Source organism: Hemibagrus wyckioides, linkage group LG25 (assembly GCF_019097595.1).
Source record: "Hemibagrus wyckioides isolate EC202008001 linkage group LG25, SWU_Hwy_1.0, whole genome shotgun sequence".
NCBI lineage: Eukaryota > Metazoa > Chordata > Actinopteri > Siluriformes > Bagridae > Hemibagrus > Hemibagrus wyckioides.
The window spans coordinates 12,041,211-12,113,299 of NC_080734.1; the positions used below are offsets into that span (position 1 = coordinate 12,041,211).

Consider the following 72,089-nt stretch of genomic DNA (forward strand, 5'->3'; position numbering starts at 1 on the left):
AGCATTTCTCTGCATCAGATATTCATGAAAACAGCAAAAAAAAACTGCCATGAAAACAGGTAAGGCAAAACAGTGAAACACTGCTTACATCTTTTCACAATTGGCATATGTAACTTAAAATGTAAGTATAAATAACTTATTTATTTGCATACACAAATTTAAGGAAGATTTTGTGAAACTTGTTTCACTATCACAACTGAGAACCACTACTGTACATAAATAGTCAATATCTTGAATATTTAATATTCTGCATTATTTTTATGTCTCTGTTGAAATGTGTGGTGTTAACTTTGTACAAAAGGTCAGATTTTCCTCATGCATAATCTCTTATATTAAAGCATATGTTCAGACAACACTGAAGGATTTGATCTAAAATGGATCATAAGGTTTTGCATAAACTTGTGGAGTGTGTGCCAGCTCCAGTGCACATTGCCTTTAAAGCAAAAGGGGGACAAAGTGAATCCTACAAAGCTCTGAAATTTACTCAAGGTGTTGTCAGCAATATAATTTGTAATGCGAACTGTTGTATTAAATGAGAAAAGAATGGAAAATAGAAGCATTTCCACTAGTGTTCAGACCTTTGGTGTCAATTTCATTACATATTTCTTCCTGAATTAAAAAGAAAGCTATTTACCTGGAGGTTATTTAGAGCTTACTGATACAGTAGGTATGAGTAGTAATATAATAGGCTACTAGACATTCAAATCAGTTCTCTGGAAATTAAACCAGGGATCTCTTATTTGATCATAAAATACATGTTCATTTCTCATTGAAATCCTAAACATCAGGCAATGGGTTTATTTTGAGACAGTGACAAACACACACACACGTCAGCCAAATCTTTTCTGAGGCTATGGGCAGTAAGTACATTTACAGCATTTATGCCATAAGGCAGACACCCTTATTCAGAGTGACTTTTATGAGATTTATCTTATTTTGCTCAAGGGCCCAGACATGGCAGCTTGGCAGTGCTGGGATTTGAGTTCACAATCTTCTGTGCAGTAGTGCGACATTTTGATCACTGAGCTAGGGGAAGTAGGTATACCAAAATATGGCTCAAACAAAGTTATTCAGATTTGCATAAACAAGATTCCGGATTTTACTTGAATCACAATAAAGAAATGTAAGCTCAATAAGCTAAATATTAATAAATAAATAAAAAACAAAGAAAGTGATTATTATTATACAAGTAAAACAGGATTGTGTGTAAGTAAATATTGTGATGATTTGTGTGAAATGTGTTAGTTTTTTCTTGTATTATTAAATTGCAGGTCTCATAACTCCACCTGAAAAAGGACACCTGAAAAAAGTGAAAGCAGACATTATTCTCACCTTCTACTGTAAAGTTTATGCCAGTAAAGAAACATAAGGTAGAGACATTAATCAGGATGTCTGTGCATCAGATCAATCGATGGTCTGCACTATTTTTAGCTACAGCCGTATGTCATGGCTCGGCCAGCATGGTACCTGAGTAAAAACGGTAATCAAATTTAGCATGGGTACTTAAGCATGGCATGGCTCACTTCATGCTGGAAATAGCAACAACACAGGGGATTATGGGGAATTTGCTGAGCCATGCCACATTGGCTGGTGAAAAAGCACTATTAGTAAACAAGCTCCTGTGTATCGAGCAAGATGCCACTTTGAAAACTGCCAGAGAGACAGAAAAATCAAGCTCTTTGAACTTTGCAGTCAGAGTTATTTTGAGACATTGGAGTAAAGAAAAACACACTGGAGGACAACACAAAGCTCTTTCTTCCTTGTCCTGGTGAGAAACTAAATAACACATTGATATATTTGCTGAGAGGCAGCACAGAGGCTTAGTGGTTAGCACGTTCGCCTCATACCTCCAGCGTCCTGGGCTCGAGTATCACTCCCGCTCACTATGTGTGGAGTTTGCATGTTCTCCCTGTGCTTGGTGGGTGTGCTCTGGTTTCCGTCCAAAGACATGCTTCTAGGCTGATTAGGCTGATCGGAGTGTGTGTGTGCCCTGCGATGGGTTGGCACTCTGTCCAGGGTGTATCCTGCCTTGATGCCTGATGACTCCTGAGCACAGGCTCCCTGTGACCCAAGTATAGATTGGATAAGTGGTACAGCAAACAAAATTCTGTCAGTGTGTCTACACTTATGTCTGCTTATATACTATATGTATATTTCAGTGCCTTTTAGGACAAAGAATAGATCATGCTTAGCAGCTTCTTGAGAGATGAGAAATGTTCAAGAAAGAAAAACGTAAGAGGAAAGTAAAAAAAAAGTTCTAATCAAGGATCTTCCCTCACTGAGCATCCTGTACCAGCTAAACTACTACTGATAATCTTATGTAACATTCATTGTTATTTTGATTAGCAAGACTGATTTAGATGGATTGCCTGAACATATCTACTGATATGTTCAGTTCTCACACAGTCCAGAAATCCATATACAGCGGATATATATATATATTTTTTTAAAATTACCCCCCCACACACCTCCCATTCAAATTGTAGGCTCCTGTGGTGTCAAACCAAGATAAATGATGTCAGTCTTTTTCTACCATTAAAGTCATAAAGCAATCAACAAAATTCAGTAGTAATTTAATGCATTTCATTTTTGTGTGGTGTAACTGTTCCTGTTCCTTTACACCTGCATATAATTGCAGTGCCTGGATATTTAAGGTCTTCACTAAGGCTCATATATTTTCCATTTAACTTTTACCATTATTACTAATTGTTGCATGAATTCCCAACAGATGCAAATGTATTTTATAAAGATATTAGGTACAATATGCACAAGAACAGGTTTTATATCTGTATATGACTGTGTCCTGTTAATTTTGTTAAAGAGGTCATCGTTTATGCTAAACAATAGATATTTTACTTGTATTTAAGTTAAAAGACGTGTGTAAACCTGAAATGAATATATGAAATAGGTGTATATTGAATGACAAAAACAAAAGAGTCTAAAGACTTTCCCCCCCACTGTAAGATTCCCATCACCCTAATCTTTGCCAGTGATTGTTAGGTATACATAACAGGGTAATTCCTATGAGGAAAAATGAGGGGAAATAAAACATATTTTTCAATACATAATTTAGTCCAAAATGAACATATGGCATATGTCGTATGTGATCTGAAGTGTGTTATTGTCTTTTGTTCAATTCATTTCACTGGTAAAGGTGATATATGACAAGCTGTTGCAGCTTTTCCTTAAATGTTTGTGTGTTATTACTGTACTTGCTTCTGTTATAAATTACCAAAATGCACAGATGATTAACCTTCTATAACACTTGTTGGCTCTTACAAATTGGTATGGATTTGCAATTGTGACACAGAAACCTGTTAGTGGTTTATGATAGGAAGATTGTGATCCTCAGCTGCTCTTTGTTTGCATTTGATTTTTACCACACTTGTTAATGTCCTTGGATAAAAGCATGTAATGGGTAAATGTATGCAAATGTTTGAGTGTTCTACTTGTCTGACCTGAAATCCATTTTCAGTGCCACAAAACCATTATGTGAGGCTCTAATATTGTAATGAGATCACAGTGTGAATCACACTTCCTTGATTGGAATTAAGTAAGTATGAAATTGTGTTTTGTTCGTTTAAAATAATGTTTACATAATTACCAGTTGGTGGCAGTAAATCAGGCCCAGCAAAGAAAGTGATTAATTATGCAGCTTTTAGTTTATCAGCTTGTCTAATCTTTGTAATTTTTCCAGTATTATCTAACTAGTAGATGATTTATTTAGGTAAGCTTGTAGTGACCAATTATCTTGATTGACCTTAATAGCACTAATTCTACAATGATAATTAGAGGGTGAATGCAATGTAATAAAAAATTCAAGCACAGGGTGGCACGGTGGTACAGCAGGCAGGCTTGCCACCTCAGCTTCATGGTTCAATCATGAGCCCCAGTTACCGATTCTGTGATGTTTTATATGTTGCTCTTGAGTCCACATAGGTTTCCTAGGGGTCTTCCACTTTCTTCTCATTGTCCAAATACTTGCCAATAGGTGAACTGGCAACTCACAATTGCTCCTGTAAGAGCTCTATAAGATATAGTGATTATTCCATTATATCCACTTTATTCTTATCCACTTCTGTTGGAACAGAGCCACAATTTTCTCAAGATAGGTCACTTCAAAGCCAAGCATTCTCCACTCAGGAATCAATTTTATTCTTCTCACACTTCCCTCTGTAAGGTGAGGCACTTCAGACTTTGTAAATGCTGCAGTAAAATGGAAATGTCCTTGGTTGCAATTTCGATGCATTTAAGAGAGTCGACTCTTTGAAGTACTTCTTGGCACTGAGGGTGATGCTTAGTATCCAGTTGTCTATATTGGAATCTCTCTCTCTCTTTCTCTCTCTCTCTCTCTCTCTCTCAAACTCTCTCTCTCTCATTCTCACAGGCTAAGACAGGAAATCAATGCATTTTGGAAAGCATCTTGGCTGTTGTATTGATGGCACTGTATGGGAACTTCAGTCAAACAGATCTGCACTCTGTGTTGAAACACAGAAGCATTAGGCTACAATCTAATCTCATGCAAAATTCAGGGTTCAAAGCAAGTGAGTGCGATTCATAAAAATTAAATTATGAATAAAGCTACAGCTAATGGCTTTAGTTGGGGAATTTTTAATAATAGGATTTCATTGCAGTATAGTAATTGCTAAAGCCTAGAGTACAAAGAAAGCCACTCTCCCACTCTTTCAGCCATTGTAGTCATGAATATAATGTTGAACAACCCTATCCAAATGTTTAGCAAATTTTAAATAAACCTAATCTTACATGAAAATCCTGTGGCTTACAAATATGGATGCAAGAATGAAAAGTCTATTTTAAAATATTAATATTTCTTAAAGTTTTCCAATGAATATTAACGTGTATGAATAAAGTATATGAATAAATGAAAAGAAAAGAAAAGAAAAAAGAAAAGGAGGGGTGATAGGCAGAAAATCTTGTAAAAGTCAGCAAAGAAAGTGCAAATTGCATTGTGCTTTCATCATGTACTGTTCTGCAGAATGACATCAAAAAAAGACATCATCAGAGGAGCAGAAGTCAAGCATGCACAGTTGTGGGCTTCATGCAAAGCTGCACTACAAAAGTTACAGCAGTCCTTTGCTCTACTTACTACTTACTCTTTAGCACTTCTTGATTTCTTTTGTTTCTATCCAGGTGTTTTTATTTGCACATTCAAAATTCAGTTACAGTGATGCAAAACACAGGTTCTACTTGTACAGACAAATGGTTTCCTTTAGTAAATGTGACTTGGAGAAGATAAGCAGTAAAGAAAGTGCACTACTGTCCTCTGGTGTCCAATAAGTATGATTTCAGCTTGCATGGACAACAAGGATTGGTTATAAAGTAAAAAAAAAAAAACATACTCTTTTGTCTCTAATAACTGTGTAATTATGCATAAGCTACATATTCATGCACTTATAATTTATAGAGGCCAAAAGTTTACATACACAGATCAAAGACATTCACACTAAATTTTTCAAAAAACCAATTAGGGTTCCTACTTTATTTCCTGAAGATGTTTTATTTTAATGCTCATTTTTAGTATTTTGTGGCTTTTTAATTGCTTGAAACTGAAAAAAAGATGCTTTGTGTAGGCTTCCACAAGCTTTTTGCAATGCCTTGCCAGAATTGTAGCCTATTCCTCTTTACAGAACAGGTGTAACTCAGTCAGGTTTGCGGGCTTCCTTGTTCACACACGCTTTTTCAGTTCCACAAATTATCTTTCAGATCATGGCTTTAAAAATAGAGAAAAACTCTATTTCCTACTCTTTAATTTCATACAGTTTTAAAGGTATGCTCAGGATCTCTGCCATGCTAGAAGACCCACTTGGCAAAAAGTTTTAACATTCTGGTTGATGTGTTGAGATTTTGCTTTACTATTTTATCTGCCTAATGATGTAATCTATTTTCTGAGGTGCACCAGACCATTTTCCAGTAAAAAAAAACTGCAGGAAAAAAAAGTGTGAAATACTTCAGATTAAAAGCCTTACCCTTTTTTCCTCTGTACATAGCACGATACATTACGGCCAAGCTGTTCGTTTTTTTGTTTCATATAACCAGAAAACACCAGTGAATGCATATATTTGGTAGCTACCACAAATGAAATGTATGATCTCATAAAATGTATGGAGTCTGAATATCTTTAGCCTAGGTCAGGGGTGTCCAAACTTATCTGGAAAAGGTCATGGTGGGTGCAGGTTTTTATTCCAACCTAGCAGAAGCCACACTTGAGTTCAAGGTCAACTGATTAAACAGCTGGAATCAGGTGTGGCTCCTGCTTGATTGGTATAAACACCTGCACCCACACCAGCCCTTTGCGGATAAGATTTGACACCCCTGGCCTAGGTGTATGTATGTAACTTTTGGGCATTACTGTAAATACACATATGTATGAAATTTAGTTTTGACCTTGTAAGAACACAATTGTATCTTGATGTCTTGAATCAAGCTTGTCTCTCTCAGGTGTACCATTTTTATATTGTTTCTGATTGTGAATGTACATAGGAACTGTACAGTTAGTATGTATCTGAAAGTGTACTTTGAAGTTGCACTTTTTAAATATGTAGACAGTTTCTGTGTAGTTCTGAGTGTACACGACATGGCCAAAAGCATGTGGACACCTGACCATTATACCCATATGTGCATGTTAAATTGTAAATTAACCTCTATTCTTCTGGGAAGGCTTTCCACTAGACCATGTAGTGTGGCTGTAGGGATTTGTGCTCATTCAGCTACAAATTATTAGTGAGGTCAGGCCACAATGTTGGGTGAGGAGGTCTGGGTCAGTGGTCAGTGCTCCACTTTATCCCAAAGGTAGTCAGTGTTGTTGACGTCAGGGCTCTTTGCTGGACACTCAGGTTTTTCCAGACTAAACTTTACAAGCCATGTGTTCATTGAGCTTGCTTAGTAAGCTCACAGGTGCATTGCCATGCTGGAACAGGTTTGGGCCCCTCGTACAAAAGGGAAATTGTACTGCTATAGCATACAAAGACATTCAGTACAATTGTGTGCTTACAACTTTGTGTCAACAGTTTGAGAAAAAGTTACATATACTATATTGTGTGGTGGCCAGGTGTCCACATACTTTTGGCCATATATTGTATTTTCATGGGGTTTACATTTTAATCACTTGAGCACTAATATGTACAGCACTTAAATCACATATAGTGTAGATATAATTAGATTAAAAGTTGGTGAAAATCTATCTCATCTTGTTGTGGTATCATGGTACAACCATTATATATATGTATATATAGGGGTTGGACAATAAAACTGAAACAGTGTTGGAGGTTTCATGGCTAAATTTGAACAGCCTGGTGGCCAATCTTCATTGATTGCACATTCCACCAGTAAGAGCAGAGTGTGAAGGTTTAATTAGCAGAGAAATAGCACAGTTTTGCTTAAAATATTGCAATGCACACAACATTATGGGTGACATATCAGAGTTCAAAAGAGGACAAATTGTTGGTGCACGTCTCGCTGGCGCATCTGTGACTAAGACAGCAAGTCTTTGTGATGTATCAAGAGCCACGGTATCCAGGGTAATGTCAGCATACCACCAAGCAGGACGAACCACATCCAACAGGAGTAACTGTGGACGCAAGAGGAAGCTGTCTGAAAGGGATGTCCGGGTGCTAACATATATAATATATGTGTGTGTGTGTATATATATATATACATCTATATATATATATATATATATATATATATATATATATATATATATATATATATATATATATATATATATATATATATAGATGTATATATATATATATATAGATGTATATATATATATACACACACACACATATATATACATTCAATGTGTGATGATAAAGTGGCACAAAGCAACATTACTGTTACTACCTGAAAGTTGATTGAGCTTGTCCCAAAGTATTTTAACCCCAACAGACACAGGCCAATAACTACAAAGTTTGTTTATAGTTTTACAACTTTTAATGCTGTAGAACATCAGAACATTTTGTTCCTATGAAGAGTCATTCCTTTAAATGTTAAATAAATAAATGTTAGGGTAATATTAAACATCTTCTTTCTAAGCTAACTACTGTAGCTATCTGGTAAAAGTTTATGTCAGCATTATATGTTAATTTTCAGTCAAGCATAAGCTGTACAATCATTATGTTATCTGAGAACAGGAAGAAAAAGAAACCAAAAAAAAAAACAAGCACTTTCCAAGTATGTTTCAGTAGGATTTAAGACAGCTTTGTGAGGGGTTTCAGAGAAGCTGGAGTGAGCAGTTTGCCCAGCCTTTGTGGAAATTCCTGCTGCGGCAGCATCACTGGATTCTTTGCATAGCTATGGGAAAGTGTGATCCTGGAATACTGCTGAGTAGGTAGTTAAACTTCTCCTATCCTAGAGCTTTGGGCCAGCCACTGGTGATCATTTTCCTGTGACCTTCATTACAGTGCTTATTGCTCATTCCTTATTATCTCTCAGTGAAAACTGGGGATTTGTTTTTTGAATTAAAAGCTAGTTTTGTTCAAAAGTGAATTAAATTAATGTTGTGTGTTCTCTGTGCATTTTAGTTGTGCCACAATAAAATGCATTCACTATCCAACCACAGCCATATAGCCATGACTCTAATCAAAGAAGGAGAAAAGGCCATGAAAGTGTCTTTATACATAGCCATTTGCATAAAGGACAGCACTTTAAGGTTTAAGATCATTGTCTCCAGAATCCTTGACCTAAATTAAAATATAATCAAAGTAACTAAAAGACTTTAGGTATTCAAATTAGAGTAGTCTTTAGAAAGAATACTGATATTCAAATTCTTTATTTTATTCACAGAATTCTTCAACTGAGTAGAAGGATCAACATTTATCAGTGAAATTCCAGACATGCAATTAAATAAGAATACTTACAGCCAAGTACTCCTTGTTGAGTTTTCACAGATGAGATAAAGTGATGTCTGTGTGCTGTACGGTTTCTAGATTAGTGCTCAGGAGATTAAAATCATGAAAACCCTTGGAAATACTAACTTTAAGGACAAAACTTAACACCTGAACATCACACGACAATGTAGTTCTTCCCTAAACTGTTGCCACAAAATTGGAAGCACAAATTCCCATACAAAGTCTTGTATGTTGTCAATTTTAGATGTCCTTTAACCAGAATTAAGAGGCCCAAACCAGTTCCAGCATGACTGTGCTCAAAGCAAACTCCATCAAGACATGGTTTGCTAAGGTTGGGGTGAAAGATCTCGACTGGCTTACACAGATCTCTGACCTCAAACCTACTGAACCCCACTGAGACCCTATCAGTCCCTGATCATCATTAATGCTCTTTTGGCTAAATAAACACAAATCCCCTGAAGCCTTCCCAGAAAAGAGTGGAGGTTATTCTAACCAAAGAAAGGACCCAACTCTGGAATGGGATGTTCCTCAAAGCACATAAGAGAGTTCTTTTGGCCATACAGTGAACATGAGATCTTCTTTGTTATAATAAAAAGACAAACAAAAGAGTATACACCTAATTTACAGTATACTAGTTGTTTTAGTAAACAAGTAAAAGGGATCATAGCAAAACACACACTCGTTTAAACAGGAGCAAATTTAGTTGGATCTATAGAGGAAAGACATCTATAAAAATGTTATTTGTAGAGAAAAAAAGCAACTTAAATAAAATAGCATATTAAATAATAAATAAATAACAATAATAATAAGTTATCGCGAGATTACAAAACAATAAGTGTGCGCTTATTTGTAAAAGCTATTCTCACACATCACTAACTCTGCAAGTTTCTCGTTACGCCATGCAAGCCTATTTGGAGTTTGAGGCGAGACATCACTGCAGAAGTCTCCTATTTTATCAAAAATAACCAGATGAAACATTATGAATAAGCGAAATGGTTGGATGTTATATGCTACCAGGTTAAACTTGGCGGCATAACGTCGCCATAACAACAGGCAAACGCGCTCACGCACCGGACACTTCCGTGTATGAATAACGTTGCTTCTGAGCATGCGCACTAATCCGGCACTGCAGCGGCATCATCATTATCGCCCTCATCATCATTGTGATAGTGACAGCTTCGTCTAAATGCCCGGAAAGGACTAGTGATGTGATGTTCTTTCACGAGCATCCCGTAATTAGGTATTATGTATATATTGGATATTATTTACGTGTGCATGTATTTATGACGAATGAACGTGACTTGTAACATTGACAATCGTAACGTGTTCTCAATTCTCTAATAATACTTGGTGTAGCCTGGATAGATGGATGACACGTGCAAGGAACGCAAACTCCTCTCTTTCCTTTTTTACCAAGCTGTGAGGGACCATAAACCTGTGTGGATGTTGGAGGACATGCGCAACATGGAGACATTTCATTGGGAAGAAGGCAGCCGGCAACGGACATACACTCCATCTGAGGCACTTCTGTATGCCATCGTGCATGACCACAGAGCTTACGCACAATACTTGCTGAATCAATTTTCAGATGGTGCTCTTGCCATGCCAGGTGAGAATTTCTGCTGCTGTCCATCATCTGCTCCACACTTGGCTATGGCTGTCCGCTACGACAGGAAGGACATCATGGCTCTCATCCTTCAGGTGGCACATAGAATGCCCACTCTGCGCTCCTACATGAACCGAGGAGGATGCAATCACATGGAGGATGGCAAAACTCCGCTCCATCTGGCATGTGAACTGTCACACTCAGAGGCTGTCATAATGTTATTGGGAAGTGGGGCTTCACCACAAGCTGAGGACCATAATGGTATGACACCACTGGATCTAATCCTCAAGCAGCTACGGTCCTCTAAAGTGAACACAGGTGCCAAGAAGTTGTGCCTGGAAAGGCTGCTCATGTTCATGCCTGAAGTGCGGTTCAAAATGAAGAGCTCACTGGAAAAAGATCCGCAGTGCTGGTCCAAAGTTCTGGGAGAGGAGAAGTTTAACTACTTGGTTGGGCGAATTCCCGGAACGCTGTTTCTCATAGCTATGCAAAGAATCCTGTCTCAACTACCTCCTCATGAATTTCCTAAAAGTCTGGACAAACTGCCCATTCCAGCTTCTCTAAAACCCCTCACACAGCCCCTAATGCAGACCTAACAGTGGCCTAAGTCCTACTGAATCATACTTAGAAAGTGCTTTTTTGTTTGTTTGGTTGGTTGGTTGGTTGGTTGGTTTTTTATTTTCTTTTTATCAAATTTATATCTGTGTGACTGGCATGAATTTGACATGTAGATACTGTATGTGTGTGTGCATGTGCGTGTGAATGTGTGTGTAGGTGTGTGTGCATGTGTGTGTGCGTGTATGTGGCATGAAATGAATGATCAAACCTATCACTGTAACTTTAAGGTACTTTAACTGTAAGCAAAAATGTCTTCCCGTTCTTAAATTAAATAATGGAAACATCTCTTTTATTAAAAAAGGACAATATTTTTACGTGACTAATAATAAAAGAACAAGCAATGTATGTATTTCCTAGTGGTTCTAATGATTATGCAAATTATTTAATGTACTAACTAAATTTAATGTAATGTAATGTAACTTTTATTTTAATCAGAGTTTTATGTTTGAGAACATGCTTGTATGTGTTTTATCGGAAAATCTGACCATCCGGTTGGTTTTTCCTCTTCGTCTTTTTATTGAGTTGGGTCTAAACGGAAAAACATTTAAACAGTCTAAGGTCAAAAGGCTAATCTTGATTTGAAGTTGTTTTTTTGTGTGAAACATTTGATAGAATGCCCAACTGAAAGGGCATAAAATACTCCCATAAATCTGTTCACTGGACAGCATTATACTTTAAGTTAAGATTTTAAGGTGTTTTTTGCACTACATTATCATGATACAATCAGGACAACACTGACTTCTGAAAGAGTGATTATTATTATTATTTTTTTTTAAATTATTATTATTATATGAAAATCTAGGTACCAACAATATTTAATATGCAAGTCTGTTTTTTCTGTGTTCTTCTGTCCAACTGTGATTTAATTGTAACCATTATAATGTCAAGTCATTCACCAAAAGAATAAGGGTTATATGAATAAGAAAAAATCAATTCTGAATTGTGTGTGTGTGTCTATGTCTAAATGACTACTAATTTGTGAGAAGTTTCTCCTTTCACCTTTCATTTTATTCATTATTTTATTTTCAGTAACCACTTGATCCCACCAAAGTTACAGTGGATCCAGTGACTGTGCTGGGAAAACCCTGCATGAGATGTACATCCTGAATGGAACACCATTGCAAGTCTACCTCTGAACACAATTTGACCTCTGCAAATTATCCAAAATGCAGCTGGGTGACTTGTTTTCAGCCTGCTCCCAAAGTTCTCCCTCATTGCTAGGGTTCTTCCACTGGCTTCGGTAGCTCCATACATCAGATTCAAAACATTCATGCTTGCCTACAAAGCCAAAAATGTACCCTCTTACCTCAAAGCTCTTATCACTCCTCGCACTGCACCAGGCTCCCTCTGATCTCGTCATCATCTAGTCTCTGATCATCTAGTACTGTTTGACTGGTCCCACCATCTCTTAGGGTACATGGTAGGTACTCATCAAGACTCTTCTCTATTCTGGCACCAATGTAGTGGAATGAATGTCCCCTAGACCTCCAAACAGCAGTGACATAGCCACTGACTGACTTGTCTTCAAACAGTGGGTGAAGACTGTATATTTGTGTGTGTGTATATTATATATATATATTATATATTCTATTACTTCCTCCCAACAGAGTTTTTGGCTGATGGTATCCTTAGTCTGTGTCCTAGTGTACCAGTATTGATGTATTCATTGATTAAAACCTCAAACCATTTTTGTATGTTACTCTGAAATCTATGTTGTCTAATGAGAAACTGTGAAAAGGCCATGACATGATTTATTCAAATTCTACCCTATTGATTTATGTTTTTAACAGTTTATATGGCCTGTTTGTAACAAAGGCCCTGCAAATTGCTAGCCATGAGTAAAATTTTATTACTGGGTGCTCAGATTAAAACACTTTAGTCAGAATTAAAGTGAACAAAAAAGTTCTTAAATTATGTTAAGTACATCTGTCCTATTTGAAATGAAAAAAATTGAAATAACCTTTATTTGTCACATACACATTACAGCACGGTGAAATTCTTACTTCGCATATCCCAGCCTTGGAGGTTGGGGTCAGAGCACAGGGTCAGCCATGATACAGCACCCCTGGAGCACAGAGGGTAAGGCCCAACAGTGGCAACTTGGCAGTGCTGGGGATTGAACCCCTGTTCTTCCGGATAACGACCCAGAGCCTTAACCCCTTGATGCCTATCTAGGAAACAATAATAGCAACAGCAATCATAAACATAACCAAAATCATCATTATCAGTTCATACTTCAAACTAAGGGTCCTAACACTCATTAGAGACTACAATGTAAAATTATAATAAAATTAATTTTTATAATAATTTTTAAATAATAATTATAAACATATTTATTAAATGTCATTACTTATTTCTAACTCAAACATCTTTTATTTATTAAGAATTTTTTTTTTCTGTTTTTTTTAGGTAATCATGAATTGAAATACTGTTAAATGCAAGATAAAAGATACAAATTACTACTAAATGAACATGAAAAATCTTCACAACAGCACTTTTTCTGCTGTCCGTGTGTGCAAAAGGGCCATCCTAAACTGAGCACTGTGGCCTACTCTCTTTAAAGACATTTCTCTCGACAATTAAGAAGAAGAAGAAGAAGAAGAAGAAGAATTAAGAATGAGGAGATGATTATGAATAAGCAGTAAATACATTTCTGATTCTACCAGTTACACTTCACTTCCCCCCTGGAAGAAATAGCAAAATTGAATAGTAATCAATTAATGTAATGGGAGAATAATCATCTAATGAGAATTGGCTGAAAGGATTCCATCAGATTCCATTAGGAATCTCAAACAAATTCAGGACTTTCTTTCATTTGTGAGACTTGCCATTAGAATAAAATTAGATGAGATAAAATGAAATCAGGATCAGGATCTAATTAATACTGATGAATTAATTAAATTAAGACTGTCTCATAATAACTCTTGTTTTAGTGTGAGTGTATGTACATGTGTATGAGGTAAATAATCTAATTTTGCCTAGCCTTAGCACTAGTCTGTAACATATTCGTTACTATTGCTATTCTGTGCTCCTGCTTTACCCTTCGATCTACAGTCTTTTTTTACATTCAGCTCATATCCTCTGTTAGCTCCTTTAATCTTTGTTCTAATTATTTTAACTTGATTTGCTCAAGTGAGTCTTCTGCCTTTGGTCCACATTACACTTGTTGTTGCTGTAGCTGACCTAGTAAGATTATATGTGTGGTAGCTGCTTTTTTTCCCTGAAGAATAAGAATAAGATGTAGCCAGCAGATGGAGACATTTGCTTTGTGATTCCCCCAAATCACTCTGATATTCCATACCTTATCAGCAGTGTTCAGTGTTTTTCTACACATCACCATCAAGACTTATTTTTAGCCTGCTGTTGGATGGGTGATGGTGTGATACGCATGGGGTATATTCAGTATTGTAGCTACAGCCACAGGTATGTAATACTTATAAAGTACAACAAATGTGAATGGTATATGTTTAAAAGCAGAAGAAGAAGAAGAAGAAGAAGAAGAAGAAGAAGCCTTTATTTGTCACACATACAATACAGCACAGAGAAATTCTTTCCATCACATATCCCGGCTTAGGAAGTTGGGGTCATAGCACTGGGTCAACCATGATACTGCACACCAGGACCAGGGACAGTTAAGGGTCTTGCTCAGGGGCCCAACAGTGGCATCTTGACAATGCTGCAGCTTGAACTCTGACATTCCAATCAACAATACAAAATACATATAAAATAAAACAAACGAGAATGTTATATATTGTGCATGTATTTTATTATCTGTCATGTGTTTTGTTATTATTTGTGTTTTCTCAGCCTCTGTCTTAAAATTACCTCTGACTAGCTTTTATTATCAGCTAAAGCTGGACTTTTAGTGTTGGGGAGTGATGGTGTATCCAAAAGATTGCCAGGGTGACTTATAACAGGAACATCATAGTAATTTTTCTGTGGAAAAAAAGGTATAGATCCATATAGAGATGTTTTTCCTTGACATGACTGTTTTATACACATCATACAGAAATATTTCATGGATATATTGTTAATGATCATGGTATGTACTCTAAATAAAAAATGAAAAGTAACCAAAAAAAAAGAAACCATAGAAAAAACAAAATTCTCGTTATTATGCCAAACTTGCACTCGATCTGATGGTTATGCAAGTGACTGTTCTTGTCAGTCAGGTAAATTAGTGCACAAAGAAAATCCCTTCATATCTGAACTAATTGTAGGTGAAGTGAATGTACGGCATGTAGAAAGAGTCAAGATGTAACATACAGATAGGCATTTGTCACTTACATTTGCCTTGAAAGTCAGATTACTGCCATGAATAATGTTCTTATTAATTTATTTTTTCAATTATGCATCATTTTAACCAGATCTGGTTGTTTTTTATTTTCATTTCTAGTTTTGATTAAATACCATTTGTGGCATCTGCCATCATATACTTAGTCTGTCAGTGATGTGACTGTTCCGGTCAGTGAAATGAATTGCTGCACGACGATGAGAGACGAAGATAAGATCTTGTCTCATATTTACGTTTGTCATGAAAATGTTGCCTCAGTGGAGTTTCATTTTCTATAACTTTATTTTTCACAATTAATCTATTACACTTCACAAAGTTTGGCATTGTGACAAGAACACTTTTTGAGTTTTACATAAAAAGATTCCAAATCAGATATGTTAAAATTGATTCAGATCCACACTGCCATTGCTTAATCTGTATTTTCAATGCTATTGTTTCGTGTGTGTGTGTGTGTGTGTGTATTTGGGTGATTGTGTGGGTATGTTTGTCTGTGAGTATGTTCGAAAGAGTGAAAGAATAATCTGTTTTCAATTAGAAAAACAAAACAAATATAAATATTATTATTTAAGAAAAAGAAACATTTATGTGTTTGTCAATTAATGGTAACGAACAAAATTAAGAAAAAACTTAAACTTTTTGTTAGTATGCCTAACTTGTCCTCAATCTTCCATGAAGTGTTCTGTCAGTCAAGTAAATTAGTGCACATAATAAAGCCCTTCATTTATGAACTGAATATATATGAAATTAATGTAGAATAAGTGCAGGGTACATGTAATATTTAAATAAGAGATCACATTTGTTATAATAGACACATTATAGTTTCATCCCTGTCAAGGTTCATTTTCTACAAATTCAACTGTGGCTTACATTCAAACTTAAACTACTACATTTCACAAAGTTTCCCATGACAAGATTTTGTCACTTAGCATTTGTGATAAAAAAACTGACTCATATCCAAATTGCCAACTGTTCAACACTATCACAAGGCACCATGCACACACAGCCATTCAGATCTAGTGGGAGATAAAGAAGCCAGTCCACCTACTGACATGTTTTCTGGAAAGTTTAATGCTTATTTTCTGTTTCACACTTTTGAACATTTGAGGCCATTTTGACACACTAACATAGTAAGCCATGTTAAAAAGCAGTTTTTAGTTACAGTGTACCCGTTGATAATTTTTAAATATAGATCTAAGTGTTAAATGTGGACCCAAACAAATGTCCTGAATCTTAAAATAGAAATAATTCTGTAAATGATAGATATGACTATGCTGTCTACACTTAATTCTTAGCTTTATTTACAGCAGAAACTGCTTTAACTTATCTCTGATTTGATTTGGTTGCTGCATAATGTTACTAAAAAACAATAATTAAAAGTTTTTTTTTTGTTTACACGAGTCACTATTTAAAGGATTCAGTATAGTCTCAAATACTTATACAGAAATATACAGAAAAGAGTATTTAACATTTTATATTTGGTGCCTCAGAGAAATATATAATATAATGAACCATAATGTTAACTGACATCACATAAAATTCTCATGATGCAGAATATTTTCTAGGCTTCTATTTAATGATGAGACAACAGTATGTTAATACCCATTTTACAGTAAGTAACTGCACAGTAAGGGTTAACTGTGTGCCACTGGCTGTTGTACCTGTTCTGCCAGTTTTCTGGCAATAGGGGCTGTTTATTTCCTCATATATAAATATATGTGGTTGTTCTGTGTTGCATTATTGTGAGAAACACAAGTAACATTTGTGCCTCTTCATAATGCCCTCTGTTTCTCATCTGTGTCTTTATGTGCTGGGGGTAGTGATGGTAGGGTCTGTAGCATACTGTGATTTTATAGAGTCACATTTCGGAGCATATATGCCTGGTGACATTGTCCTTGGAATTGTGGGATCAGTTCATTCTAAAGTACAAGACCTTGAAAATCGGACAATCCCAGGATTGTATACTTGCGCAGAGTGAGTATAGAGGAGAATATAATGTTCTTACTATTTTTTAAATATCTGCCTTTCTGCTTTTAATTATGCCTCATTTAAAACAAAGCTTCTTGTTTTTTCTGTTCATTTTTAGCTTTGATCAAATACCATTTATGACAACTTTAGTTGCGGTTCACACAATTGAAGAGATCAATAACTCAAGCTTCCTTCCTGGTATTAAACTTGGATATCTGTTGTGTGATGCTTGTGTATATGGTACCAAAGCTTTAGACTGTGTGGAGCGCATGCTTGCTGTTAATGGGCCACCTACACTCCTCTCTGACTACTCAAACTTCACATCACCCATAAAAGCACTCTTGGGTGAAACATACTCAGAATTGTCTATTCCTATTGCCAAACTCCTCAGTCTCTACATGATTCCCCAGGTAGAAATACTGAAACATTGTTCTTAATAGCTTTTCTGCAGTGTTCTACCTTCTATCTTTTAACGTGACCTGACTAAAAGTTAGGGAAATATATTGATAATTATTCACCAATTCTGCAATACTTTGGATTTTATTTTCTAAAAATACTTTTAAGATCTAAGATAACATTTAATTTTTATCATTTAAAACAACTGTGGAAAAAAGACGGGTATCTAGTATGAAAGAAAAAATTCTACTGAAATGCAGTTTTACATCAATCTTTTTTATTATTTATTAATTAATTGCAAAATGTGCTTAGTACTTTATTTATGCACCTTGATAATAATTATCACTTGGTAAAACATAATAACTAAAAAAAAATATTAGATTAAGATGAAGTTGACCTCATCAGTGACTTTCATTTACTATACTGCATATTTGCTTGTTTATCAATTTAGTGTGACAAGATATTTTAACTCAATGAATATGTACAATTCAGTGTATCATATTAAGTAATTTCTCTTTTATTTATTATTTTTTTTACCTTAACAGATAAGTTGCACCTCTACTGCACCAGCACTGAGTGACAAATTACGCTATGCGTCGTTCTTTCGCGTTGTTCCAAGTGATTTGTACCAGACTAAGGCACTGGCAAAGCTCATGAGCCATTATTCCTGGAACTGGATTGGGGTGGTTACCCTTGATGATGAATATGGCAGAGCAGTCCTCGAGAACTTTGTGCAGGATGCACAGAAAGAACAAGTGTGTCTCCATTACCAGAAAATCTTACCAAATTACCTAGGTTCATCAGATATAGAAGAGAAAATAATAAACGTAGCTGATCAAATTGAATCTTCAAATGCAACAGTTGTTCTGCTTATTCTAAGACCAGAACATGTGCAGATGATCTTTCAGGAGATGATTAAGAGAAATGTTAGTCGGGTCTGGATTGCTAGCGATGCCTGGTCCACAGCACGCTTCTTAATGAAGATGAAAGACATTAACAAAGTGGGAGACATATTTGGTTTTACTTTCATCACTGGGGACATTCCTGGTTTTAAAGACTACGTGCGGAACATTAGACCAAGTCCAGGGGCGAGGAATGATTTCATCACTGAGTATAAACAAATGCGGTCAAACTGCGCTCAGGGTCAGGAATCACAGAACCCATTTTTTTTGTATTGCAACAATACAGATGATAGTTTCCTTCTTCAGACTGTGGATCTGACAGAGGCTTTCAGTCAGAGAGTGGCAGTCTATGCCATTGCTAATGCGATCAAGAAGCTTTTAAAATGTGATGACACTTCCTGTTCTGAAGACACCAACTTCCTGCCTTGGAAGGTAATAGTCAAAAATATAATCTTTAAATATTCTAAACATTGTTGCTTATGTTTTAGGAATAATTTCTTTTTTATGTGTACAGCTTATAAGCATTCTTCGTAACATGAACTTCACTGTGGACGACCAGACATACTTCTTTAATAAAAACGGTGATTTTGAAAATGGTTATGATCTTATCATGTGGAAGAAGGATGGTGATGAAAGAATACTTGATGTTGTGGGGAAATACCTTATAAGCAATAACAACGTTGATGTCTATGAGCAAAAAGTCTCATGGTTTAACAATACGGTGAGAGAAAAATAATTGCTATTTCTTTTGCAAACATTATAAATAAGTATACAGCATTAGAATGTTTATAATTAGCACAAATACACGTTAAGGATTGGATTTTAACAAAGGTACACCTCTCTCATCATATCGAGGTTCCTGAATCAAGGTGTTCAAAGAAGTGCCCAAACGGCACACACAAGAACATATTAAATATAACATGCTGCTATACCTGTATCAGCTGTGCTGCTGGAGAATATTCAGACCAGGAGGGTGAGTACAATTAAAAGTGTATTAATCCTAAATTAAAGGACATTCAAATCTGATAACACTTTAAGGTTGGCAGTTTATAACTTCAATAAATGCTATGAAACAATTTTCTTTGTATTTCTACGGAGGTGGCCTAAGCTTAGCTTGCCCAAAAGAGACATCTCTTGTACATCCTTGACATCCCTTTCCTTGTAAACAACAGTAACTGAACAGAGCTAAGCTATATATCATGCACTGAATTATATCTAATACCTCAGTCCAACTAATCAAATTTATGTCAAAATCACAAAATAAGGCAAGGACTACAGTCAACTCTCATCAAAAGTTTGGTTTTATCAGGTTTTGATTATCAAAGATCTGTCATTTTGGAGATGATCTGACTCTGACCATTAAGTCACTCAGATCCTTACACTTGACCATTTTTCCTGTGTCCAACACATCAACTTTGAGAACCAACTGTTAACTTATTGCCTGATATATCCAATTTAACAAGATAATTTATGTTATGCACAAAACCTGTTAGTAGTTTTAATGTGATGGTTGATTGGTGTTATATGATAGATGATAAAGCGGTTCTTCCAAAATAAGCTCATCTCAGTCTGAATTATGCTGCATTTATAATTTTGATGTTATCCTTTTTCTCCACACAGATCAAGCAACCTGTACAAAATGTCTGAATGGAACATCTCGTCCAGGATCATCAAAATGTGTTGAATGGACAGTGGGGATTTTGGAGTGGTCAGCATCACATTCTATTGTGGTTCTAATTGCAACAGCAATAGGAATTATACTATTAGTAGCCTCAATTATATTTTTCATTAAATACAGAGAACACAGTATAGTAAGGGAGATCTTCATATTGTTGTGCATTATGCATGTAGGCCTAGTTGTAAGTTTTGGAAGTGTAATAGCTTTTTTAGGCAATCCAAGCCCCCATCAGTGCATGTTACAACAGGCAATGTATGGTCTTGGCTTCACTCTTACTGTGGCATGCATTCTGGTTAAGGCGTTTGGCTCGTTCATAGCCTTCCTGTCCTATGACCCAAATAGACAGCGTTACTTAAGCAGGTTTAATAGGGCTTTTGTTAACATAGCCATGATCACTGCTGTTCAAGGTCTCATTTGCCTCTTCTGGTTTATATTTGATCCTGCTTTCGTTAACAAAATACCATCTTCAGATAATCCAGTTGTTATGCACCATCTTTGTACTTATGGGTCTAAGATTGCTGGCTTTGCTATGATGCATATATACATTGCTGTCCTAGCTGTGTTATGTTTCATGTTCGCCTTCAAAGGGAGAGCAAATGAGAATGAGCCTATAGTCTTCAGCATGCTCTTTCATTTGTTTGTCTGGCTTTGTTTTATTCCATTCTTTTTCTCCATGGTGAAAAATTGGCCCATTTTACAGCTCTCTGCCATTATGGTCTCCAACTACACAATCATAATCTGTCACTTCTGCCCAAAATGGTACAGGATCACTTTTAGAAATTAGGAAGAAGAAAACCCATTTTCACCCTAGTAGTATTGTGGTAAATGATATTTTCATGCAGGTATCTAGTAAATTATAAAAAATAGCTATAGGGCAAGAAAAACAATGTTTCCCAAAGATTATATCATTGGAAGGATTTGGGCTCAATTAGAAATGTTTGTTGTGAATTGAAAAGGACAGTGTATGTGAACAGACATAAGAACATGTAAAGGTTTTCATGAAATACGGTGCATAGAGGCAAATGTTAAGATCGCTCATCAGCATTATTAGACACTATTGGAAGAGACATTTAAAAATGACCCTTTACAGCATATCGTTATACTTAATCTCACAATTTGAGTTATTACACATTTTTGTATTACACATTTCATGAAGGGTGCTAATAGTTTTATGATATTATTTATTATAAATACAGTATTAAAATAGCAGTATTTTTCAATACAATTATTGTAAATAGGTTTTTTAAATTAAATTATTATTATTTTAAATTATTTTGTTATTGACAATCTTTTTTCACTGATGCAAAATGTTAATTATATGGAAATGTAAATATCACATTAATAAACAATTGTAAAAAAAAAAACCCATCATTCTAGATTTCACAAAAATAGATTATACTGCTGAAGTTTAAAATATTTTTTTTATTCAAATGTGAAAATTGGAAGGTGTAATTTACATTTATGTCTTTTCAGGTCATCTGGGTAATGAAAACAGATTATACAAACATCCGGCATGAGTCCAGTGGGAAATATAAATATAGGTAAATTTGAAAAGTCCAATCCATGTCACCAAATTGGAAAAAGAAATTGCCTATTAGATCATGAAGACATAGATCTGACTGAAATTCATAGTAGTGAAATTTATAGTAGTGAACAAGCATCTGGTAGGAAATGAAAGAATCTGCTGTACAAGTACATTTTAGTTCTTGTGTGATCTCAAAATTAAGGGTCTGGCATTCACTTTCACACTTAAAGACCAGAAAATGTTGTGCATTCTGAGATGCATTTCTGTTCACCACCATTAAGAGTAATTATATGAGTTACTACATTCTTCCTAGCAGCTCAAACCAATCTGGCCATTTTCCTCTGACATGTCTTCATCATTACACATCATCAGCCATCAACAAGTGTTGTATGTGAAAATCCCAGATCGGTGGTTTATATACACAACCACATAACTGCACTAATGTGCAAGTTCACAGATGTTCCTGTATTTAATATATGCATTAGGTATTACGAGTATTACATACTAGTGGTAATTAGGACAAAGAAATTAAACCAACAGCAACCTTGTTTTTAATGAGATTAGGCTCTTACGTGGGAACTTTTTTTTCTTTGCATGGCCATCTGTACAACCTAAGAGCAAGGATCTCCAATCTTTCTTTATCCTCTCAACCACTTGACTACTCAAAGGCATAGCATAGAGGATAATGCACTGGTTCTATTCCTAGGGGAATAGAAACTGTAGAAAATCTTAATAACAAATACCCAGATGAAAATTACTCTGTAAAGCATAGAGCAGTTTTTGAACATTCAATCATTTAAAGGAGCATCATCTTTTTTCGAGGGATAAAATCAATTAACAGCAAGACGGCAGCATCTGTGCTTATTGTGGAGAAAGTATACAAGTCATGAAGGACTTGAGGTTTTTGATCTTTGTCTCTTGGTACTACATGATCAACAGGCGGATAACATTCTGATTATTGTAATGGGCTGCTCACCTTCCAAAGGTAAACTCTTTACAGGAATCTACAACCAGCAAGACAAAGCTCTGCAGTTTGGATCATGTGAAAACAACAGTGATCACATTTCTGGAGGGACACAAATTAAGAGCCAAACAGAGACTGAATTAGCCTCCGGTGGACGAAGTTTATTACAAGAAGAAAATACTCCTGTACAGCTTCAAGGTAAAAGACCCACTGTTTGTGATATAATTAGTGAAAGTGTTGAAATACAGGAGACAAATGTACAATCACCAAGGGAATTACTGACAAAAGAAATCAAGGACAAAAAGGATGAAAGAATAATAAAAAATACTGGATGCAGACAGAGAGAGAGAATGAGAAACACGGTCTACATACAGTCAAATTTAAATCTTTCACAAGCAATAGTAAAAGCTCACGAGGCAGCTTATGCTTATATTACAGAAAATATCCCTAAATATGAGTCACTCTTAGGGCTCTTGGAAAAAGCAACCCAGACCCAACTTTCTTTACAGCCTATGGTCACCTTATTAACATTACAGTATGAGGAGATAAACCAGGTTCTAGATGAAATTGCAACTGAGGGAGAACAGATGCTAGAAACACAAGGAAACCAAGTGACCTTGCCAGGAGCACAAAGTGATGTTCCACTAAAACCAGACATCCCAGAGGCTGAGAGGAGCTCCAGTGAAAGTTCTTCAGATCTACAGCATCATATGCTTCATCACTTGATTAAAAAAATGAGGCTTTTAGAGGATTCTGTAAAAGGGCTGGGGGACACATCCTTAGAAGAAACAAGTGAATACTTTGGCTCATTCTCCCAACTGTTGGCAGAAAAGCTGGGGGCAAAGAGAGCAGTGGAATTGCGTTTGAACCAGGTATTGGCTTGTGTGGAATCATATGCCTTGAGAAAGCTGGATTCAGAAGAAAGTGCTCTACACAGTGAGGACAGTGGCATTGGTGTAGAAAACAAGTGCCACAGTGGTTCTGTGAGACTTTGCAGGCACCAGGAGAGCTCTGGATCGGGTACTAGCACTCAGTCATCATATGGCTTTAGTGAATGCAGTTCACTACATCAGGCCTGTATTAATGTGGATGAAGATGATGATGTTGACAAAGATATTGATGCTGGAAATAGCAATGATGATGAAGAGCCAAAACATAAACAAAGTGATTTGACAGACCAAAAGATGTCTAACTGGTTTCAGGAAGACACCAGTCAGTATGCACTCCAAGTCAAGCTGCAGAATAACAAGAAGTCAACCAATAGTACTTTTGAATGGAGTGATCAAAAAGACCAAGACATCAGACGACCCAAAACTGCAGATGATTTATCTGTATCTTGTCAAAGAAAGCACACACCTATTTATTTATGGGGTGCACAGCGGTCACAATCAGCAGATGGTTTATGGAGAAGAGTGAATGATGACATGGAACAAGTGAAGAACAGATTTTCAAATGATAACAAAAAACCTGAATGGATTACGAAAAGACAAAATCCATCACAATTCTATTGTCTCCAAGATGGAAACAATGGGCCATTTAAGCCTGGGCTAACACCTAGCTTGACTCTTGCTTTTGCACCTGTACCCCCTGGCAAAAATGCTGTCAAACGACTTATTAATACATTCAGTCAGGGGGGTTGTGACAGTTCCAACCAAAAGCCACTTACAGGGGCCTCAAGATTTAGAGGAAGGAAAAAGAGCTTTTTGCCTGTTATAACCAATTACAGAGAAGGTGTTTCCTCCAATGGTAACAAGAATACCAACAGTTATCCACTTGACCATCAGTTCTCAGTGAGACCTTATGATGTAGACGTCAACAGCTTTCCACCTCCTCCTCCTGAATTACTTATGGATAATAGTAATACTAGTGATGAATATGGGAGAAAAAATCTAAATCCAAGGTGTTATGCTTCTCAGAGTCCAGGAGCAGCAATGAAGACAGCATCTTTTCTCCCCAGTCTGGACAGTATTTCAAGGGACAGCCTAAATATCTCAGAAAAATGTCCTAATGGACAGGATTGTGAGGATGAAAGCCATCTAGGGCGAGACTGTGACCAGCCAGCTGAGGTTGAAGAAATAAACAAAGATGAAACAATTGGCCTAGGGGATGGGGGTAATAAAATGTCTTTGACTGAGAGGGTGGGAGAACTAGTAGGAATGGAAAACAGGGACTCAGATGAAGGAGAAGCCTCAAACTTTTATGCTAACAGCCACCCTCAAACAACTCCACCAGTTTCCAGAGCTCCACTCCTACCCTCAAGTTGTTCCATGTGCCACATTGTTCAGAATCCTACTGCTTTACCTCCATCCCCTTCTTCTCCTGTAAATGGTCAGGGGGAGACATCCAGAGGCTCATTTACTTCCCAAATCAAGAGATGGAACAGGAGAGACAGCAATGATGAAAATGGCTTTATGACTGCCTCTACTTCAAAGTCATTTTGTGATGCTCGCTCTGTGTTTTGTCAAGAGTACCAATCAGGCTCCAAGTCTGTCAAGCCTTCCTGTAGGTCCACATTACCAAGACCATGGGGAGAGCCAAAGGTCTCCAGAGAGAGACTACAGACTAAGCTACTGGCTTACCCCAGACCTTCAGAAGGAACATCCCTTTCAGACCCACTCTTACTGACCACCAACTGTCATCTAGTGTCACAGAGCCCCACTACCAGGACAGTGAATCTACCACTTTAAACAACGGGAGGTAAATACCTCACTTTCTAATACCATACCAATAACATTTAATGTTTCTGTAATAGACAGTGTGAGTTGTATTATTTGTGTGATAGAATGTACACAATATTAAAAGACCTACAAAATGTAAATGAAACATTGTGATTACACAAAGTCTAGCTTTGAGTTGTTTCTTGGTCTGACTATAACATTAGCTTTCATATCATAGCTTTCATGTCAATAGGATTTTTATTGTCTTTCACTTAGCTGCTTCTAGACATTAGGATGAAATGTCATTTCTTACAAGATAATAGCAGAAGATGCACAGGACTACACAGTGCAGATACATGACAGTGTAAAAGAAGTGCAACCATTGAACTAAGATTTAATTTTTAGGTACAGTTCATTTGTTAGTACAATTAATAAATTAAATTAATTAATAAATAATTGAAATGAAATCTACTTACATGAACAAATTATTAGATTAGTGTTGAAAAACTTGTTCTTCACAAAAGAGAAAATATGTAAACAGCCTAAGTGCATTTTTGTGTAGTATTATTACTTGCTGTTATGTGTCATGTAATTCCATGAATTAAATCTTTTGAAAAATGCTTCTGTTCCTGCACAGATGTTTTATAGGCTACTGAAAACTGGTATGAGGAAGTAACGTACAAACAAAACATCCATAACTCGTAAATTAACAGAAGGTTGTCACATGCCTGAAATTTAACTGAATGCCACATATGTCTTTGTTAGTTTAATATTTTTTTCTTTTGAAATACTGATACAAAAATGAAATATTTTCTTTATCAAGTTATCTTTATTAGCAACCTCAAACATTTGCATCATTATTGACACAGAAAAGCTTAATTTTTTAATGTTTGTCAATCATTAAATCACCTGCGGGTGGAGACGCCATTCCCTGGGCCTCAGCAACTGCCTTGACTGCATCCCGATTTATGTGCCCTGGGATGAAAATCACTCTCAGCGAAAAAAAACCTGGTCTCTGCCCAGAGCAGGATCTGTTCTGGGCAGAGGGCACAAACACAGGCTGCCCTGATGATTGATATAGGAAACTATTGTAGTGCTGTCTGTGCACACCAACACATGGTAGCCTTGAGGTGTGGGAGAAAGTGTTTCAATGCTAGAAACAGGGCCCTCCAAGAGATCCTTGGCAGGGCAGCCACTCAAGACCACTCCCCAGCCCAAAAGCAAGGTTTCCGTTGAAAGTGTCTTGAGACAAAGACGCACCCCTAGAGTGGGACTTAAGGTCAGGAATCGGGGTCTTTTCCACATAAGAAGGGTATGAAGCCCGTGGTGCATAACCTTTATGGCACTGACGGGTTGTCTTCGGGGATGAAAGCCCACACCCGTGAGCCAAAGCTGGAACCACTCACTCATGTGAAACAGACCCAAAGGGATAACGTTGGCTGTTGCTGCCATGAGGGCAAACATTCTCTGTAACTTGGTGACAGAGAGGCTTTGGCCTAGCTGAATAGTTTTCACTACTGACAGTATGGAAGCCACCCAAGCAGGAGACAGGCATGCCTGCATAGTGTTGGAATCCCAAACTACCCCCAAGAAGGTGGTTCTCTGAAAAGGAGGCTTGGAGACCTCATATGGGCAAGCCCAGCATCTCACCATGGCCTTCGACTGAGCTGAGCCAGTCATCCAGGTAATTTAGTACAGGACTAGACCAAAAGGAACACAATACTGGTATGCTTCACACCGAAAGCAAACCTCAGTAATTCCTACATGAAAATAGGCATCTTTGAGGTCTACTGTCACAAACCAGTCCTCAGACCTGATTTGTGATGCAATAAGTTTGAGTGTAAGAATCTTGAACTTGAAAATTTTCAGTGCATAGTTTAGAGCCTGCAAGTCCAAAATTGGGCACAGCTCCCCATCCTTCTTGGGAATGACAAAATACTGGCTGTAAAAGCCTGAGTCTCGATCTGGTAGGAGAACATGTTCTATGGCCTCTTCTTGCTCAGAAATGAGAGAAGTTCCTCTTGGAGGAATGTGGTTTGGTGTTTGCCAACAACATGCCCTGAAACAGAGGAGAACGGGTGGCAAACTGGAACATGTACTCGTTTTCTGCGGTAGGACCCACTGAGAGACACCTGGCAGAAGTTTCAACACTGCCAGGTTGTGTAAAAGAGGTGTCAACCTCTGCATGCCGGAAAAGGGAGTGACGGCAGACCTTACTGATCCTCGAAATGCCGGAGGCGATGGAGCAGGAGGTAGGAGAAAAAACCCCAAGGAAGACGCTCCTAGGAACCCTAGGGAACAAGCTGGAAGATGGCCCAGGCTGCATACTGCGGCAAGGGATAAATTCCCTGAAGGCCGCCAACTGTCACATCACCTCTAGATGCCGGTCGATGCCCGTGCTCACTGTGTAGCCAAATAGGCCCTGAGGTGAAATCGGGGCAATCAGGAAAAAGGACTTATCTATGTCTTTAATCCCTGTTAAGTTAAGTCACAAATTATTCGGCCATACAAAGGCCTATGGCCCAGTAATGTGTAATGACTAAAGATGTCCTTATATGGACTTATTGGTGCATATTCTCTTCATCACAAGTCCTAACCGAGCCTTTAAATTGGCATGAGTGCACACAGAGCTTCAGTCATGCCGCAGCATTGAGTTCCCTCGAAAGGGAACTCTCAAGCGGTTTACAACAAAAGTCAAATTAGAAGTCAGTATAGATCATGAAATCAGGAAAACAGTTATCACAAAACCTAAAGCTGGAGGAGAGTATAAAGAAGACAGAACTAACAGTTAAAACAATAAATAAATAAACAAATAAATAAACAAACAAATAAATAAATAAATCACTTTATAGATAGATAGATAGATAGATAGATAGATAGATAGATAGATAGATAGATAGATAGATAGATAGATAGATAGATAGTATATTAAATAGAAAGAGTGGGGGAAATAGAATGACAGAGACAGAGGCTGAGAAGTGTAAAATAAAATAAATCCGAAAACAAAATAACAATTCCAAATATGTTTCGTCCAATCAGTGGTAAGAAGTCCATTCGCAAACCTACCTTTTCCGGTTTGAATTGTCGTTGTGTTTTTGGATTTGTTAATTTAGTTTTGGATTTATTAATTTGTTTTCTGATTTGTTGTTTTGTTTTCGGTTTTGTTATTTTGTTTGGCACTTTTCGGCCACTGTATTCTTCAAACAAAGAGATACACCTCATTTTCGAAAAAAGGGAAAAAATTGGAAATCTTTGTTTTTTGTTGTGCAGCATCAAGATTCAACACTCCTGAAAGCTTAAATATAAAAGGGCACACAGTATAAGAAATGAATATAAAAAGATCATTCATAATTACATAATAGTATTTGCAGATATTTTAATCCTAAATTTCTTATGCAAAAAAGAGGCAAGTTTCAGTTACTAAAATTCTCTGCATAATTTAAATTTTCTGTAGATACAAATCTTTGATAAGATTAAATGACCCTTTGGAAACTGGTGGTAAACAGTTTTGAACTTGTTAACTGAGCTTACAGTACAGAGTCACAGCAGTGGAGCAGCAAACAACCCCCTTAACATAATCTAATTAATAGCATTAAGAGACATGTGGTTCTGTGTAATCCCACTAGATTAAGATCACTCTTGAAACATCATCAAATTCAACACTGATATTGTTTTCTGCTGATAAATGTGTACACCAAATGTCACAACATTCCAACCTTACTACTGTCTCTACTATCTTCAAGGAAAGCATATTTAGCTGAAATAGAAAATACCACAGACATCCCTCTGAGATTCACAGTGTCTGGTTCACAGGAGGCCAAGCCCAAGATTACAGATAAAAGGGATTAAAGGTTTTTTTTACCTCTTAAATTCTAATTCCAGCTAATTCTGAGATGGGACAATGAAGAATATTTCTAAATTAATCTGGAGACAGCTTATAGGTGAAACATTGTCCAAAATGAAATGTACATTTTGCTAACAATTAAACCATACATATAAATTATTATTGTCCATATTTCAAACTTTTTTCCACCATGTGAAATTTACTTGTATACTATTAATGTATTTATCTACCTTTTTATACTTAGTTTTAATTGAATAGTTAAACTACATCATGAAATATACACTGAAATGTGTTTCATTAACTTGTTTTGGAGGTACCAAAATTCTTACAATTTCATGTCTTGTTACTTTTTTATGATATTGTATTTGTAAATTGTAAGGAAAATTGGATCATACAGAAATTCTAACTCTATATAATTGTGTATCATTTATCAGTAATACTGATATATAGATAAATAGAACATGTCACATGTATGCAGCTTAAAATTCCTGGATGCCCAATGTAAATCATCTTCCTACTTCCATGGTATTAGAAATGTGTAGGGGCTAACCTTTGCCCTTTGCAGTTAAGGTCTGAAATATAGGCTGGGCAGAGTAAATACCCAGCAAATAGCCCTGTCTTTCAGTACCAGTAGTAAAACTCTTCCAGTATGTTTTCTGATGCAGTAAAGTGTTGAACACTTTACTGCACAACGACAGATGACTTTGCCCTTTTTGTTATACAGTAGTCAGCTGCCTATAAAGAAATTCCAATATTGGATAAACTAAAATAAAACATCTGGAAAGCTCCATATGTTTAAAACCTTTTGACTTAAAGTCTGACCAATCCCCAATACTCCAAAAGACACTCTTGACCAATCCTAAACTCTTCTGTTATTATTTTGTTTTCCCAAAACCACAGCAAGCCTTAACCAGGATGTTGCTTTAACTGAAAGAATGGACGTGATAAAAAAGCACTGTGCCGTGTTCACTACACATCTATTCCTTTGTCCTGCGAATTTCATATCCTATCGACTACATGAAAAACCACACTCCTCCGTAAACATGGTTAGAGTGCCAACTAGTGGCCAACACAATTAAACATATACAAACATAAAGTATATACACCAATCAGCCATAACTTTCCGACCACCGGCCTGATATTGTGTGGGTTCCCCTTTTGCTGCTAAAACAGCTCTGACCCATGGAGGCATGGACTCCACTAGATCCCTGAGGGTGTGCTGTGGTATCTGGCTCCAAGATGTTAGCAGCAGATCCCAAGTCAACACCTCAAAGTCGTGGTTGTGCTCATCAAACAATTCCTGAACCATTTTTGCTTTGTGGTATGTTGCATTATCCTGCTGAAAGAGGCCACAGCCATCAGGGAATACCGTTTCCATGAAAGGGTGTACATGGTCTGCAACAATGCTTAGGTAGGTGGTACGTGTCAACGTAACATCCACATGGATGGCAGGACCCAAGGTTTCCCAGCAGAACATTGCCCAAAGCATGACACTGCCTCCACCGGCTAAGTGATGCACACACAACCAGCCAACCAAGTGATGTAAAAGAATACATGATTCATCAGACCAGGCCACCTTCTTCCACTACTCTATGGTCCAGTTCTGATGCTTCCATGCCCATTGTTGCCATCGTTCGGTGGTGCACAGGGGTCAGCATGGGTTCTGTGGCTATGCAGCCGCATACGCAACAAACCAGCATTAACTTCTTTAGCAATTTGAGCAAGAGTAGATCGTCTTTTGTCTTGGACAACTTTTGATAAATACTGACCACTGCAAACTGAGAACACTCCCCTGCAAGAGCTGCAGGTTTGGAGATGCTTAGATCCCGTCAAGTAGCCATCACAATTTGGCTGATCGGTGTACATAGCATACACAGATATAAACATAAATACATAGGCAGCAAGGTAAAATTTTATGGGCACAGGGTATTTTCTCTAGGATTTCTGAATTTCTGAATTTTAGACCCTTGAGACTCAGCCCATCCCTGTGTCGATGGATCTCCAACTTCCTGCGAGACAGACCTCAGGCAGTACGGGTGGGCAACCATGTCTCACCCTCAGCACTGGAGCCCCCCAGGGTTGTGTTCTTAGCCCCCTGCTGTACTCACTGTACACTTTTGACTGTGTGGCCACTTCCAGCTCCACCAACATCGTGAAGTTTGCGGACAATACTGTGGTAGTGGGCCTGATCTCCAATAACGATGAGACAGCCTACCTAGAGGAGATTAAAAACCTGGAGACATGGTGCCAGGTCAACAATCTCCTCCTGAACGTCAGCAAGACTAAGGAGCTGATAGTGGACTTTAGCACAAAGCAGGAGAGGAATTACCAGCCCCTCACTATCGATGGGACGCTGGTGGAGAGAGTGGACAGTTTCTAGTACCTAGGTGTTTACATCACACAGGACCTGACATGGTCCTGCCACGTTAACACCCTGGTGAAGAAGGCCCGGCAGCGTCTTTATCATCTCAGACACCTGAAGTGGACTTTAAACTGCCCTCAAAGGTGCTAAAGACATTCTACACCTGCACCATTGAGAGCATCCTGATGGGAAGTATCACAGCCTGGTTTGGGAACAGTACCAAACAGGACAGGCAAGCTCTCCAGAGGGTGGTGCGATCAGCCTAGCGTACCATCCGCACCGAGCTTCCTGATCTGGACACCATATACAGCAAGCGGTGCTGGACCAGGGCCAGGAAGATAATGAAGGACCTCAGCCAACCCAACAATGGACTCTTCTCTCTGTTGCGGTCAGGGAAACGTTTCCGTTCCTTGAAAGCAAACACAGAGAGAATGAGGAGAAGCTTCTTCCCACAGGCCATTCGGGCCCTCAACCAGAACACCTAGAGTCTGGACTTTCTGGACATACTCCTACACGACATAACATTCTACCTCAGCTGATTGTTGCACATGCAATAATTGCACTACTTTGTACTCTGCACTATTCTGTACACACAATACACTCTCACTGTACATCTTTCCTGTACATCTTGTGTGCACACAGCACCGTGTGCGCACAAGATGTACAGGACATTGGACATTTATACTTGCCTATAGACATCTACATATATATTTATATATTTATCTTACATATGCACACTGTACATATTGTATTCTTTTGCGACACCATTTCAAAGTTAACCATTGTACTGTATTATATTGTACTGTATTATATTATGTGTATTATATTTTTGTTTTATATTTGTTTTTTATATTTAGTTTTTATAAAGCAGTTTTATATTTGTATACGTATATATTATACTACTATTTTTTGTTAATATTTTTATTATATTATTTTTATTTTATTTTTCATATTTATATTTACTGCTATTGATACTACATATATATATTTATATTATATACATATATATATGTACATAGACATATATTTGCATATGCATATCTGATCTGACACTTGAGTTTCCACACTGTCCACACTTTAAATTTAAATTTTTTATTTATTTTTTTCACTCTTTATTTTTATGTAAGACAGTTGTAAAAAGCAAAATTGTGTATGATTTCGTATGTTACCAATAAAATTTTAATTTGAATTTTTGAATTTGAACTTTCTGCCAAGGGCACTTGTATATATATATATATACTCATTGTGTGTGTGTGTGTGTGTGAAACTGTGTGTGAAGAAAAGAGGCAAACAATAATAAAGTAAAGAACATATAATAAAAAAAAAAAGAATATATAGAAAACGAAATTGCACTCAATCTGCCAGCTATGCAAGTGACTGTTCCTGTCAGTCAGGTAAATTAGTGTATAAAGAACACCCCTTCATATCTGAATTGAATGTAGAAAGTATTTCATGTAGAAAGAGTGCAGGATCCATGTAACATTGAGATAGGAGTTTGTCACATATATACTGTTTTTCATTTATAAGATCGTCTACTACGTAAGATTGGATACTGATTTTTAAGATTGTACGTGTGGTCTCTGCCTTTTTCCAGAAGAATCACCTAAAGAGAGATGTGGCCAGCAGATGGAGATATTTGCCTTGTGAATCTCAAAGGCACAACAGTGGCATCCAGATGGTGCTGCAGCTTGACCCTTCAAAAGGAAAAAGGTATAAGGACGTAAAGTGCCAAAGGAAAAAATAAGATATAAAATATAAAATCTACAGTTTAGAAAATTTTCACAGTAAGTAAAATAAAATATAAATAAAATAAGGTATAAGTAGAAATCTGTAGAAATATGTATAAAAATGTAAAAAGTACAACTGTAATAAATAAACAGTATAAAGTGTTTGAAATGGGCAATGTGCAGACAGCAGCAGTATGGGGTCATGGAGTGAAATGAAATGAGGAGCAGCACTGTTATTGTCCATCTTTAAAGTGCAGTTGTGCACAGTAGTCCTCTTTTTATGTGAACAGGAGAAGAAATGTGCAACATATATGTTTTATGTTTTTGTACTTTGGTCCTGCAATCTGCAAATGTGCAAATGTATAGTGTTTGGTTTTGGTGTGTTCCAACACGTGTGAAGGAAACATAGCAAGTCCAATCAGTTGAGTCCTATGTGGAGTTCTGGTTTACATTCAAACTTAAACTATTACATTTCACAAAGTTTGGCATGGTGACAAGATTTTGTCACTTGTCTTTTTAGTGTGTGTGAAAAAAAACTATGAATTTTGAGTTTTACAAAAGACTTCAATTCACATATGTTAAAATTGACTCACATCCACACTGCCATTGCTTAATCAGTTTTTTCAGTGCTATTGTGTGTGTGTGTGTGCGTGCGTGTCTTGCAGTTATGCTTGGCTTTAGATAAGAATATGGTATTCATTCATTCTTTCTTTCTTTCTTTCATTCTTCATCAGTAACTGCTTTATTGTCAGCGATAAATCATGAGGTGGGAAAACACTCTGGGTCTCAACACTATCACAAGGCACAATGCACACATGCAGCCGACTCATAGGAGTTAAGGGGGGGGGTGTTTCAAGTGGTTAAGGCTCTGGGTCGTTGACCGTAAGATCAGGGGTTCAAGCCCCAGCACTGGCAAGTTGCCACTGTTGGGCCCGTGAGCAAGGCCCTTAACCCTCTCCGCTCCAGGGGTGCTGTATCATGGCTGACCCTGTGCTCTAACCCCAACCTCCGAGGATGGGATATGCAAAGAAAGAATTTTACTGTGCTGTAATGTATATGTGACAAATAAAGGCTATTTCTAAAGAAGTCAGTCCACCTACTGACATGTTTTCCAGAAAGTTTATGCTTTTTTTCTGTTTCACATTTTTCAACATTTGATGCCATTTTGATTCATTTATATAGTATACCATGTTAAAAAGCAGTTTTTCAGATCAGTGTAATAATTGATGCATTTCATATATATCGATCTAAACGTTAAATGAAAGTGTTAAATTTGGTCCCAAACAAGTGTCCTGAATCAGTCTTTGCAAAATATCTTAAAACAGAAATGATTATGTAAATGATAGATAGGTCTACACTGTCCTCAGTTAATTCTTAGCCTTTTTTGAAGCAGAAACTGATTTCATTCATTTCTGACTATTTGCTTTAAAGATCTTGGTTGCTGCTCAATGTTTTTAACCAATGTTTAAGAAAAAATGTTTTTTTACATGAGTCACTATCTAAATGATTCCATATAGTCTCAAATGTTTAAAACTGGCAGACAGAAAGGAGTATTCAACTCTTTATATTTGGTGCCTCAGAGAAAACATGCAGAACTCCTCATAGACAGGAATTCGAGCTCAGAATCAAACTATTATAATTTTATAATGAACCATAATGTTACTTACATCACATAAAATTGTCATGATGCAGAATATTTTACAGGTTTCTATTTGATGATGAGACAACAGTATGTTAATACTCATTTTACAGTAAGTAACTGAACAGTAAGTGTTAACTGTGTGCCACTGACTGTTGTACCTGTTCTACTAGTTTTCTGGCAAATTATGGGAAAACAGCGGTTGTACTTCTCTGCCTGTAAGCTTGTTTTGTGTTTCACTTTTCACCCTCTTTATAACATGGCACCCTCTGTTTCTCATCTGTGTCTTTTTGTGCTGGGGGTAGTGATGGTAGGGTCTGTAGCACGCTGTGATTTAATAGAGTGATATAGATTTCGGAGCATATATGCCTGGTGACATTATCATTGGAATTATGGAATCAGTTCATTCAAAAGTACAAGACCTTGAAAATCGGACAATCCCAGGATTGTATAATTGCACAGAGTGAGTATAGAGGAGAATATAATGTTCTTACTATTTTTTAACATCTGCCTTTCTGCTTTTAATTATGCCTCATTTAAAACAAAGCTTCTTGTTTTTTCTGTTCATTTTTAGCTTTGATCAAAGTCAAAGTCAAGTCAAAGTCAAAGAAGCTTTATTGTCACTTCAACCATATATAGCTGATGCAGTACACAGTGAAGTGAAACAACGTTCCTCCTAGACCAGAGGTGCTACACATAACACAGATAAAGTACAGTGACGCAGACAAACATAGAGCTAAACATAGAGATAAAACTAAACTATACTTAAGGTGCAAGAAATAAACTAGACATACAACAGGACGACAAGACAAGACAGTGCAGACAAACAACATATAGACCGACTTTTGTGCAAATAACAGTGTATACAGTGAGTGCAAATATGAAATTACCACTTTGTGCAATGACAGTGTATACAGTGAATGTAAATATGACATTGACACTTGTAAACAGGATTAATATAAAAAAAACATCAAATACCATTTATGGCATCTTTAGTTGTGTTTCACACAATTGAAGAGATCAATAACTTTAGGCATTAAACTTGGATATCTGATGTGTGATGCTTGTGTATATGGTACCAAAGCTTTAGACTGTGTGGAGCGCATGCTTGCTGTTAATGGGCCACCTCCTCCCTGACTACTCAAACTTCACTTTACCCATAAAAGCATTCTTGGATGAAAGATACTCAGAATTGTCTATTTCTATTGCCAAACTTCTCAGTCTCTACATGATTCCCCAGGTAGAAATACTGAAACATTGTTCTTAACAGCTTTTCTGTAGTTCTAACTGTTTAATGACTAAAGGTTTGGAAATACATTTAAATTTATTCACAAATTCTTTAATAAAGACGGTGATTTTGAAAATGGTTATGATCTTATTATGTGGAAGAAGGATGGTGATGAAAGAATACTTGATGTTGTGGGGAAATATCTTATAAGCAATAACGACGTCAATGTGTATGAGCAAAAAGTCTCATGGTCAAACAATACGGTGTAACTAAAATAAGTATAACTAACTAAGTATAACTCAGTCTTTGATTCCGTGCAACAATTCTCTGAAGTCCTCTTGTCATTAAAATGACTTTGGAGGCAGTCACATAGCAATGAAAATAAACAATTGTTTGCATACAATTAATTATTAACAAAGTCATAAATTAATATTACACATGCTTCTCTATTAATAATAAGACTACAAGAAAACTCAAATCAATAGAAGACCTAGATTTTAAAATGTGATTTTAATAAACATTTTAATCAAAAATAATGAACTACTTACTTTTCTGCACTGACTTCATTAGTAACCTCCTCAAATGGCTTAATGATATCCATTGTTTCTCTGGCTATTTCCCATTGCTCAGGCGACAAGGTTGGCAGAGGTGTGTTCGTGAGTGCCAGGGTGGAAATGATCGGCTCCTTGATGTCAAGAAATCTTTTCAACATGTAAAATGTTGAATTCCACCTTGTGGCCACATCCTGTTTTAAATGCAGTGGTTCTTGACCCATCTGTCTCTGAGTGGCCTTGAGCTTGTCAGAAGCAACTGTGCTTCTGTGGAAGAATTTAACAATAGTCTTGACTTTGTTTAACATTTCTTGTACCTCCTTCAGTGCAGCTCTGACAATCAAGTTCAGCATGTGGGCAAAACAAGGTATGTGGTCCCAGTGGAGGTGGTCTCTAAGGGCTGAACCATGTTGCTGGCATTGTCTGTAACACAAGCAACAATTTTGTCACCCACACCCCACTCATTTGTATCCCTGGTCAGCTCACTTGCCAGGTGAGCAGCAGTGTGTCTGTCAGGGACAAAGTAGTCCAGGAGATAGGAGGTTATCTAAAAATTCTCTATGAAATGACAAGTCACGGCGAGGTAACTTGTGGTAGTCACAGAAGTCCAGCAGTCTGTCATGAGACATACAGCAGAGGCACACTTGATTTTGTCCGTTATATTTGCTCTTAATTTGTCATACAGCCTAGGCATTACAGTTTTTGACAGTGTTTTCTGCTTGGTAGACTGTATGATGGGTCCAGAAGATTTGAATACTCCTTAAAGCCCTTATCCTCCACAATAGAAAATGGCTGAAAGTCACGAGCAATCTTTTTGACCAGAGCCTCGACTAGTTTGCTTTGTCTTAGAGGATCCATTGGTCTTGTCACAAAACTGCTCAAAGAAGTTTGCTCTCTTCTCTGCCCCTCACCTAGTGCAAAACAATGGGGGATGGGTGTGGAAGGGTTACTGTTCCCTTGGTGACAGCCTTGAGTGACAGTTGCCCTTCAACTGAACCCTTGATGACCCAAGCAAGACACAGGCAAGCTATTACTTATAATATGACAGTTCTTTCTTATTCGAAATGTGATCAATATGTGTCATGGGGGTCACAGTTCAGTGACTTCTGTGCCGGTCCCAAGCCCGGATAAATAGAGAGGGTTGCGTCAGGATGGGCATCTGGCGTAAAACATTGCCAAATTTAACCATGCGAATCGTCAGTACTCTAAATTTCATACCGGATCGGTCGAGGCCCGGGTTGACCTACAGGGCGCTGGTGGAAATTGGGCTACTGTTGGTTGAAGAAGTAGAGGAGGAAGGAGAGTGTGTAGACAGAGAGAGAAGAGGAAAGGTAAGAGTGTAGAACTGAGAATAGGAACACTGAATGTTGGTACTATGACAGGGAAAGGTAGGGAGCTGGCTGATATGATGGAGAGAAGGAAGGTGGATATACTGTGTGTACAGGAGACCAGGTGAAAGGGTAGCAAGGCTCATAGTATAGGAGCAGGATTCAAGCTGATTTATTATGGTGTGGATAGTAAGATAAATGGGGTAGGTGTGGTCCTGAAGGAGGAGTTTGTGAGGAATGTTCTGGAGGTGATGAGAGTGTCAGACAGGGTGATGAGTCTGAAGTTGGAGATTGAAAGGGTGATGTTGAATGTTGTTAGTGGTTATGCCCCACAGGTAGGTTGTGAGTTAGAGGAGAAAGAGAGATTCTGGAGTGAATTAGATGAGGTGATAGAGAGTATTCCAACAGGTGAGAGAGTGGTGATAGGAGCAGATTTTAATGGACATGTTGGTGAGGGGAACACAGGTGATGAGGAGGTGATGGACAAGTTTGGAGTTAAGGAAAGGAACCTTGAAGGACAGATGGTAGTGGACTTTGCTAAGAGGATGGACATGGCTGTGGTTAACACTTATTTTCAGAAGAGGGAGGAGCATAGAGTGACTTACAAGAGTGGAGGTAGGAGCACACAGATAGACTACATCCTATGTAGAAAAGGCAATCTGAAAAAGATTAGTGACTGTAAAGTAATAGTGGGAGAGAGTGTAGCCAGACAGCATAGGATGGTGGTGTGTAGGATGAATTTGATGGTCTGTAAGCAGAGGTCAAAGATAGAGAAGAAAACCAAGTGGTGGAAGCTGAAAAAGGAGGAATGTTGTGAGGAATTTAGACAGAAGTTGAGGCAGGCTCTGGGTGGTCAGGTAGTGCTGCCAGATGACTGGGAAACTACAGCAGAAGTGATCAGGGAGGCAGGAAGAAAGGTGCTGGGTGTGTCATCTGGAAGGAGGAAAGGAAAGGAAGAAGCATATGACAGGGTGCCAAGAGAAGAGTTGTGGTACTGTATGAGGAAGTCAGGAGTAGCAGAGAAGTATGTCAGAGTGGTGCAGGACATGTAGGAGAGGAGCAGGACAGTGGTGAGGTGTGCTGTAGGTCAGACAGAGATGTTCAGAGTGGAGGTGGGACTGCATCAGGGATCGGCTCTGAGCCCCATCCTGTTTGCTATGGTGATGGACCAGTTGTCAGAGGAGGTCAGACTGGAGTTTCCTTGGACAATGATGTTTGCAGATGACATTGTGATCTGTAGTGAGAGCAGGGAGCAGGTGGAGGAAAACCTGGAGAGGTGGAGGTTTGCGCTGGAGAGAAGAGGAATGAAAGTCAGTCGTAGTAAGACGAAGGTGAAGAAGGTACAGGAGTTTAAGTACTTGGGGTCAACAGTCCAGAGTAATGGAGAGTGTGGGAAAGAGGTAAAGAAGCGAGTGCAGGCAGGTTGGAATGGGTGGAGAAAGGTGTCGGGAGTTCTGTGTGATAGAAAAATTTCAGCGAGAATCAAGGGGAAGGTGTACAGGACAGTGGTGAGACCAGCCATGCTGTATGGTTTAGAGACAGTATCACTGAGACAGACACAGGAGTCAGAGCTGGATATAGCAGAGCTGAAGATATTGAGGTTCTCTTTGGGAGTGACATGGTTGGACAGGATTAGGAACAAGTACATCAGAGGGACAGCTCATGTTGGACGTTTGGGGGACAAAGTTAGAGAGGCCAGGTTAAGATGGTTTGGACATGTCCAGAGGAGGGAGAGTGACTATATTGGTAGGAGAATGTTGGACATGGAGCTGCCAGGCAGGAGGAAGAGAGGAAGGCCAAAGAGGGGGTATATGGATGTAATAAATGAGGATATGAAGCTAGTGGGTGTAAGTGTTGAGGATGCAGAAGATAGGGATAGGTGGAGAGAGATGATTCGCTGTGGCGACCCCTGAAGGGAAAAGCCAAAAGAAGAAGATGTGTGTAAGTAGATGTGTTAGGGAATTAACATGTAACATTTTAATTATCATTCATTCATTCATTCATTCATTGTCTCCCGCTTATCCATAGCCGGGTCGCGGGGGCAGCAGTCTAAGCAGGGATGCCCAGACTTCCTTCTCCCTAGCCACTTCCTCCAGCTCTTCCGGGGGAATTCCAAGGCATTCCCAGGTCAGCCGGGAAGACCCAGGACATAGTCCCTCCAGTGTGTCCTGGGTCTTCCCCGGGGTCTCTTCCCGGTTGGGCATGCCCGGAACACCTCCCCTGGGAGACGTCCAGGAGGCATCCGAAACAGATGTCCAAGCCACCTCAACTGGCCCCTTTCGATGTAGAGGAGCAGCGGCTCTACTCCGAGCTCCTCCCGGGTGACAGAGCTCCTTACCCTATCTCTAAGGGAACGCCCCACCACCTTACGAAGAAAACTCATTTCAGCCGCCTGTATCCGGGATCTTGTCCTTTCGGTCATGACCCACAGCTCATGACCATAAGTAAGAGTAGGAACGTAGATTGACTGGTAAATCGAGAGCTTCACCTTTCGGCTCAGCTCAGGACCACATTGCTGCTGCCGCTGCACCAGTCTGTCTGTCAATCTCACGCTCCATCCTTCCCTCACTTGTAAACAAAACCCCGAGATACTTAAACTCCTCCACTTGAGAAAGGAACACCCCTCCAACCTGGAGGGGACAAACCACCTTTTTCCGGTCGAGAACCATGGCCACAGATTTGGAGGTGCTGATCCTCATCCCAGCCACTTCGCACTCGGCTGCGAACTGCCCCAGCGCATGCTGTAAGTCCTGGCTCAAAGGAGCCAACAGGACAACGTCATCTGCAAAAAGCAGAGACGAAATCCTATGATCCCCAAACCAGACTCCCTCCACCACTTGGCTGTGCCTAGAAATTCTGTCCATAAAAATAATGAACAGAACTGGTGACAAAGGACAGCCCTGCTGGAGTCCAACATGCACTGGGAACAGATCTGAATTACAGCCGGCAATGCGAACCAAGCTCCTGCTCCAGTCATACAGAGACCGAACAGCCCTTAACAGAGGGCCACGGACCCCATACTCCCAGAGCACCTCCCACAGGATGCCACGAGGGACTTGGTCGAATGCCTTCTCCCAGTCCACAAAACACATGTGGACTGGTTGGGCAAACTCCCATGAACCCTCAAGCACCCTGTGAAGGGTATAGAGCTGGTCCAGTGTCCCATGACTAGGACGAAACCCGCATTGTTCTTCCTGAATCCGTGGTTCGACTAAAGGATGGACTCTCCTCTCCAGTACCCTGGAATAGACTTTCCCTGGGAGGCTGAGGAGTGTGATCCCCCTATAGTTGGAACACACCCTCTGATCCCCCTTCTTAAAAAGAGGGACCACCACCCCGGTCGCCCAGTCCAGAGGCACTGTCCCTGACTGCCACACTATGTTGCAGAGACGTATCAGCCAAGACAGCCCCACAACATCCAGAGACTTAAGGTACTCAAGGCAAATCTCATCCACTCCCGGCGCCTTGGCACCAAGGAGCTGCTGGACTACCTCAGTGACTTCAGCCAACCAGGCTCAATAGGACTCTTTCTTCAGCTTGACAGCATCCCTTACTTCCAGTGTCCACCACTGGGTTCGGGGATTGCCTCCACAACAGGCACCAGAGACCTTACGGCCACAGCTCCTGGTAGCTGCGTCAACAATGGAGGAGGAGAACATGGTCCACTCAGACTCAATGTCCCCAACCTTCCTCAGAATCTTGTCGAAACTCTCCCGGAGGTGGGAGTTGAAGACCTCCCTAACAGAGGTTTCAGCCAGACGTTCCCAACAGACCCCCACAATACGTTTGGGTCTGCCAAGTCTGTCCGGCATCCTCCTCTGCAAGCGGATCCAACTCACCACCAGGTGGTGATCAGTTGACAGCTCAGCCCCTCTCTTCACCCTAGTGTCCAAGACATATGGCCGAAGGTCAGATGACATGACCACAAAGTCGATCATCGACCTCCGGCCTAAGGTGTCCTGGTACCACGTGTACTGATGGGCACCCTTATGCTTGAACATGGTGTTCATTATGGACAGACTGTGACTAGCACAGAAGTCCAATAACAGAACACCACTTGAGTTCAGATCAGGGGGGCCGTTCCTCCCGATCACGCCCCTCCAGGTAACACTGTCTTTACCCACATGGGCGTTGAAGTCCCCCAGTAGGGTCTCCAAGAAGGTTGGGTACTCCACACTGCTGTTCAGCCCGTAAGCCGAAACAACAATGAGGCCCCTATCCCCCACCCGAAGGCGCAGGGAAACCACCCTCTCGTTTACTGGGGAAAACTCCAACAGATGGCGGCTGAGCTCGGGGGCTATAAGCAAGCCTATCCCAGCCCGCCGCCTCTCACCATGAGGTACTCCAGAGTAGTAGAGTACCGGTACCGCTCAGCCTCCCCCACCAGCTCAGGCTCCTTCCCCCCCATTGAAGTGACATTCCATGTCCCAAGAGCCAGATTCTTTAACCAGGGTTTGGGTCGTCTAGGCCCCTGTCCATGACTGCTACCCAAAACACATCGCACCAGCCCCTTATGCGGGTGGTGGGCCTATGGGAAGACGGGCCTACGTCGCTCTTTCGGGCTATGCCTGGCCGAGTCCCATAGGCGAAGACTCGGCCAATAGGCGCTCGCCTGCGTGCCCCAGCCCCAGGCCTGGCTCCAGGTTGGGGCCCCGGTAACGCCAATCCGGGCGACGTAACGGTCCTTGCTTTCTTTTTCTTCATAAGGGGGATTTGAACCGCTCTTAGTCTGACCCATCACCTAGGACCCGTTTGCCTTGGGAGACCCTACCAGGGGCACTTGGTCCCCGACAACATGGCTCCTAGGCTCATTCGGGTACTCAAACCCCTCCACCACAATAAGGTGGCGGTTCAGGGAGGGGCATTTTAATTATATTCTGCTGAATTGAATGAAATGAACGAAATAACTCGAAAAAAGATTCGTTCATTTTGCTGAATGAGAGATAAGAAAACAATAAGAGAAGAGAAGAGAAGAGAAGAGAAGAGAAGAGAAGAGGAGAAGAGAAGAGAAGAGAAGAGAAGAGAAGAGAAGAGAAGAGAAGAGAAGAGAAGAAGAGAAGAGAAGAGAAGAGAAGAGAAGAGAAGAGAAGAGAAGAGAAGAGGAGGCTGTAAAAAATAAAATAAACAAAGACCAATACATACAGTAGTTCCAGTATAAATGAGGAATGAAATAAGAGGTGTGAGAGAAAATGTCATGAATTTAATGAACTCCTTTTTTAGTAGCAAGGCTCTGAAATGATGGGAGGAGTCAGAAAAAAGATTGAATGAATTTTTCTAAAGTTGCATACAGTTTGTGTTAATTTGTGTTTATTATTAAACAATATTACATAAAAATGCCCTTACAAAACGTGTAATTAGCCCCTGATTTTTTGGGCTCAGCCCCTAATGTTTTCAAATCCTAGGAACTCCCTGTGTATGTGTGTGTGTGTGTGTGTGTGTGTGTGTGCGCGGAGAGAGATGTCAGTCAAAATCAATCAACATTTACTTAATTCCTCTACACTTCGGGGGCAAAATTCGGGATAAAACATTCAGGTTTCGAGCCCTAGCGACACCCCTGTGTATGTATGTATGTATGTATGTATGTATGTATACATACATATATATATATATATATACATATATATACATATATATACATATATATATATATATATATATATATACATATATATACATATATACATATATATACATATATATATATATATATATATATATATATATATATATATATATACATACATAAAATATACATATATGTATATATATGTATGTATATATATATATATATATATGTATGTATGTATGTACCAAGAGAACCTTAAAAACCACAACAAATTCCTTGTGTGTCTGTGCACACTTGGCGAATAAAGCTGATTCTGATTCTGATTTCTTTGATCGACTCTGGATGAATCTGAATCACTGAGAAATGGCACTGAAGAGAAATGTCGTCTCTGTGTAAATATTTGCTTTCCTCTTAAAACTTTAGCTTAATATTAGGTACAAACTGTGAGTAAACGGTGCAGAATTTACATTTTCTAAGGCAAAAATTCGGATTAACAAAAATGAATCGGTTCGATTCATTGAACCGACTCAGTAAATTGAATCAAACGTTCTATCGCTGTGTGTGGAGTAGTGTTTGAAGCAAACAAACAAACAAACAAACAAACGTGTGAACAATCCCTTACACAGTATCATTTTTATATATTAAAAATATGAACTTAAATATAATTGTTAAATGATTCACATTTCTTTGATCGACTCTGTGGATGAATCTGAATCACTGAGACATGGCACTGAAGAGAAATGTGGACTCTGTGTAAATACTTGATTTCCTCTTTAAACTCCTTTGGACTTTTCCCTTTGTAGGAATATTAGTGTCTCTGCTCATGTCCTGTGTAGATAACAGAAGTATTGGCACCCTTCATACAAAAAAAAATTTGCAGAAATTCATATACAGTACAGAATAACGTGTACACAATGGGAATATGAAAATATTTACACATTTTTACATTTATTGGAACACTTATTGAAAACTTCAGGTTGTGTGATTGTGAGAAAGAGAGAGAGAGAGAGAGAGAGAGAGAGAGAGACTGAACTGGACTGAATGTTTGTGGTCTTTCATGCTGGAAAAACCAGGAAGTGTGTTTTCTTCTTTTAAAAAAATCTTAAAATAAATAAAAGAGGAAACACACCTAATACTTTTACAAGGCTCTGTATTACCCTGTTTATGGAACCCAGGCCTCCTGCTATGTGCTATAACAGACCTGGGTGTGTTACTGAGTTGGTGTGATGCCTTAAGGTGATCCATGAAGCTGATTCCTCACCTATTAGCCTTGTAACTCTGTGTAAAAGTCCAACACTAAACAGAAATATTCTTTAAATATTTACTCCACTGTATCAGACTAATATGTATGTACTGGACTTCTTGACATATTTGTAACTAATTCTATCTCACTGTTTCTATGTTACTACATTATACTCTTTTATTCTATATTATATGTATAGTGCCTATAGAAATTCAGCATTATGTTGTGGAGGTGTTTCTCTTCAGCGAGGACTGAGTGATTATTCAGGATTGAAGAGAAAATGGATGCTGCCAAGTACATCCAAATTGTTGAGGAAAACCTGCATCCCTCTGCTAGACAGCTGAAGATGGGCAGATCATTCACCTTCCAACATGACAATGACCCTAAACATACCGCCAAAAGAACTACACAGTGGCTTAAGGGTAGGAAGGTGAATGTACTTGAGTGGCCAAGTCAGAGCCCTGACTTAAATCCGATCTGTTTGAGAGATGAAGAGCAGTTCATCGTCACTCACCATGGAATTTGACTGAACTTGAGCAATTCTGTGAGGAAGAATGGGCAAATTTTCCCTAATCTAGGTGTGCAAAGCTAAAACAGACTAATCCAAAAAGATCAATGGCTGTAATTCAAGCAAAAGGTGGCTCTATGAAGTATTAAATAAGTAGTCTGATGACTTTTCCATCTCTGGTATTCTACTTTTGCAGTTTTTTATTCATTTTCAGAACTGTTGCCTTTCAGTAGTTTGATGTTATAAGGTGAAAATTTGGAAATAAAGCTGAAAAAGATAGATATGATATAATTTGCTATATGTATTAATACATTTTCTAAAGAAAATACAGAATGCATTAATTTATTTAAAAGTGATCAGAAATGGATTGTGGGACGTTTTCTCCAAAGCAGACTGTATCATCTGTGCAATCAATAAACTCAATCAAATGAAACTGAGGGATTTTATTCTAAAAGTTACTGCCTAACCTTGTGTGTGTACTTGTGGTGTGTGTGTGTGTGTGTGTCTTGTGGAATTTGAAAGAAGAAGATCAAGTCCAGACAAACATAAGTGGAAAAATGTTGAGATTTTTATTTGCAGTGTTAGCCAGTGATCTACATGATCCACAATGGTACATAGTAGGAGATGTAGTGCAATGCTTTAAAACTGCATCAGAAAATAAACAGACAAAATACAGAAAATCTGAAGGCACTCATTAGATCTGTATGTGTATATATATATATATATATATATATATATATATATATATATATATATATATATATATACACATACATATAGTATCTCACAGTACACCCCTCACATTTTTGTATGTAAAGTAGTGAGTGTACAGCCTGTATAACAGTGTAAATTTGCTATCCCCTCAAAATAACTCAACATACAGCCATTAATGTCTAATCCGTTGGCAACAAAAGTGAGTACACCCCTAAGTGGTGTAAGAAAAATAAAACGATGAGGGTATAGAAGTTTATTGCAGCGTCGCAGTGACAAAATACATAAAGTACTTTGGGTTCATCGGAGTCAAAAAGAATGCAGGATAAATCTCACTCAAACCTTTTATACAGTGTTTTTCGTGTGTAATTTAAATGAGTTTCACTTTAAATGTAAATTAGTGTAAGAACTGAGTATTCCCCAAATGGCTGGATGATACTGTCGTCTAGCCAGATGTCCTTAAATGGTCATCAAGGTCACGTATACCTTGGCTAGGTATTGTTCTAAGTGTTATCACCCAAATGGTTGGTTGATACTAAATGGTAATCATGGTCATGTATACCCTTTGTTCAGGGACTGTTCTTGATGTCTTGCTGCCGCTCCCAGACAAAAAATTGATTGGATTGTTCTAAATGTCTGCTTTAAGTAAGTTCAATGTAAAGATAACAAAATAGATAAACTGATTTGAATTAAAGATATTTCTATATGATATGTAAGCCTTTTTGGGAATGAGCTCTTTCAGATGTGTACTGTGGAGTGGAATCTGGGTTGAGGCAGTCTGTAGTTTCTTACAGTCCCCCCTTTGATGCTTTTGGCCCTGAAGCATCACAACACTTCCTTTACACAGATTACACCTCCCATTTTGGGCAGGTGCCCAGTGGCGGTGAAGCCCTGCAGTGGGTTGTCCTCCTTTGGCCCTCAGAGAATCTTACCCGTCATTGAAACTTCACCTCATGCACACTGGTTTTGGCTTTTCCAGCACTGCCTTAACCCTCTTGGGCATGGAGTTCACCAGAGCTTCACAGGTTGCCATCACAGAGCTGGTGGATGTTAGAGACCTTGCGCTCCCCCACCTTCCATTTGAGGATGTCCCACAGATGCTCAATAGGGTTTAGGTCTGGAGACATGCTTGGCCAGTCCACTGCCTTTACCCCCAGCTTCTTTAGCAAGGCAGTGGTCATCTTGGAGGTGTGTTTGGGGTCGTTACCATGTTGGAATACTGCCCTGCAGCCCAGTCTCCGAAGGGAGGGGATCATGCTCTGCTTCAGTATGTCACAGTACATGTTGGCATTCATGGTTCCCTCAATGAACTGTAGCTCCCCAGTGCCGGCAGCACTCGTGCAGGCCCAGACCATGACACTCCCACCACCACGCTTGACTGTAGGCAAGACACACTTGTCTTTGTACTCCTCACCTAGTTGCCGCCACACACGCTCGACACCATCTGAATCAAGTTTATCTTGGTCTCATCGGACCACAGGACATGGTTCCAGTAATCCATGTCCTTAGTCTGCTTGTCTTCAGCAGACTGTATAGGGGCTTTCATGTGCATCGTCTTTAGTAGAGGCTTCCTACTGGGACGACAGCCATGCAGACCAATTTGATGCAGTGTGCGGTGTATGGTCTGAGCACTGACAGGCTGACCCCCACACCTTCAACCTCTGCAGAAATGCTTGCAGCACTCATACGTCTATTTCCCAAAGACAACCTGCGAATATGACTCTGAGCACATGCACTCAACTTCTTTGGTGGACCATGGCGAGGCCTGTTCTGAGTGGAACCTATCCTGTAAAACCACTGTATGGTCTTGCCCACCGTGCTGCAGCTCAGTTTCAGGGTCTTGGCAATCTTCTTATAGCCTAGGCCATATTTATGTAGAGCAACAATTCTTGTTGTTTCAGATCCTCAGAGAGCTATTTGCCATGAGGTGCCATGTTGAACTTCCAGTGACCAGTATGAGAGAGTGTGAGAGCGATAACACCAAATTTAACACACCTGCTCCCCATTCACACCTGAGACACTAACGAGTCACATGACACCGGGGAGGGTAAATGGCTAATTGGTCGCAATTTGGACATTTCCACTTAGGGGTGTACTCACTTTTGTTGCCAACGGTTTAGACGTGTTGAGTTATTTTGAGGGGACAGCAAATTTACACTGTTATACAGGCTGTACACTCACTACTTTACATTGTAGCAGAGTGTCAATTCTTCAGTGTTGTCACATGAAAAGATATAATAAAACATTTACAAAAATGTGAGGGGTGTACTCACTTTTGTGAGATACTGTATATATAATAATAATAATTATATAATGTAATTAGCAGAAGGCCTGATCCAGAGCGACTTACAGATGGGCTCTGACCCCATCATTACATCCACAACTTGTCTCACACTGCTATTACCCCAGCTGCACTACTGGAGCCTTCAGAAATTTGGGCTTGGGTGTTTTACTCATTATTGGATCAGTGCTTGGTTTCACACTGATACAGTAAAACAGTAAAACACTGTAATGGTTATAATAATGCTTATAATGATCTTAGAGTAGATAGAATTAATTTTAGTTAATTTCAGTGATTCTTAGTGAACTAGTGTCGATGTGTTTTTATTGACAGAGTCTTCAAAAGCACTTCTGGAAGCTGCTCTGGATAAAGCCTTCTGCTAAATGTCGTAAATGACAATGTAAATACCTTAAATTCTACTTAAATAAAATTTACATCTTAGAATAAAGAAGAAAAAAAAAAAAAACAGGAGCAAGGCTACATAGTCCTTATGGATGGCCATACAGCAGATATTATGTTTAAAAAAACAAATGATTATTAAATAATAATAATAATAATAATAATAATAATAATAATAATAATAAAAATAAAAATAAATTAATAAAACATTCATTTAAACAAAACTGGCAAGTCCCTTAAAGGTTAAAGGTTGTCCCACTTTAGACCTGGGTGTCTGACCCATGGTGGGATTGACCCCTCGTCACAGAATGGACTCTGAAAAAGAGCTGTATCTGTTTATTTTTAAACAATTTGGTGCCTTTCGTGGTTGAAAGGAGGTTCATCAAAACTACCTACCTTCCTTCCTACCCACCTAACTGCATACTGACCACCACATTCTGCCACACCCAGCTACCCCAACAAGCTCCCCCTCCGGCCCACCCTGTCAGCCTGTACCACGCAGCCCACTCCTACCCCACCCGCTCCGACACAGCCCACACCATCGCCTGCCTCCCGGTCACAGCATGACACCACCGCCCACCCCCTCCAGACCTATCAAGCGTGCCTGCCCTCCGGTGGACCCCGCCTGTCACGCACACTACGTTCTCTGCCCCTCCACCTACCTAAACATGACCACCCCCCACCCCACCCCGGCCTACCCAGTCCCGCCCAGTCTACTGCACCCTCTCACCCTGCCGAATTCACCTGTCTGAACACACACCTAACTAGGAACTAGAGCTGCACGATTACTCCTTAAAAAATGGCCATCACAATTCCACATCATCTTAATCCTACTTTACTACAGTTCAGCTAAATCTATTTTCATGGAAATGAGAGAAGTGTAACGAGGAGAGAGGAGCGTTCCCAAGTATCGTCTATTTTTTTCGGTTTTAAACTAGATTACGCTGCATTACAAGCAATGTTTAGTCACGCTTTCTACACCAAAGAGTAACACTACCAACCTGTTTAATCACCTGAAACATTACAGACCACACTAACGTTAATAAAAGCGACATTATTCAGCGCAGGGGAGCATCAATAAATGACTAACTGAATGACACTAAACCGATGTTGTTACAAACACCTTCACACTGTCTTTCACATGTGAGTAAAAATTATAATTTAAAATCTATTTGAATTAAAATAATGTCTACTTTATTTTACAAAAAGGCTTACAAAGAAGATAAAATAATAAGATTAACATAATAAGATTAAAACTAATGAGATAAAAATAATAAGATTATTTTATTTTTCTTATTATAGATTATTAAGATGATTTTACTTTTTATAAGTAATAAATTCTATTTAAATCATTAAAATAAATTCATTAGTATTAATTATTTGTGTTTTTTTTAAATAAATTCTATTTATCACTACAAAAGTGAAATAAGAAGTGCCTCTCTATTATATTTTGAGGGCTTCTTCTATTTTATATGAATATTTTTATGGCAAAATTGTGATTTTTTATTTATTTCTCATGGAGAAACTGTTTATATTTGTTTAAATTTAATAAAAGCAAAGAGCTTTTTTTCTGTTTTGTTTACGTTTAGTGATTTAAGGTGCAGGGTTTTGTAAATCACTAAAGTTCATAGAAATAGAAAAGCCTGATTTATATTCTAAAAAAAACATTAAAAAAATATTTTTGAAAATTACGACGTATTTTGGTCCAGAATCGTGCAGCTGAACACCTGAAACACGGACCTGCACAACTGTCCACCTACCTGCTCACTGACAGACCACCTACACACACCCACTAACCTACACAACTGTCCACCTACCTGCTCACTGACAGACCACCTACACACACCCACTAACCTGCACAACTGTCCACCTACCTGCTCACTGACAGACCACCTACACACACCCACTAACCTACACAACTGTCCACCTACCTGCTCACTGACAGACCACCTACACACACCCACTAACCTGCACAACTGTCCACCTACCTGCTCACTGACAGACCACCTACACACACCAACTAACCTGCACAACTGTCCACCTACCTGCTCACTGACAGACCACCTACACACACCAACTAACCTGCACAACTGTCCACCTACCTGCTCACTGACAGACCACCTACACACACCCACTAACCTGCACAACTGTCCACCTACCTGCTCACTGACAGACCACCTACACACACCCACTAACCTACACAACTGTCCACCTACCTGCTCACTGACAGACCACCTACACACACCCACTAACCTGCACAACTGTCCACCTACCTGCTCACTGACAGACCACCTACACACACCAACTAACCTGCACAACTGTCCACCTACCTGCTCACTGACAGACCACCTACACACACCAACTAACCTGCACAACTGTCCACCTACCTGCTCACTGACAGACCACCTACACACACCCACTAACCTACACAACTGTCCACCTACCTGCTCACTGACAGACCACCTACACACACCAACTAACCTGCACAACTGTCCACCTACCTGCTCACTGACAGACCACCTACACACACCTACTAACCTGCACAACTGTCCACCTACCTGCTCACTGACAGACCACTTACACACACCTATTAGCCTACACACCACCTGCTCATCTTCACACACCTACATACCTGCTCATTTACACACATCTACACACCTGCTAATCTACACACACACCTACACACCTGTTCATCTACACAAAAATACCCCACCTACACAAATATCTACCTATCTACACCCCACCTACACAAATATCTACCTATCCACACCCCACCTACACAAATATCTACCTATCCACACCCCACCTACACAAATATCTACCTATCTACACCCCACCTACACAAATATCTACCTATCCACACCCCACCTACACACAAATCTACCTATCTACACCCCACCTACACAAATATCTACCTATCCACACCCCACCTACACAAATATCTACCTATCTACACCCCACCTACACACAAATCTACCCATCTACACCCCACCTACACATATATCTACCTATCTACACCCCACCTGTACAAATATCTACCTACTGTATGTTGTGATCATGGCTGGAAGGAGCTAAAAGGACAGTGAGGTTGTGGAGCTCAGGATTTTCAGTGTGTTTTACCTTCACTGCATGAATAACGTTCATCTTCTTCTTCTACAGGATGAGGCACAAAAAACTTTTTTCTTGTTTTCTCATCACCTTCGTTGCCATCATCTTCACTGAACTGCTGCAAATCTACACAACAACAGCAGAACTTTATAGAGTAGGGCTCTCCAACCTTTAAGAGCTCCAAAGTACTCCAAAGTAGAAATGATCAACTCTTCAGCAGTCCCACGTCACTGTTCTGATTCTGATTCTGTCAGAACATTTCCATGGTAACCAGGGGCGCTGACGGGGCTAAATGTTTTATATGGCGTCAAATCCGCACCATAAATATCGTACTCGTAAAATAAAATATCGTACTCGTAAAAATAAATAAAACACGTGAATCACAAGGATGCTAGTTTGTTCTTTTCAGCATGCTAGTGTTTGTTATTCCAAAAATCACGCGTAAAGTTTTATGCAGATTAGGGGGCGGGAAAAAAGTCCCCATTGGTCCACTGCTTCTCAACCTACTGCCCTATCACAGCCTATCAGTAAAGTGACATCACTGATGCGCGGCTCTGCCGGTTAGTGTTTGAACTTGTCTTAAGCAAGTCAGAAGATTTAATTAATAAAAGTTTAATTAAAGATTTAGTTTCTTAAATGTGTATCTATTGTAGTATCGTGTCAAACTTCCTGTTATTATGCTAAAGAGTATTTTAATGAACTGGACAAGTGTATCATTGTACAATCATTAGCATCATAGCATAACGTTATTGTTGCTCAAACAGTAGAGTAGTGCACTAACAGCATTAAGCTCATGTGTTCAATTTCATCATGATGAAATGTATAGCTTTAAAGTAATGTCATTCACTTTGTGTTTACTCTTATCACTGTATAACCCAGACTCTTAATCAGAGTCCTGTATCACCATGTTCACAGGCTCAGGTCAGTCAGATACAGGGTCAGATACAGGCTCAGGTCAGTCAGATACAGGGTCAGATACAGGCTCAGGTCAGTCAGATACAGGCTCAGATACAGGATCAGGTCAGTCAGATACAGGGTCAGATACAGGCTCAGACCAGTCAGACACAGGCTCAAGTCAGTCAGATACAGGGTCAGATACAGGCTCGGGTCAGTCAGATACAGGCTCAAGTCAGTCAGATACAGGGTCAGATACAGGCTCGGGTCAGTTAGATACAGGGTCAGATTGAGGCTCAGGTCAGTCAGATACATGGTCAGGTCAGTCAGATACAGGCTCAGGTCAGTCAGATACAGGGTCAGATACAGGCTCAGGTCAGTCAGATACAGGCTCAAGTCAGTCAGATGCAGGGTCAGATACAGACTCAGGTCAATCATATACAGGGTCAGATACAGGCTCAAGTCAGTCAGATACAGGGTCAGATACAGGCTCGGGTCAGTCAGATACAGGCTCAAGTCAGTCAGATACAGGGTCAGATACAGGCTCGGGTCAGTTAGATACAGGGTCAGATTGAGGCTCAGGTCAGTCAGATACATGGTCAGGTCAGTCAGATACAGGGTCAGATACAGGCTCAGGTCAGTCAGATACAGGCTCAAGTCAGTCAGATGCAGGGTCAGATACAGACTCAGGTCAATCATATACAGGGTCAGATACAGGCTCAGGTCAGTCAGATACAGGGTCAGATACAGGCTCAGGTCAGTCAGATACAGGCTCAGGTCAGTCAGATACAGGGTCAGATACAGGCTCAGGTCAGTCAGATACAGGCTCAGGTCAGTCAGATACAGGCTCAAGTCAGTCAGATACAGGCTCAGATACAGGCTCCGGTCAGTCAGATACAGGGTCAGATACAGGCTCAGGTCAGTCAGATACAGGCTCAGGTCAGTCAGATACAGGCTCAAGTCAGTCAGATATAGGCTTGGGTCAGTCAGATACAGGCTCGGGTCAGTCAGATACAGGGTCAGGTCAGTCAGATACAGGGTCAGGTCAGTCAGATTCAGGCTCAGATACAGGCTCAGGTCAGTTAGATACAGGCTCGGGTCAGTCAGATACAGGCTCAGGTCAGTCAGATACAGCATCAGGGGCTGCAGGATCAGAGATGGACACATGCACTAACCAGCACATGGCCAAGTGCATGCTGGTGCTGTAATGAAGCATAGATTCCCCATGCAATGTTTTCAAGATGACCGTTAATAAAAGCTAGATATTCAGTTTTATATGAGGATATGAAAGTCTGCTGCATTTCTCTTTATGACATTTTTGGCTCTTTCCACAATATTTTCAGGAGGCAGACCGCCTGTGGAAAAAGAAGAATAAACATTGTTCCAGAACCCAGGAAAGATAAAAGCTGTAGCCTGAATGTTCAGGGCTGCCATTACAGCAGTGTTCTTGCTTATACAAGATGTACATGTTTGATATATAAAATACAATTGTTGTTGTATTTTTTGCATAATGTTTTTTCAAGTTTTTGTAATTCTGTGTCAAGGGCTGTTACTGCTAGTTCTGTCCTATGTTGAAAAAAAGAAATAAATAAAATAAAGGTTTATTAAAGCAGTGGGTGTTACTGTTTCATATTAAGGCCAGAGAGAGAGAGAGAGAGAGAGAGAGCTGTTTATTCATATTAACAATGGCTTCTTGTCAGAGTCAAGCTCAAAGCTTTAGTGGCTAACGTATACATTGGTATACATTGAAGTTTTAGTTTGTTTAGAATTAGCACAAATACACAGTTAAGGATTGAATTTGAAGGTACACTCTCTCTACAAATCAAGGTTCCTAAATCCAGGTGTTCAAAATGTCCAGCAGGCACACCCAAGAACATATTAAATATAACATGCTGCTATACCTGTATCAGCTGTGCTGCTGGAGAATATTTGGACCAGGAGGGTGAGTACAATTAAAAGTGTTTAAAAACATGCCTAATAAAAAAGAAATCAGAACCCTAGTATATGTCGTTCAGATCCTTACACTTGCCCATTTTTCCAGCATCCAAGACATCAACTTTGAGAACCAACTGTTGACTTGCTGCTTAATATATCCCACTCATTCACAGGTGTCATTGCAGTGAAATAATTAATGTTATGCACAAAACATTGGAGTGGTCAGCACCACATTCTATTGTGGTTCTAACTGTAACAGCAATAGGAATTATACTATTAGTAGCCTCAATTATATTTTTTATTAAACACAGACAACACTATAGTAAGCTTCATTGTGTTATGCATTATGCATGTAGGCCTAGTTGTAAGTTTTGGAAGTGTAATAGCTTTTTTAGGCGATCCAACCCCCATCAGTGCATGTTACAACAGGCAATGTATGGTCTTGGCTTCACTCTCACTGTGGCATGCATTCTGGTTAAGGTGTTTGGCTCATTCATAGCCTTCCTTTCCTATGACCCAAATAGACAGCGTTATTTAAGCGGGTTTAATGGGGCAATTATCATTGCTGTTCAAGGTCTCGTTTGCCTGTTCTGGTTTATATTTGATCCCCTTTTTGTTACCAAAATACAATGTAAATATAATCCAGTTGTTATGGACCATCTGTGTACTTATGGGTCAGATTGCTGGCTTTGCTATGATGCATACATACATTGCTGTTCTAGCTGTGTTATGTTTCATGTTCGCCTTCGCAGTGAAAGTGAATGAGAATAAGCCTATAGTCTTCAGCATGCTCTTTCATTTGTTTGTCTGTGTAACATCACACCCAGATCCAGAACACCAGAGGGAGCCCTCGCCCGAGTATTAGCACTCTCGTACTCACTTCCTGGTTTGTTTTAGCATTTAAGCAGCATGCTCCCTTTGTTCATTGTGAAGTATCGTTCCTTCGTGATATACTAAGCCTTGCCATAGTTCTGCTCTCAGATTGTTTCTTGTGTATGATCCTTGCCTTCGTCTTCGACTTCGAGTTTCGGTTTTGTGTTTCGTCTATACGGTTTATGATTCCTGCCTGTGTGAGTTTAAATAAAGATCTGCACATGGATTCGAACACTCCTGTCTCCGACAAGTCGTTACAGGATACTTCACCAACTACGAATCCAGCGGATCTACAAGCAACTTTGTGGCGTCAGGGAGTTCTCTTCAGGGCTTACCAAGCGAAGGTGGATTCTCTGAAAGCGGCTAATCTACAGCTACAGCAACAAGCTCAGAGCTCGGCAGCCGCCCCAGCACCCATGCCACCGTCAAGTAGTGAGTTTCCCAGTTTTGCTCTTCCCGAAAAGTTTGATGGGTCCGCCAACCATTGCAGAGGTTTTCTACGTCAGTGTGATAACTTCTTTGCACAACAACCAGAGGCCTATGACAACGAAACTACCAGGTGTGCGTTCATGTTATCCTTGCTAACTGGTAAAGCACTAGACTGGGCCTCAGCAGTTTGGGACTCGAATCCCCAAGTAAGGAGCTCTGTTAACTACTTCACTGAACTTATTCGGGAGGTGTTTGAATACCCAGAGGGAGGGAAAGACATTTCTGTGCAGCTGCTCGAACTACGCCAGGGTTCTGAGTCGGCGGCTGAGTACGCCATCAAATTTCGTACGTTGGCAGCTCAGTCAGGCTGGAATGCACCAGCACTCATGGCAGTGTTCCGCGAGGGTCTCAATCCATCCCTGAAGGCTGAGATGGTGTGTCGAGACACAAACATCACCCTTTCTCAGTACATCTCCCCGGCTGTCAGACTGGATAATCTGTGCCGCCAATACAATGCTCATGCGTCCGCCACATGTTCACTACCTCACCCCATATCAGAGGGTTGCTACTCGGAATCCATGCAGCTGGGGAGAGCTCGTGTTTCTGAGGAGGAGCGTTAGCGTCGCACTCAACAGCAGCTGTGTTTCTACTGCGGGAAGCCAGGCCTTCGAGTTTATCACTGCCCAGAGAAACCTACCACATCTCAAGTGGGAAAAGCTAACACGGTGTCTAAGCTTACCCTCCCTGCCTTTCTACTCAATGGTAATGAACGTTTTCATGTCGCAGCGTTGATTGACTCGGGCTCGGCAGTCAACCTGATAGACCGTGACCTGGTGCTCAAACTCAAGCTGCCTGCTATCCCTTGTACCCCACCTCTGAGAGTGACTGCTATCAACGATCAGCCCATAGGAGAAGGGCTTCTCACTCATCAGACACCCGTAATGGACTTACAAATTGGATTATTTCACCACGAGAGACTATCATTTTTTTATTTTTTCCTCCCCCTCCAATCACATCGTCCTGGGCCTCCCGTGGCTACGGCTTCACGATCCGCACATTTCATGGAAGGAGGGAGAACTCAAGAACTGGTCCAGAACCTGTCTGGCAAACTGCTTCGCTGATCCCACGCCACGCCCATGCCTCTCTACTTCTGTCAAAAGCCCTGAGTCCTCGTCCCCAGTCACACTCCCCAATGAATACCGTGACCTCTGGGATGTTTTCAGTAAAGAAAAAGCAACCAAATTACCACCACACCAGTCCTGGGATTGTGCTATTGACCTCCTCCCGAATGCCATGCCTCCCAAAAATCGTGTTTATCCTATCTCTCTTCCAGAAAAAAGAGCTATGGAGGAGTATATCAAAGAAGCCCTTGCTGCAGGGTATATCCGACCAGCTACATCTCCGGCTGCGGCAGGGTTCTTCTTCGTGGAAAAGAAGGATAGAGGCCTATGACCCTGCATTGATTATAGAGGTTTGAACGCCATAACCATGTCCTCTATCCTCTTCCACTAGTCCCCGCAGCGCTTGAACAGTTACAAGGGGCTAAAATATTCACCAAGCTGGATCTCCGCAGCGCTTATAACCTCATCAGGATAAGAGAAGGTGACGAATGGAAAACTGCATTCCATACAACACAAGGACATTATGAATATCTAGTCATGCCTTATGGACTTACTAACGCCCCTGCTGTCTTCCAGTCTCTCATCAACAAGGTGTTTAGAGACATGCTCAACAAACACGTCATATCATACATAGATGATATACTGATTTACTCCCCCAACCATGAGGAACACGTTAAACATGTGCGGGCAGTCCTCAAGCGACTTGCTGAGCATCACCTCTATGTCAAGCTCAAAAAGTGTAAATTCCACCGCCCCTCCATGTCCTTCCTAGGCTACGTGCTCTCACCTGAGGGGGTAGAGATGGACCAATCCAAGGTGTCTACAGTCACAGCCTGGCCCGAACCCACTATGATCAAAGAACTTCAATACTTTCTGGGCTTCGCCAACTTTTACCGTCGCTTCATCCGTCACTACAGCACCATAGTTGGACCACTCACCTCACTACTCGGAGGCAAGCCCAAAAAATTGTCATGGACTGACCAAGCCCAGGCAGCTTTTGAGAAGCTAAAGCGAAGTTTCACCTCAGCACCTATATTACGTCATCCTGACCCCAGTCTGCCCTTTGTAGTAGAGGTTGATGCTTCCAACAGCGGAATTGGGGCAGTACTTTCACAACGCCAACCGGATTCTGGGAAGTTGCATCCCTGTGCTTTCTTTTTGCGCAAGCCCACGGCAGCCGAGATGAATTATGATGTGGGAAATCGGGAGCTTCTATCCATGAAGGCTGCTCTTGAGGAATGGAGACATTGGCTTGAAGGCTCCCAACACCCTTTCCTAGTCCTAACAGACCACAGAAATCTGGAATACCTACGTGAGGCCAAACGAATGAATCCTCGCCAAGCCAGGTGGGCCCTCTTCTTCACCAGGTTCAAATTCTCAGTCACCTATCGACCAGGTTCCAAGAATGGGAAAGCGGATGCCCTGTCCAGAATCCACGAAACTCTTGAGCCACCAACTCTCCCTGAACCCATTCTCCCTCGGTCTGTTCTCATAGCCCCAGTACAGTGGAGCATTGTGGAGGAGATCAAGCGGGCCCACACCACTGAACCCCCTCCGCCAACCTGTCCACCTTCCAAGTTATATATACCTACCTCCATGCGTCAACGAGTTATGCAGTGGACCCACGAAAGCCCAAGCTCGGGTCACCCCGGCATTCTGCGTACCACCCAACTCCTACGTCATAGATTTTGGTGGCCATCACTTAAAGCTGACATGGAAAAATGTCAAATCCTGTCCCATGTGTGCCCAATCTCGTACGAGCAATCTACTTCCAGCTGGATTATTGGAACCGCTGCCTACTCCACGACGGCCATGGTCTCACATTTCCACAGACTCTCACAGATCTACCCGAGTCTCAGGGGTTCACCACTGTAATGGTGGTTATTGATCGGTTCTCCAAGGCCTGTAAGCTTATTCCCATGAAAGGGTTACCGACAGCCATGGAAACCGCCCAAGCCTTGTTCCACAATGTGTTCCGTAATTATGGCCTTCCAGAAGACGTCGTCTCAGATAGGGGCCCACAGTTCACGTCACGGGTTTGGAAGGAATTCTGTAAACGGTTGGGGATCAACGTCAGTCTAAGTTCTGGATACCATCCCCAATCTAATGGCCAAGCTGAACGCCTGAACCAAGAGTTGGGAAGATTCCTGAGGGCATACTGCAGTAGAGAACAGCATCGCTGGAGTGAGTTCCTTCCCTGGGCAAAGTATGCACAGAATTCTCTAACCCACTCTTCCACAGGCCTCACCCCATTCCAGTGTGTCCTCGGCTACCAACCACCATTGTTTCCATGGTCAGGAGAACCCTCGGACGTCCCTGCAGTAGATACGCAGTAGTACGTCCAGGCGGAGTCAGGAGGTTTGGGAGCGAGCCCATGTACGCCTTCAAAGGGCAGTCTGCAGGCAGGAGATCCAAACCGCCTACCGGGTGGGCCAAAAGGTCTGGTTCTCCACGCGGAATCTAAAATTGCATCTCCCTTGCCGTAAGCTCAGCCCAAAGTTCATCGGACCATTCCAGATCATTCGCCAGGTTAACCCAGTCTCTTATCGTCTAGAATTACCCAGGGCATATCGTATTTCCCCTACCTTCCATGTGTCTCTTCTTAAGCCCTTTCACGCACCACAGACAACCAACCCCGCCTCCAGTGAACCACCTCCACCCCTAGACGTTGACGGTTCCCTCGCTTATCGGGTACATGCCATGCTTAACTCCCGTCGTCTAGGAGGCCGTCTTCAATACTTAGTGGACTGGAAGGGGTATGGCCCAGAGGAACGCTGCTGGGTAAACGCTGCAGATATTCTGGACCCGTCACTCACGGAGGAGTTTCACCGTGCCTTCCCCAACCGACCCGCACCTCGGCCTCGGGGACGTCCACGTCATCGAACACCTGGAGGTGTTCCTAGAGGGGGGGGGTTCTGTAACATCACACCCAGATCCAGAACACCAGAGGGAGCCCTCGCCTGAGTATTAGCACTCTCGTACTCACTTCCTGGTTTGTTTTAGCATTTAAGCAGCATGCTCCCTTTGTTCATTGTGAAGTATCGTTCCTTCGTGATATACTAAGCCTTGCCATAGTTCTGCTCTCAGATTGTTTCTTGTGTATGATCCTTGCCTTCGTCTTCGACTTAGAGTTTCGGTTTTGTGTTTCGGTATTGATTTTCTAGTGTTTGATTTCCGACTTTTGAACTTGGCTTCGTCTATATGGTTTGATTCCTGCCTGTGTGAGTTTAAATAAAGATCTGCACATGGATTCGAACACTCCTGTCTCCGACAAGTCATTACAGTCTGGCTTACTTTTATTCCATTATTTTTCCTAATGGAGGAAAAGCGGCACATTATTCAGCTCTCTGCTATTATGGTCTCCAACTACACAGTCATGATTTGTCATTTCAGCCCAAAATGGTACAGAATATTTTTTAGAAATTAGAGAGAAGAAACCCCATTTTCACCTTGCTGACTCTGCTGGCAGGCACATAGACAGAAGTTGGTTCTATTAGGCAAAATATGTAAACCAAACAAAAAATTTTTTAAAGAAGTAAATTACCTTAAACAGAATATATTTTTTATTGCTAAAGAACAAGTATTATTGTGGTTAATAGTATTTTCATGCAGGTAGCTAGTGAATTATAAAAGTCAATACAGAAATAGTTGCAGGGCAAATAAGCAATGTGCCCCAAAATTCATATGAAACATGGAATTTACTTTTTCATCTTTTCAGGTCATTTTGGTAATGAACACAGATTACACAGGGATCTTGCATGATTCCAGTGGGAATTATATATAGGTCAAATTTGAAAAGTCCAATTCATCTCACCAAACTGGAAAAAGAAATTGCCAATTGGTTCACAGGTATTCCTGTATTTATTATATGCATTAGGTATTACGAGTATTACATCTTGTACATCTATAGCAATCTTGCTTTTTCATATTAGGCTCTTTTTTTCTTTGCAACCTAAGAGCAAATATCTCCATTCCACCTTTATACTCTTAACCACTTGACTACTCAAAGGCATAGCATAGAGAATAATGCATTGGCTCTATTCCTAAGGGAGTAATAAGGAATACCCAGATGAAAATGACTCCCTAAAGCATAGGGTAGGTTTGGCAGATTCAATCATTTACAGCATTGTGGGTTTTTGTTTTTTGACAGATAAAATCTGTCAATCTAATAAAATCAATGAACTACAAGAAGACAGCATCAGTGCATTAAGACAGCATCAGTGCACTGATCTTAATGATCATTAAGATCAGGCTAACATCCTGATCATTGTAATGGGCTGTTCAGGTTCCAATATGAAGTGTTAATATAGGGGAGACAAATGTGCATTCACAAAGGGGAATTAAAGACAAAAGAAAGCAAGAACAGAAAGGATGACAGAATAATGAAAAATAATGAATGCAGACAAAGTGAAAGACTAATAAAATGGTCTACATGCAGTCAAATATCTTCCACAAGCAGTATAGGACAGCTCATAAGACATGCTTATATTACACAAAATATCCAGAAATATGAGTCCCTCTTGGGGCTCTTGGAAAAAGCATCACAGACCCAACTTTCTTTATTTGCCTATTTCACCTTATTAACGTTACAGTATGAGCAGATAAACCAGGTTTAAGATGAAATCCCTTCACTAGGACCTCAAGATTTAAAGGAAGGAAAACAGTGTGAATTGTATTTATTTGTGCGATCGAATGTACACAATATTAAATGACCTACAAAATGTAAATGGGATTTCTATTGTCTTTCACTTATATATAGCAACTTGTAGATATTAGGATGAAATGTCATTGGTATGAGGAAGTAACGAATAAACAAAACATACATAACTCGTCAATCAACAGAAGGTTGTCACGTGCCTGAAATTTTCCCGAACCACATATTACTGTTGGTTTGTGTTAGTTTAATCATTTTTTTCTCTTTAAAGTATTTTAACTCTTTATTAAGTTATCTTCATTATCTACCTGATACAAACTTATCTTTTGCTTAATTTTTTCAATATTCTTCAATCATGTGCCTATTATCTTAAAAGAGCTAATATATGATTTCTTAATTAATTCAGCTTTGTGCAATAAAAGGTTTAAACAGACAAAACCCTTGAGCAGTGTACTCCAAGCAGTTAAATTAGAAGTCAGTATAGATCAGGAAATCAGAAAAAACAGCTGTAACAAAACCTAAAGCTGGAGGAGAGTATAAAAGAAGACATAACAAACAGTGAATACCTTCAATAAGTAAATAAATAATTAAATAATAGATAGATAGATAGATAGATAGATAGATAGATAGATAGATAGATAGATAGATAGATAGATAGATAGATAGATTTAAAGGGGGGGGCAAAGAGACTCACCTCATTTCCAAGTAAGTGAAAAAATTGGAAATCTTCCAGACAATTAAATTACACTGTGCAGAATCTTGGTCAACCCCCATGCCAAGATTAAAGATTCTACTCAAGAATATAAAAGAGCACACATTATAAGAAATAAATGTAAAAAGGTAATTCATAGTTACATAATCGTATTTGCAGATATTAACCATGTCTTAATTTGATTATACAAAAATCAAGTCAGTTTCAGTTATTAAAATTCTCTGCATAATTGAAATCTTCTATAGACACAAGTCTCTGAAGATTAAATGACCCTTTGGAGACTGGTGGTAAACAGTTCTGAACTTGTTAATTGAGATTACAGTACAGAAGCACAGCAGTGGAGCAACAAAACACCCCCTTAACATAATCTAATTAATAGCATTAACAGACATGTGGTTCTGTGTAATCCCACTAGATTAAGATCTCTATTGAAACATCATCAAAATTATAAAACAATATCATTGTTGCTTTGATTTTCTGCTGATGAATATGAACACCACATGTCTCAACATTCCAGCCTTACTACTGTCTCTGGTCTCTTAGAGGAAAGCATATTTAGCATATTTTTTATAACAGCCCAGTGCTCAGAAATCCTACTGAACTCTTCAGTGTCTAGCTCACAGGAGGCCAAGCCCAAGATTACAGATAAAAGGGATTAAAGCTTTTCTCTTTCTTTCCTCTCTAATTCCAGCTAATACTGAGATGGGACAATGAAGAATATTGCTAAGTAAATATGGACAGCTTATAGGTGAAACACTATCCAATAGTAAATGTACATTTTACTAAGAATTAAACTTATATATAAATTATTACATATAAATTATTATGGTTGATATTTCAAACTTTTTTCCACCATGTGAAATTTACTTGTTTACTATTAATGTATTTATCTACCTTTTTATACTTAGTTTTAACTGAATAGTTACATCATGATGTATACACTGAAATGTGTTTCATTAACTTATTTTGGAGGTACTAAAATTGTCAAAATTTCATGTTTTATTTCTTTATTATGATACTGTATTTGTATGTTTTAAGGAAAATGGGATCACAGAGAAATGCCAACTATTTATAATTGTCCATCATTTATTAGTAATTCTGATATATAGATAAATAGAACATATCACATGTACGCTGCTTAAAATTCCTGGATGCCCAATGTAAATTATCTTCCTACTTCCATGGTATTAGAAATGTCTAATGGTTGACCTTTGCCCTTTGCAGTTAAGGCCTGAATTACAGGCTACTGGGCAGAGTAAATACTCAGCAAATAGCCCTGTGTGTCAGTACCTGGAAAAATCCACATGTTCAAAAACTTTTGACATGTAAGTTGCATTTCAGGTGTGTGGGACTGATTTTTAAATACCACTAGCAAAGAAAGTCTGACATCTTCAGTTATTATTATTTTTAACTTGATTAGTACTTTTTCCCAAAACCACAGCAACCCTTAACCAGGATATTGCTTTAACTGAAGCTGAAAGTATGGACATGATTTAAAAAAAAAGCCCTGTGCTGTGTTCACCTCCTTTGTCCTGTGAATTTCATATCCTATTGTCTACATGCCAGTAAAATCCACATTCCTCTGTAAACAAGTGTAATGTAGTGGCCAACACAATTAAACATATACAAACATAAAGTATATACACCGATCAGCCATAACTTTCCGACCACCAGCCTAATATTGTGTGGGTTCCCCTTTTGCTGCTAAAACAGCTCTGACCCATCGAGGCATGGACTCCACTAGATCCCTGAAGGTGTGCTGTGGTATCTGGCTCCAAGATGTTAGCAGCAGATCCTTTAAGTCCTCTACACTGCAAGGTGGGGCCTCCATGGACTATCCCACAGATAGTCGATTGGATTGAGATCTGGGGAATTTGGAGGCCATGTCAACACCTCAAACTCCTTGTTGTGCTCATCAAACCATTCCTGAACCTTTTTTGCTTTGTGGCACGGTGCATTATCCTGCTGAATGACGCCACTAACCATCAAGGAATACTGTTTCCATGAAAGGGTGTACATGGTCGGCAACAATGCTCTGTAATCAGCTCTGTATGAAGATTGGCTTTTAGTGTTGGGGAGTGAAGTATGTCAAATGATGTATGACTTGTGACTTATAACAGGAACATCATAGAATTTTTAGCCTGACCTGATAATAATGTTGAAACAAATAAAAAAAAAACAGTTATTTAGGGAACAGCTGTTCCCTACACTTCATGAATCTATTTTTTAAGTGTATATATGAAATACAATTAAATTGTTCATTGTGTGTGTGGGTGTGTGTGTGTGTGTGTGTGGGTGGGTGGGTGGGTGTGTGAAACTAATCTGTCTTCAATAAGAAAAAAGCAAAACAATAATAATGTAGTATTTCCAGATCAGGAATTACAAGCATCAGAACACATAATGATGTTTAATAAAGATAAAGATGTATTTGTTAATCTGTTGATGGTTCAGTGATCATGGTATGTACCTCAAATAATAAGCTAAAACGAAAGTAACCCAAAAAATTAAAAGAACACAGAAAAACGAAATTCTTGTTCTCATGCCAAACTTGTATTCAGTCTCCCGGCTATGCAAGTGACTTTTCATTTCTAAAACCATTTGTGGCATCTTTATTTGTTTTTCACACAGATTAATTGAGCAATAACTCCAGCTTCCTTTCTCGCATCAGGTATTCAGCCTGTCAGTGATTTATGTGACTGTTCCAGTCAGCCAACTGAATTAGTGTACAAAGATAAGAGCTTGTCTCATATTTATGTTTGTAACGAAAGTCCTGTCTCTGTCGAGTTTCGCTTTCTGTAACTTCAACTGGGGTTTACATTCAAACTTAAACTATTACATCCCACAAAGTTTGGCATGGTGACAAGATTTTGTCACTTTTTAGTGTGTGTGAAAAAAACTATGCATTTTGAGTTTTACAAAAGACTTCAATTCACATATGTTAAAATTGACTCACATCCACACTGCCATTGCTTAATCAGTGTGTGTCTTGCAGTTATGCTTGTGCTTTAGATAAGTATATGGTATTCATTCATTCATACATTCATACATTCATTCATTCATTCATTTGTTCCTCATTCTTCATCAGTAACTGCTTTATTGTCAGGGATAAATCATTAGGGGGGAACACTCTGGATGGGACTCAACACTATCACAAGTCACCATGCACACACAGCCATTAAGTTCTCGTCAGAGTTAAAGAAGACAGTTCACCTTCTGACACGTTTTCCGGAAAGTTTAATGTTTCTTTTCTGTTTCACATTTTTCAACATTTGATGCCATTTTGATACATTAATATAGTATACCATGTTAAAAAAGCAGTTTTTCAGATCAGTGTAATAATTGATGCATTTCATATATATCGATCTAAATGTTAAATGAAAGTGTTAAATTTGGTCCCAAACAAGTGTCCTGAATCAATCTTTGCAAAATATCTTAAAACAGAAATGATTATGTAAATGATAGATAGGTCTACACTGTCCTCAGTTAATTCTTAGCTTTATTTGAAGAAAAACTGATTTAATTCATTTCTGACTATTTGCTTTAAAATAAGATCTTGGTGGCTGCTCAATGTTTTTAAACCAATGTTTAAGAAAAAAATAGATGTGTTTTATTCCACGAGTCACTATCTAAATGATTCCATATAGTCTCAAATGTTTAAAAATGGTAGACAGAAAGGAGAATTCAACTTTTTATATTTGGTGCCTCAGAGAAAACATTCAGAACTCCTCATAGACAGGAATTCGAGCTCAGAATAAAACTAGGGATCCTAGAGCTTCTGTAATTTTATAATGAACCGTAATGTTACTGACATCACATAAAATTGTCATGATGCAGATTATTTTACAGGTTTCTATTTAATGATGAGACAACAGTATGTTAATACTCATTTTACAGTAAGTAACTGCACAGTAAGGGTTAACTGTGTGCCACTGACTGTTGTACCTGTTCTACCAGTTTTCCGGCAAATTATGGGAAAACAGGGCTGTCCGTCTCTGCATGTATATATATATAAGCTTGTTTTGTGTTTCACCAGTGTGAGAATTCCAGGTAACTTTTCACCCTCTTTATAACATGGCACCCTCTGTTTCTCATCTGTGTCTTTATGTGCTGGGGGTAGTGATGGTAGGGTCTGTAGCACGCTGTGATTTTATAGAGTCACATTTCGGAGCATATATGCCTGGTGACATTGTCCTTGGAATTGTGGGATCAGTTCATTCTAAAGTACAAGACCTTAAAAATCGGACAAGCCCAGGATTGTATACTTGCACAGAGTGAGTATAGAGGAGAATATAATGTTCTTACTATTTTTTAAATATCTGCCTTTCTGCTTTTAATTATGCCTCATTTAAAACAAAGCTTCTTGTTTTTTCTGTTCATTTTTAGCTTTGATCAAATACCATTTATGGCATCTTTAGTTGTGTTTCACACAATTGAAGAGATCAATAACTCAGGCTTCCTTCCTGGTATTAAACTTGGTTATCTGATGTGTGATGCTTGTGTATATGGTACCAAAGCTTTAGACTGTGTGGAGCGCATGCTTGCTGTTAATGGGCCACCTACACTCCTCCCTGACTACTCAAACTTCACATCACCCATAAAAGCACTCTTGGGTGAAAGATACTCAGAATTGTCTATTCCTATTGCCAAACTCCTCAGTCTCTACATGATTCCCCAGGTAGAAATACTGACACATTGTTCTTAACAGCTTTTCTGTAGTGTTTCTAATTGTTTAATGACTAAAGGTTTGGAAATACATTTATTCACAAATTCTGAAATAATTTAGATTTTGTTTTCAAAGAATGGTTTAAATTTGCAATTTGGAAAATATACTGTAATTGTTTAAAGTAAACAAATCTAAGATACCATTTAATTTTTATCCTTTAAAACATTTAAAACAACTCTGAAAAAAGGCAATATTCAGTTCAGCATAAACAAAAACATTAATTTCTACTGATATGAAGGTTTTATATCAATCTTTTTATTATTTATTAATTTACTGTAAGTGTGCTTAGTGCTTGTTTTTTTATGTATGCACCTTGACAATAATAATAATAACTTGGCATTTATAATAACTTATAAATAATTTATTTTATGTCCTGGTAAGTCATTTTCACAAGATTCAGTCTGCACCTCATCAGTGACTTTCATTCACTATACTGCATATTTGAACTGATTTTTTAATCAATTTAGTGTGACAAGATATTTATCTCAATGAATATATACAATTCAATGTAACATATTAACTGATTTTTTTTTTTTACCTTAACAGATAAGTTGCACCTCTACTGCACCAGCACTGAGTGACAAATTACGCTATGCGTCGTTCTTTCGCGTTGTTCCAAGTGATTTGTACCAGACTAAGGCACTGGCAAAGCTCATGAGCCATTATTCCTGGAACTGGATTGGGGTGGTTACCCTTGATGATGATTATGGCAGAGCAGTCCTTGAGAACTTTGTGCAGGATGCACAGAAAGAACAAGTGTGTCTCCATTACCAGAAAATCTTACCAAATTACCTAGGTTCATCAGATATAGAAGAGAAAATAATAAATGTAGCTGATCAAATTGAATCTTCAAATGCAACAGTTGTTCTGCTTATTCTAAGACCAGAACATGTGCAGATGATCTTTCAGGAGATGATTAAGAGAAATGTTAGTCGGGTCTGGATTGCTAGCGATGCCTGGTCCACAGCACGCTTCTTAATGAAGATGAAAGACATTAACAAAGTGGGAGACATATTTGGTTTTACTTTCATCACTGGGGACATTCCTGGTTTTGCAGACTACGTGCGGAACATTAGACCAAGTCCAGGGGCGAGGAATGATTTCATCACTGAGTATAAACAAATGCGGTCAAACTGCGCTCAGGGTCAGGAATCACAGAACCCTTTTTTTTTGTATTGCAACAATACAGATGATAGTTTCCTTCTTCAGACTGTGGATCTGACAGAGGCTTTCAGTCAGAGAGTGGCAGTCTATGCCATTGCTAATGCTATCAAGAAGCTTTTAAAATGTGATGACACTTCCTGTTCTGAAGACACTAACTTCCTGCCTTGGAAGGTAATAGTCACAAATATAATCTTTAAATATTCTAAACATTGTTGCTTGTGTTTTAGGAATAATTTCTTTTTTATGTGTACAGCTTATAAGCATTCTTCGTAACATGAACTTCACTGTGGACAACCAGACATACTTCTTTAATAAAGACGGTGATTTTGAAAATGGTTATGATCTTATCATGTGGAAGAAGGATGGTGATGAAAGAATACTTGATGTTGTGGGGAAATACCTTATAAGCAATAACAACGTTGATGTCTATGAACAAAAAATCTCATGGTTTAACAATACGGTGAGAGAAAAATAAATGCTCTTTGTTTTAGAAACTTCATATGAGTATAAAGCTTTACAATGTTTATAATAAACACAAATACATAGTTAAGGATTTTTTTTTAACAAAGGTACACTCTCTCTTCACATTGAGGTTCCTGAATCCAGATGTTCAAAGAAGTGCCCAAAAGGCACACACAAGAACATATTAAATATAACATGCTGCTATACCTGTATCAGCTGTGCTGCTGGAGAATATTCTGACCAAGAGGGTGAGTACAATTAAAAGTGTATAAAAACATTCCTTAAAGGACATTCGAATCTGATAACACTTTAAGGTTGGCAGTTTTTCTAAAGTTTAGAACTTTAATAAATGATATGAAACAGTTCTCTTTGTATTTTCAGGGAGGTGGCCTAAGCTTAGTAATAACCTTGACATCCCTTTCCTTGTAAACAACAGTAGCGGAACAGAGCTACAAATTTGCATTGGATTATATCTAATGCCACAGACCATCTAATTCTTAAAAATCATGAAATAGAGGCAAGCTCAACTCTTATCAAATGTTTGGTTTTATTAGAGTTGGTTATCAAAGAGCTGTTCTTTTGGAAATAATAACTCAGTTGAAATAATCAAATTTATGTCAAAATCACAAAATAGAGGCAAGGACTACAGTCAACTCTCATCAAAAGTTTGGTTTTATCAGGTTTGTTTATTCAAGACCTGTCGTTTTGGAGATGCTCTGACTCTGTCTTCTAGCCATCACAATTTTGCCCTAGTGAAGGTCACTCAGATCCTTACACTTTCACCAATTTTTCCTGCTTCCAACGCATCAACTTTGAGCACCATCTGTTCACTTGCTTCTTAATATATCCCACTCATTTACAGGTGCCTTTACAATGATTATAAAGAAAAGATGTTATGCACAAAACCTGTTAGTGGTTTTAATGCTGTGGTTGATTGGAGCTATATGGTAGGTAGGTAGGTAGGTAGGTAGGTAGATAGATAGATAGATAGATAGATAGATAGATAGATAGATAGATAGATAGATAGATAGATAGATAGATAGATAGATAGATAGATAGATAGATAGATAGATAGATAGATGTGTTTCCAGAATATCAGCCCTAATTATGCTACGTTTATGATTTTAATGTTCCACTTTTTCTTCACACAGATCAAGCAATGTGTTCAAAGTGTCTAAATGGAACATCTAATGCTGAAGCAACAAAATGTGTGGAATGGAAGGTGGGAATTTTGGAGTGGTCAGCAGCACATTCTATTGTGGTTCTTTTTGCGACAGCAATTGGCATCCTACTATTAGTTGCCTCGATTATATTTTTCATTAAACACAGAAAACACAGAATAGTAAGCGAGATCTTAATATTGTTGTGCATTATGCATGTAGGCCTAGTTGTAAGTTTTGGAAGTGTAATAGCTTTTTTAGGTGATCCAACCCCCCATCAGTGCATGTTACAACAGGCAATGTATGGTCTTGGCTTCACTCTCACTGTGGCATGCATTCTGGTTAAGGCGTTTGGCTCGTTCATAGCCTTCCTGTCCTATGACCCAAATAGACAGCGTTATTTAAGCAGGTTTAATAGGGCTTTTGTTAACATAGCCATCATCACTGCTGTTCAAGGTCTCATTTGCCTCTTCTGGTTTATATTTGATCCTGCTTTTGTTAACAAAAAACAATCTAAATATGATTCAACTGTTATGGACCATATGTGTGCTTATGGGTCTAACTTGGCTGGCTTTGCTGTGTTGCATATATACATTGCTGTTCTAGCTGTGTTATGTTTTGTCTTTGCCTTCAAAGGAAGAGAGAATGAGAATGAGCCTATAGTCTTCAGCATGCTCTTTCATTTGTTTGTCTGGCTTTGTTTTATTCCGTTCTTTTTCCTAATGGAGGAAAAGCGGCACATTATTCAGCTCTCTGCTATTATGGTCTCCAACTATGGAGTCATGATCTGTCACTTCAGCCCAAAATGGTACAGAATATTTTTTAGAAATTAGAGAGAAGAAACCCTATTTTCACTCTGCTGGCAGGAACATGGACAGAAGTTGGTTCTATTAGGCAAAATATGTAGACGAATTTAAAAGCAGTAGAAGTATTGTGGTAAATGGTATATTCAGCTAGTGAATAAAAAATAGCTACAGGGCAAAGAAACAATATTCAATAAACAATATAACAAAGTCCATATCATTGCAAGGGTTTGAGCTCAATTATGAAATCGTTGGTGTGAATTGAAAAGGACAATCTATATGAACAAACAAGAATATGTAAATGTTACTAAAATACGGTGCATAGAGGCAAATATTGAGATCCCTTATCAGCATTATTAGACACTATTTGAAAAGACATTTACCCTTTACAAGATTCCATTGTACTTAATCTCACAATATGAATCATTACACATTTCTGTATTACACGTTTCATGAAGGGTTGCAATAATTGTATGATGTTTTTCATTTTAAATATAGTATAAAATAGCAGTAATTTTTTTAAGACAATTATTGTAAATAGGATTTTTTTTTTTTTTTTTTTATATTTAGTCTATTATTGACAATCTTTTTTCTGTGATGCAAAATGATTATGGAAATGTACATATCACATAAATAAACAATTGTTTAAAATCTCATGCTTTTTTGTAAAATCTATATTTTTTTATCATTTCATCTTTTGACAAACAGATTGAAAACATTTTTATTCAAATTATTATAAATTTATTCAAATCTGGCATGAGTTCGGTGGGAAATATATATATAGGTAAAATTTAAAAAGTTCAATCCATGACATCAAAATGCAAGAAGAAATTGTCTCTTGGATCATGAAGACATAGATCTGACTCAAATTCAAAGTAGTGAAATTTATAGTAGCAGTAACAGGCATCTGGTAGGAAAAGAAAGAATCTGCTGTACAAGTGGGTTTTCATCTAGTGTGATCTCAAAATGAAGGGACTGACATTCACTTTCACACTTTCACAGAACACAAAATTCTGTACATTCTGAGATGCATTTCTGTTCACCACCATTGAGAGAGAGTCTATGAGTTTCTATGTTCTTCCTGGCAGCTGTTGGATTACAAATTTATAAAATGTTAAATCTAGGTTGCAACGTAATAATATATAAACTAAAAAGTTATGTACATTGGGTTTTACATATTAAGGTA

At 39.0% G+C, this 72,089-nt stretch overlaps 3 protein-coding genes and 1 pseudogene across 3 annotated transcripts; all 4 read left to right on the forward strand.

The window, feature by feature from the left end:
* Nucleotides 1–9,986: 9,986 nt before the first annotated feature.
* zgc:112001 (uncharacterized protein LOC550384 homolog) lies at nt 9,987–12,696 on the forward strand. Its single transcript, XM_058379389.1, has 2 exons — nt 9,987–10,113; nt 10,230–12,696. Exon 2 carries the CDS (start codon nt 10,239–10,241, stop codon nt 11,073–11,075), a length of 837 nt encoding a protein of 278 aa, XP_058235372.1. The 5' UTR covers nt 9,987–10,113; nt 10,230–10,238; the 3' UTR covers nt 11,076–12,696.
* A 4,469-nt stretch (nt 12,697–17,165) lies between these two features.
* On the forward strand, nt 17,166–21,518 carry LOC131345677 (G-protein coupled receptor family C group 6 member A-like). The gene is made up of 6 exons (XM_058378674.1): nt 17,166–17,362; nt 17,475–17,766; nt 18,298–19,086; nt 19,169–19,375; nt 19,510–19,627; nt 20,275–21,518. The coding sequence occupies exons 1-6, from the start codon at nt 17,166–17,168 to the stop codon at nt 21,114–21,116; spliced, it is 2,445 nt and encodes an 814-aa protein (XP_058234657.1). The 3' UTR covers nt 21,117–21,518.
* A 33,485-nt stretch (nt 21,519–55,003) lies between these two features.
* LOC131345572 (G-protein coupled receptor family C group 6 member A-like) lies at nt 55,004–55,667 on the forward strand (annotated as a pseudogene).
* Nucleotides 55,668–66,652: 10,985 nt separating this feature from the next.
* On the forward strand, nt 66,653–71,445 carry LOC131345699 (G-protein coupled receptor family C group 6 member A-like). Its single transcript, XM_058378700.1, has 6 exons — nt 66,653–66,862; nt 66,975–67,266; nt 67,861–68,649; nt 68,732–68,938; nt 69,071–69,188; nt 70,092–71,445. Exons 1-6 carry the CDS (start codon nt 66,663–66,665, stop codon nt 70,931–70,933), a joined length of 2,448 nt encoding a protein of 815 aa, XP_058234683.1. The 5' UTR covers nt 66,653–66,662; the 3' UTR covers nt 70,934–71,445.
* Nucleotides 71,446–72,089: the final 644 nt, after the last annotated feature.

Bases quoted from the DNA above. Each gene is read 5' to 3' on its own strand.
- LOC131345677 (XM_058378674.1), top strand. From the start codon at position 17,166: ATGCCCTCTGTTTCTCATCTGTGTCTTTATGTGCTGGGGGTAGTGATG. The intron at 19,376-19,509 runs GTGAGAGAAAAA...CATCATATCGAG, and splicing joins TCTCATGGTTTAACAATACG to GTTCCTGAATCAAGGTGTTC. The intron at 19,628-20,274 runs GTGAGTACAATT...TTCTCCACACAG, and splicing joins AGAATATTCAGACCAGGAGG to ATCAAGCAACCTGTACAAAA.
- zgc:112001 (XM_058379389.1), top strand. From the start codon at position 10,239: ATGGATGACACGTGCAAGGAACGCAAACTCCTCTCTTTCCTTTTTTAC.
- LOC131345699 (XM_058378700.1), top strand. From the start codon at position 66,663: ATGGCACCCTCTGTTTCTCATCTGTGTCTTTATGTGCTGGGGGTAGTG. The intron at 66,863-66,974 runs GTGAGTATAGAG...GTTCATTTTTAG, and splicing joins GGATTGTATACTTGCACAGA to CTTTGATCAAATACCATTTA. The intron at 67,267-67,860 runs GTAGAAATACTG...TTACCTTAACAG, and splicing joins GTCTCTACATGATTCCCCAG to ATAAGTTGCACCTCTACTGC.